We start from the raw sequence: 70712 nt of genomic DNA, 5'->3' as shown, positions 1-70712 counted from the left end.
CCACCGACCGTGGTGGGAACAGGTCCGTTTCTTCCATCTAATTACCGTTTCTGCTCCAGTTCCCAGGACGGAGATGACAGCGGAACCTCTCCGCGCCCGCGGGCGGGGAGACCCGGGGCTCGCCCGGCTTTGAAGGGCTTGGCTTTTCCCGCAGCGGAACGTCAACTCGGAGAAGCAATTTTGGAGCTCTCGGGGGTTTCACGCCGATGGCTGTCCCGGCCGTCCAACGGGATCGCTCCATGTGTCCGGGAGGACGACACGGAATATCGGAGAGGGCGTCGCGGGGATGGAGATTTGCCGAGAAGTGGCCGGCGCCTTAGTGTGTGTGGTGTTTTTGAACGGTACCGGTTCAGGAACGCTAACTGGGACCCGAGCTGGACTGTAAGCTCACTGTGGGCAGGGAATGTGTCTCTTCACTGTGTTGTCCTCTCCCAAACGCTCAGTACAGTGCTCCGCACACAGTAAGCGCCCAATAAATACAGCTGAATGGAGAAAGCGCCCAGTAAATACGATCGAATGAATAAATGACGCATGCCGGGCCGGAGGAAATTCAGGATAATAATAATGGTGGTATCTGTTAAGCGCCGACTTACTCTGTGCCGGGCACTGTACTGAGCGCCGGGGCGGATACAAGCAGGTTGGGTCGGACGCGGTCCCTGTCTCACATGGGGCTCACAGTCTTCGTCCCCATTTTTAGAGAGGAGATAACTGAGGCACACAGAAGGGAAGTGACCCGCCCAGGGCCACGCAGCAGACAAGTGGCCGAGCAGGGATTATTCATTGGTTCAATAGTGTTTATTGAGCGCTTACTATGTGCAGGGCACTGGACTGAGCGCTTGGAACGAACAAGTCGGCAACAGATAGAGACGGTCCCCGCCCTCTGACGGGCTCACGGTCTAATCGGGGGAGACGGACGGACGAGAGCGACGGCGATAAATAGAGTCGAGGGGAAGAACGTCTCGTAAAAACAACGGCGACTAAATAGAATCGAGGCGATGGACATTTCATTAACAAAATAAATAGGGTAATGACAAAATAAATAGGGTAATGGATTAGAACCCAGCTCCTTCTGACCCCCGGGCTCGGGCTCTACCCACGAGGTCAAGCTGCTCCTGGAGCGCAGGGGGAATGGTAGGAGCGATCATATCTATTCGTCATCTGTGTGCGGAGCACTGTGCTGAGCACTGGAGAAAACACACCCCCATCGCTGGAGGGGCACAAACAACAATAATAACTGTGGTATTTTGAAGTGCTTAGTCTGTGCAGAGCACTGTACTAAGCACTGGAGTAGATTCAATGTCACCGGGTCCCACCTCGGGCTCGCGGTCTCAGGAGGAGGGAGGTTAGGTATCGAATCCCCATTCTGCAGATGAAGGAACTGAGGCACAAGCGTGGCTCAGTGGAAAGAGCCCGGGTTTTGGAGTCAGAGGTCATGGGTTCGAATCCCCGATCTGCCGCTTCTCAGCTGTGTGACTGTGGGCAAGTCACTTCACTTCTCTGCGCCTCGGTTACCTCATCTGTAAAATGGGGATGAAGACTGTGAGCCCCACGTGGGACAACCTGATTCCCCTGGGTCTCCCCCAGCGCTTAGAACAGTGGCTCTGCACATAGTAAGCGCTAAACAAATACCAACATTATTATTATTATTACTTATCCAAGGTCACCCAGCGGACAAGTGGCGGAGCTCAGATTAGAACCTGGGTCCTCTGACTCCCAGACCCGGGCTCCTTCCGCTAGGCCACCCCGCTTCAGCAGCGGGGCTCAGTGGAAAGAGCATGAGCTTGGGAGCCGGAGGTCATGGGTTCGAATCCCAGCTCTGCCACTGGTCAGCTGTGTGGCTGTGGGCAAGTCACTTCACTTCTCTGTGCCTCAGTGACCTCATCTGTAAAATGGGGATGAAGATTGTGAGCCTCATGTGGGACAACCTGATTACCTTGTATACCCCAGTGCTTAGAACCGTGCTCCGCACATAGTAAGCGCTTAACAAATACCAACAGTATTATTATCCCCTCTGATTCTCTTTCACCTCCTCCGGCACTTACTTGACGCCCAGCCGGCCCACCGAAATAAGAATCATCATCGCTGTTATTGTGATTGAGGGGGGTCTCGCTGGTCCTCCGAGCCCAGTCAGCTGTCGCTGGGTGAATTGGAAGTTCGGCCGGTGTAGGTTGGAATGGCAGGAAGGCGGCCGTGGGCCGTGCGGTTGGTTGTCCCGATCCGTTTTCCGAAACAGGGCAGCGTTCTCGGTCCTCCCGCTCCCTCTGTCCGTAAATAACGTGAAGCGGGGTGGCCTGGTGGAAGGAACCCGGGTCTGGGAGTCAGAGGACCCGGGTTCTAACCTGAGCTCCGCCACTTGTCTGCTGGGTGACCTTGGATACTTACTACTAAGTGCTTGGGAAAGTGCGATAGAGTTAACAGTCTTCAAGGAGTTTATAATTTAGTGGGTCTTGTGGGATGGGTCTTTGTCCCTGTTTTCCCCTTCTTGTTTCTGCACCCAATCAGTCAGTCAGTGGGATTTATTGAACGCCTCACTGTGTACGGAGCACAGTACTAGGTGTTTGGCAGAGTACAGCACAACTGAGTCGGTAGACACATTCCCCTGCCCGCGACCCAGGGGATCTTAGGAAAAGAGCAGGGTTTGAAGCATCCAGGGTCTCTCCATTCTCATCCCCCCAATTCCACCGATCGGCGGTGTTTCTTGAGCGGTCCCTGAGTGCCGAGGAATCCCGCCGGGCAAACGCGGGCAAGTCGCTTCACCTCTCTTGGCCTCGGTTCCCTCGTTCGCGAACTAGGGACAATCTACCCCACCTTTCCCTCCCTCTCCCGGATGTCGTGAGGACGAGATACGAAGAGCGACGCAAAACACGTCGAGGTAATTCAGGGCGGTGCTATTCTCGTCCCTCTCTCTCGTCCGTCTTGGTTTTCCGTCGTCTCAGGGGCCCAACCCCGGGTGGTGACGCGAGCGACCCTGGGCCCCGCAGGCTTCCAGCTTTGGGGCCGAGGCGTCCCAGATTTTCCCGCGGCTGGCAGCGCGAATATCTCGACAGGAAGGACGGAGAGTCCGAGGCAGGCACGGGACGAGTCGGGCCCTGTGCGCGGCCGTTTCACGGAGCTTCACCTCGCGGGAAGACTCTGCTTGGCGTTGCCGCCCAAGCCATATTTCCTGATTAGAGACTTTGCCCGGTCCTGAACGCCCGCTCCGGAACTTCTCCGTCCACCCTTTTGGGGACAGAACCGAGGCCCCCCCCCCCCCCCCGCTAGCCAGAGACATCCCTCGATGGTATTTACTGAGCGCATGCTACGTGCAGAGCACCGTACTAAGCGCTTGGGAGAATTTGACAGAGTTGGCAGGCACATTCCCTGTCCACAGCGAGCTTACAGTCCAGAGGGGAAGACGGGCACTAATGCAAATAAGTAATTTAATCTATCTTTAATCTAGAATTTAAAGACATGCGTATAAATGCTGTGGGGTTCAGGGTGGGGCAAATATCAAATGCCCAGAGGGCAGAGATCCAAGTCCTTAGGTGACGCAGAAGGGAAAAGGAACGGAGGAAAAGAGGGTTTAATCGGGGAAGGCGTCTTGGAGGAGATGTGACTTTAATAATGTTTTGGAGGTGGGGAGCGTGAGATGAGGGTATTGACAGATACCATAATTATTATTAATTACTGTTACGAGGGGCTTTTCTTCACACCCGGCCCCCGGCGTTCCCAGCCATTCTCGCCTAATAGTACTAGTGATCGTAAGCCTGGGCTTGGGAGTCAGAGGTCATGGGTTCGACTCCCGGCTCTGCCATTGGTCAGCTGTGTGACTGTGGGCGAGTCACTTCACTTCTCTGTGCCTCAGTTCCCTCATCTGTAAAATGGGGATTAACCGTGAGCCCCACGTGGGACGACCCGATGACCCCGGATCTCCCCCAGCGCTTAGAACGGGGCTCTGCACATAGTAAGCGCTTAACAAATACCAACATTATCATTATTATTACCTCATCTGTAGAATGGGGATTAAGACCGTGAGTCCTTCGCGTGCTTTTGACCTCCAGGCCCGTGCTCTGCTGCCTGTGTGACCTTGGGCAAGTCATTTCACCTCTCCGGGCCAAGCCTCACCCATCCAATTCCCCTTGCTATTACTCGGACATCGGGATAAAGATGGTTGTTTAAACTGGGGTAAGAGGGGCCCTCTTTTCTCCGCTGCAGTTCTCTTTCTCATCCACCCCTATTTACACCTAAAGGTTACTTGAAGCGGCGTGGCTCAGTGGAAAGAGCCCGGCCTTGGGAGTCAGAGGTCACTGGTTCGAATCCCGGCTCTGCCACTCGTCAGCTGTGTGTGACTGTGGGTAAGTCACCTCTCTGTGCCTCAGTCACCTCATCCGGAAAAGGGGGATGAAGACCGGGAGCCTCACGTGGGACAAGCGGATGACCCCGTATCTACCCCGGCGCTTAGAACGGTGTTCGGCGCATAGTAAGCGCTCGACCAGTACCAACATTATTATTATTATTGAGGAGCGATTCTGTCTTCGCCGGGCACCGGGGCCGAGGCAGGGGGATTGCCTTCATGCCACTCCTCCGGCCCAGAGCCCCCATGGACGCCGGCTCCCGGAACCACGCCAACCGGGAGAGTCTCGGGGCTCCCTGGAAAGTCGGGGAGGACCCTTCTGTCTGGGCAAGAACTCTGAGGTGATGGTAGCCGGCAGCTTGGAACGGAGAGTTCAGGACGGGAGGCCTCTTTCATCACCACTAAAAGCTCCAGAGACACATCTGTCTGGGCCGCCGAGGGCTTGGCATCCCGCTCTTGGCTGAGGGAAGCCCGGATCCGTGCCAACCTCCGGGGGAGGCGGTGGGGCTAACTGACAGTTACCTTTCTCGAAACCAGAGCGTGACTTCAAGGACGGCGTTCGCTTCTTCTTATTAGTATTCGTGAAAATGAACGACGATAAGGAGGACAAGTGCTGGTCTGGAATTGAAAAAAAAAAAAAAAAGGATTCAAACGCCGCCGCCTCACACTTGCCTTAACCGCTCGGGTTTCCCCAGGCGGTCATCTCATATTATCCTCACGATATCCGGGTGGAGGAGGAAATCGTCGTCCTCGTTTCACGGTTCTGAGGCCGAGAGAGGGTAAGTGGCTTGCCCAAGATGGCACAGCGGGGTCTCAGACCCTGGGCTCTCATGGGCTCTGATTGCCGGATCCACGGCTGTTCCGCTAGGCCACGTTCCCTTAAGAGCACAGGCTTTGGAGTCAGAGGTCATGGGTTCGAATCCCGGCTCTGCCACTTGTCAGCTGTGTGACTGTGGGCGAGTCACGTCACTTCTCTGGGCCTCAGTTACCTCATCTGTAAAACGGGGATGAAGACGGCGAGCCTCACGTGGGACAACCTGATGACCAGCGCTCTGCACATAGTAAGCGCTTAACAAATACCGACGTTATCGTTATCATTATTCCCAAAAGAAAAGGAAGAGCAAGAAACACCCCCCCCCCCACAAACCCCTGAGGCCCAACGGGGTGAGTCCAGCTCCCCCAAAACGGTGTTCTCACGTCCCCAAAATAACTCTCTTTTTTAAAAAAGAGATATTTAATAAGCACTTCGATGTACCAGGCTCGACGTGCCGGGGTAGCTACTTGGCGATCAGGTTAGACAGAGTCCCTGTCCACATGGGGCTCACAGTCTTCATCCCCACTGTACAGATGAGGCGACTGAGGCCCCGTTAGAAGTGAAGAGACTTGCCCAAAGGTCACACGGCGGACAGGTGGCAGAGCTGGGACCCGAATCCAGGACCCTCCGGCTCCCAGGCCTGGGCTCTAGCCACCGGGCCACGCTGCCTCTCCTCGACCCCTCTTTTTGGTCTGCCCCAGGTCGACAAGCTGCCTCCCCTCGCCCGTGACTCCGCAGCCCCGCGTCTCCTTCGGTGACGAGGACGGCTGTTATGCGCTTACTACGTGTCAAGCACTGTTCTAAACAGCGGGGTAGATACAAGCTGATCGGATCGACCGAGTCCTTACATCAGGGATCTAAATAAACAGATGAAGGCCGAAAAGTCTCACCGTCCAAAAATCCTGACCATCCCAACCTTCCATCAACAGCAGAGAAGCAGCGCGGCTCATTGTGGAAAGAGCCCGGGCTTGGGAGCCGGAGGTCATGGGTTCGAATCCCGCTTCCGCCGCTTGTCAGCTGTGTGACTTTGGACAAGTCACTTCGCTTGCCTGTGCCTCAGTGACCTCATCTGGAAAATGGGGATGAAGCCTGCGAGCCCCATGTGGGACAACCTGATCACCTTGCATCCTCCCCAGCGCTTTAGAACGGTGCCTTGCACATAGTAAGCGCTTAACAAATACCGTCATCATCATTATTATTATCAACATTCCTTGGGATTTTTTCACTCGTTTAATTGCTCCTGAATCCCTCGTTCTATTTTAAATTGACGTGATCTAATTGTTATTGTGATTTTAATCAAATGCCTAGAAGGCCATTTTTTCATGAAGATAAATCATTACCCTTCTTTCTTTATTCAGGCACCTAAGAAGTTGTGGTCTCACAACCACCTACAACGTTTCCTTCCCACCTCAAAATGGCACTAAAATTCCGCCTCGTTCATACTTTCCCACCCATTTTTTCTTTAAATGGCATTTGTTAACCACTTATAAAATTTAAAACAAAATGGTAGTATTCGTTAAGCGCTTACTACGTGCAAAGCACCGCTCTAAGCGCTGGGGGATACAAGGTTATCACGTTGCCCCACGTGGGCTCGCAGTCTTAATCCCCATTTTACAGATGAGGGAACCGAGGCACAGAGAAGTGAAGTGATTTGCCCAAAGTCACACAGCTGGCAAGCGGCAGAGCGGGGATTAGAACCCACGACCTGTGACTCCCAAGCCCGGGCTCTTTCTACTGAGCCACACGCTGCTTCTCTGATTAAGTGCCAGGCACCGACTGAATACCTAAGTTACTCAGGCGGGACCCAGTCCACGTCCCACGTGGGGCTCACGGTCTTCATCCCCATTTTACAGATGAAGGACCCGAGGGCCAGAGAAGCGAAGTGAATCGCCCAAGGTCACAAAGCAGGCAAGTGGTGGAGCCGGGATTAGAACCCAGGTCCTGACTTCCAGGTCCATGCTCCATCCGCTCGGCAACACCGCTTCACCCGCGAATTCCCCCCGAAGCCCCTTTTTACAGTATTTGTTGAGCGCTTACTAGACGAGAAGCAGCGTGGCTCAGTGGAAAGAGCCCGGGCTTGGGAGTCAGGGGTCGTGGGTTCGAATCCCGGCTCCGCCACTTGTCAGCTGCGTGACTGTGGGCGAGTCACTCAGTTTCTCTGTGCCTCAGTTCCCTCATCTGTAAAACGGGGATGAAGACTGTGAGCCTCACGTGGGACAGCCTGATGACCCTGTATCTACCCCAGTGCTTAGAACGGTGCTCTGCACGTAGTAAGTGCTTACCAAATACCACCATTATTATTATTACATTATTACTAATTAGCCCGTACCTGTCCTAGGGCTTAGCACATATTGAAAGCTCAACAAATACCATAAAAAAGTCACCCCCGATGGGAAGTTCACCTAAGAAGGCACATTTTGCTGAAAAAAAATATACATAAGGTCCACAATCCTGGCCGTATCGGGCACACAAAGAGGTTGTCCCTTGGTGTGTTGAAAGTTTACCATGCCTGGTGCTGTCTTCACTTTCATCTCCTTTGAGGAACAAATCCCTTCTGACCGATCGGTAGTATTTACTGAGCGCCTACCGTGCGCAGGGTAGCAGTCGTAGGATTTATTCATTCACTTGTATTTATTGAGCGCTTCCTGAGCGCAGAGCACTGTGCTAAGCACTTTCAGCGCTTACTCTGTGCAGAGCACTGTACTGAGCGCTGGGAAAGAATACACAGGTGGGGATTAGATGCAATCCCGGTCCTTTGGGGGAGGGAGGCTCACGGTCAAAAGCTAAAAAGGGGAAGAGGGGTCAGAAATGCACTAAGCTTTCGAGAGAGTACACTGCTTCAGTAGTTAATGATAATCATTATTATCATTATAGTACTTAAGTGCTTACTATGGGCCGAGCGCTGTTCGAAGCGCTGGGGTAGATCCAAGTTAATCAGGTTGGACACGGTCCCTGGCCCGCATGAGGCGCACCCTCTTATCCCCATTTTACGGACGAGGGAACCAAGGCACAGAGAAGTGAAGTGACTTGCCCGAGGTCGCCCAGCAGACATGGGGCAGAGCTGGGATTGGGAGCCCGGTGCCTCTGATTTCCAGGCCCGTGCTCTCTCCTTTAAGCCACGCTGCTTCTCTAAAGCCACGCTGCTTCTCTCGAGGGTTTCCATAGAGATTTTGTTTGCCCGAGATGATATGGAAGGCTCACGGCGAGATTCCCGGCCCCTTTCTTTTGGACCGAATTCCCGCGATCGCCTGGCGAATCCAAAGGATTCGGGCCTCCCGTCCCGGACACCCCTTCCACCCTCTTCTATTCTAGCCCCGGTGCTTGGGCTGCGGCTGGGGGAAGATGCAGGGGCCGGGACGGGGAAGATCTTGAGATCAGAACGTGACTCTTCCCCGATTAAGTCCTTTTTTCTCCTCATTCCCTTTCCCTTCTGCGTAATAAAAATAATAATGTTGGTACTTGTTAAGCGCCTACTATGCGCCAGGCACCCTACTAAGCGCCGGGGTGGACACAAGCAAATCGGGTTGGACGCAATCCCTGTCCCATGGGGGGGCCCACAGTCTCGATCCCCATTTTTCAGATGAGGTAACTGAGGCCCAGAAAAGTCGAGCGACTTGCCCAAGGTCACAGAGCAGACAAGTGGAGGAGCCGGGATTAGAACCCAGGACCCTCCGACTCTTCGCCCGTCTGGAATTCGCCACCCCCTCGGCCCCACGGCGTTATTCATAACGGTACTTGTTAAGCGCTTACTATGTGCCAGACACCGTTTCAAGCACCGAGGCGGATACTCATTCATTCATTCAATAGTGTTTATTGAGCGCTTACTATGTGCAGAGCACTGGACTAAGCGCTTGGAACGAACAAGTCGGCGACGGACAGAGACGGTCCCCGCCGTCCGACGGGCTCACGGTCCGATCGGGGGAGACGGACGGACGAGAGCGAGGGCGATAAATAGAGTCGAGGGGAAGAACGTCTCGTAAAAACGATGGCGACCAAATAGAATCAAGACTACGAGATAACCAGGTCGGACAGAGTCTCCGCGGCACATCTCTGGGGGAAACAGCACGGCGTAGTGAACAGAGCACAGGCCTGGGAGTCAGAAGGTCACGGGTTCTAATCCCAGCTCCGCCACCGGTCTGCCGTCTCACCTTGGGCAAGTCAGTCCACTTTACCTCAGTTACCGTATCTGTCAAATAGGGATTGCGACCGGAAAGCCCCACGAGGGACCGGGACTGTGTCCAACCCAGTTTGCTCGTAATGATGATAGTAATAATAATGTTAAGCGCTTACTACGTGCAGAGCACTGTTCTAAGTGCTGGGGGAGACACAGGGTCATCAGGTTGGCCCACGTGGGGCTCCCAGTCTTCATCCCCATTTTCCAGATGAGGGAACCGAGGCCCAGAGAAGTGAAGTGACTCGCCCGCAGTCACACAGCTGACAAGTGGCAGAGTCGGAGTTTGAACCCACGACCTCTGACTCCCCAGCCCGGGCTCTTTCCACTGAGCCGCGCTGCTTCTCTAACCGCCCCGGCACTTAGTACAGTGCCTGGCACGTAGTAAGTGCTTCACAAATACCATCATTATAATTATATCTGTAAATTATTTACTTGTACTAAAATGACTGTCTAGACTGTAAGCTCGTTGTGTCTACCAACCCAAATCGTACATTCCAAGCGCTTAGTTCAGTGCTGTGCCCATAGTAAGCGCTCAATAAATACTACTGAATGAATGAATGAACTCTACCGTATTGTACTCTCCCAAGAACTCAGCGAAGTGTTCCGCACACAGTAAAGCGCTCGATGCATACCACCGATTGAATGCCAGAGGCAGTTAAATAGCCTACGGCTTGTTGAGTAGGAATTATCCACCATCTCGGGAAAATCGTCATGGCGAATTCACCCGTCGGCATGGCCGTAGAGCTAATTTTTGACGAAAATTCCGTCCCGGGTTCGTGTCTCGTGACTGGAGACCGGAGTTGGACTGTGTTTTAGGACACCAACTTTTAAAATGATTTTCCTTCATAATAATGGCGAGGAGACTAATAATAATAATAAAACAAGCTGTCTGAAGTCTAAGAACAAACAGGAATAAACGAGCTCAGTTTTTCAACTCCTTTCAACAGTGCGATTCAGTGTATGTGGAAAGCAGGGGGGAACCTGTGGAAAGCGTGTGGATCTGGGAGGCGGGAGACCCGGGTTCAAGTCCCTGCTCCGCCCCCGGCCGGGTGACCTTGCACGAGTCATCTAACCTCTCCGAGCCTCAGTTGACCCATCTGTAAAATGCCTCATCTCTAACCCGAGCCCTTGGCACAGGGCATTGGCCCAAGACCGGCGTGGGAGATGCCGCAAATAATGATAAATCCCGTATCACGAATAACCGCCGTAATTACGATCCGATGGCTCCGCGGAGATAAACCGCGCGCCCGCGACTGGAGCTGGAGGAGATGACCTCGGTCCCAGAGATCGCCCCTCAAGGCTTTCTGCTTTCAGTTGGACCCAAAGTGAGAGAGCGGCTGTTATTTTAATCACGGCCGAATACAAAGGGCTGATGTCGTATGACGATACTGAAAGGGGGACCACTCTAATCTTATATCCCGTTTCCTTTGACGGTAAATTTAATTATGTCAAAGTCATCCCCGACTCGTACTCTCACCCAGCGAGGCACATTTTAATTGTAAATTCGCCTTTTGGAGTATTTAAATTTCAAAAAGACGACAGCTTCGATGGATACTGTGTACTCGCTAATCTGTAAATAGACCACCAGCCCGGAAATCATCTCCGAAACGTGGCGTCAATTGCACCGGCTCCCACTCCGTTTTAGCGGAATAAAAGCTACACCAGATACGCAAATAACATCAAACTTGATGGATTAAAAAGGGGGCACCGCGGACTCTAAATCATCATTGTCAATCATCGCCCGGGATTAGGGAGGGAGTCTAGAAACCTAAAAGCAAGTACTTCCTTTTAACTTGGGCCTACTGTGCGTTTTGGATGGCGGCCCAGAAAGTGTATTATTTGAAACAAGACTGCCTCCCTCCTTCCATCTCGGAGTAGTACATTGTGACCATCTGCTGCCCTCTCTTTGGAATAAAAGTCAGCAAGACAGACAATTTCATTTTAAGCTCCTTCAGTGGCCGGGCTTATTTTTAGAACGCGAATAAATGGGGCTCGCTTCTTAAGAAACCCTTTCCAACCCGACGGTCCTTCCCATCCGAAGAGGGAAATCAGTTCAAAAGTCCGAGCAACTTCCGGACAGAAGCGGGAAACCTTTGGCTTTGACTTGTCCCCGGGAAGCCAGGCGTGGATTTACAGGGGCGCGGGATTTGGAATCTAAGCTCGGGTCCAACTTGCCAGAATGCTAAGCGGAATCGGACCTAAAAGGTCTCAACAAGGAACCAAAAATAGCAGCTTTCCTCGCCGTCTTCCTTTCGGGAAACCCTCCCGGTTTTGTCCCCGAATACGGGTGCTGTCGGTCGCTTATGAGTAGAACTCTTTTATCCCCGCCCCCCCCCCCCCAGTGTTTGCCTTACGTCTCAATCGATTGTGCGCACAGCCCTGTACGAAGCCCTCCGGAGAGCACAGGAGAGTAAGAGGACGTGATCCCTGCCTCCTGGATCTTCTAATCTAGCGGGAAAGAGGGATACAAAATAGACAGAAAGACGGGGAAGGAGAAATGGCTACGGATGCAGTGCTTACCTGGTTGGGCATACGTTGCAAAGTGGATATCGCTGTTCCAAGACCGATTCAGCACAAGGCTGAGAATTGAAATCCACATCCTCCGAGTGGCCTGACTAACCGAGAGCCATAGTTTTATTTTTTGTTGGAAAAATGATCTCCTAAGGGTTGATGATAATCGCCGAGACAATTCAATCCTGTCGATTTTCAATCAAATATGGACGGGTCCTTTAAGAACCCTCCCCCAAACATTCCAAGGCTGATATTACGGGCATATAACCTCATAATAAGATTATTGAAACGACGTCTTCATTTGTGAAAAGTTCAGCGTTCTATTAAATCGCCAACAAAACACTGCATTACAACCCAACGGGTTCCTTCATTGAATTCATTCAACCACTCCTGGCAAAAACATTCCAAATTTGAACTTAATTAATATTCCTCCTTCGGGTTTCCATAGTTTCTTTTTAAATACGAGTACCGGCAGAAACTGGCAAGACCTTTATCCATATTCTCAATAATAACCCCCCTCTGGCCGTCGATACGTATGAAAAGGAAAATTTTTTGCATACCCGGAACAGCCTGTCATTTTCATGTCTTTTTTGGCAATAAAATCTGCTAACATTTTTCTTCCTGTTTTCTTGCTTACGCAGCTTAAAATGCTTAACCATTCCCTGTTGGTATTACAGGAGAGTATCAAGCACCAAACCACTGGATACAAGAACATTCACTCGATACTATTTATTGAGCGCTTACTATGTGCAGAACACTGTACTAAGCGCCTGGAATGGACAATTCGGCAACAGATAGAGACGATCGCTGCCCGTTGACGGGCTCACAGTCTAATGGATATCAACGGGTTGCCATTCCCAAATATTGAGTTTTATTCTACTCTCTTAACAATTCACCAGGGCACCGTAGTGAGCACTCACTGTTTGCGGAGCGCCGTTCTCGGGAGAGCAACATCGAGTTACGAGATATGATTTCCGTTCATTCATTCGTCCTTCCGTACTTATCGAGCGCTTACTGTGTGCCGAGCGCGGTACTGAGCGCTTGGGAGAGGACGATATAAGGGGCGCAGAGTCTAACGGAGGGGATGAGCAGGCCCGGAACTATTTAGGGTTAGACGAGAAGGGAAGCAACTGGATGGAACGAGAGAATGGGAAGACGGATAAATGAGCGATGGAACGGTAGACCACGGTTGAGTCTCTCAGAACACGTGTTTTCACTGCACGCCACGGATGCGGCATAATAATAGAAATAGGGACCGGCCTTCCACAGCGTCCACCTCTCTAGGTGGAACGTGACGCGGGGCTGGAAGAAACGGTCGTATACGCACAGCGATGAGCCCGGTGTGAGATGTCCCGGGCCCGGGATCTGGCAGGAATGCAATCCTCACATTCCAGGGCAACAATCCCTTCGTACAGCGGTGTCACGGGTGGAGGCGACCAACCAAAGTCACGTCAGACTTTCAGCTCCGTCCGTAAGACAGTCTTGGCCTATTTTCCCGAGTGTCCTGGATTACCACGAGGGTTAAGGCTTCACCCACGGAATGGATCTTAGCTGGAACAAAAATTTTTATTAGGGACGTTGCCAAAATTCAGTAGCGCTCAGCATCGTTGCGGGTCAGAGCTGTCGGGTTCAAATTTACCCTTTCAGAACGAATTCCTGTCCCCCGAAGTCGTTCGCTATCGAGTCAGGGTACGAAGAAGAGCTGAATTCGCAAAGTTATGAGCAGAATGAAAGTTATTTGTTGTTAGGCGTAGCCAGAGCCAGGGTGGGAGCAGGGGACTGTAAGCCCATCAAAGGGCAGGGACTGTATCTGTTACCGATTTGTCCATTCATTCCAAGCGCTTAGTACAGTGCTCTGCACATAGTAAGCCCTCAATAGATAGTATTGAATGACTGAACGAATGACTAGAGCGGCCTTTGGTCCAGTACGACGTCAAACGATGGCACATGCAGGGTCATCATGTTGTCCCGCGTGAGGCTCGCGGTTAATCCCCATTTTCCAGATGAGGTGACTGAGGCCCAGAGAAGTGAAGGGACTCGCCCACCGTCACCCAGCTGACAAGTGGCGGGGCCGGGATTCGAGGCCATGACCTCCGACTCCCAAGCCCGGGCTCTTTCCACTGAGCCACGCTGCTTCTCAGAGGTCATGCTGCTTCTTATTCGGGTAAAAAGGATACACACACACACGCGCACACATATATGAGAAAGACAAAGAGAGGGATGGAGGGATGGAGGGAGAAAACTCCATTACAGCATAAGCTCCCTGTGGGCAGGGACTTTATCTTGTGCTTTTGTTCAGTAAGAGCTATGGAAACTAACTGCACATCTTAATTAATTACGGTGCTTAAGTGCTCAACTACGTGCCGAGCACTGTTTTAAGCCCTGGGGTGGATGCAAGTTAATCGAGTCAGATCCAGCCCCTTGTAATAATGTTGGTATTTGTTGAGCGCTTACTATGTGCAGAGCACTGTTCTAAGCGCTGGGGTAGATACAGGGGCATCAGATTGTCCCACGTGAGGCTCACCGTCTTATTCCCCACTTGACAGATGAGGTCACTGAGGCCCAGAGAAGTGAAGTGACTTGCCCAAAGTCACCCAGCTGACAAGCGGCAGAGCCGGGATTCGAACCCATGGCCTCTGACGCCCAAGCCCGGCCTCTTTCCACCGAGCCACGCTGCTTCTCGGTCCAAATGGGAGGATATATACATCCATCATACACGCGTTCGCTTACATGGTATTTACTCACCAAATTACTTCCATCGTGTAACTGCCTCATCTCAGTTTGTGAGAGGAAATAAGATTACTTTTTGATACCACGTAATTGACTGGATTTATACCTTTATTAATGTAATAAAACGATAATAGCAGTATTTGTTCAACACTTCTATATAGCTGGGGGAGATACAGGGTGAACACACCGGACGCAGTCCCTGTCGGGGCTCACGGCCCGGGGGGAAGGAGAGAGAAGCAGCGTGGCTCAGTGGAAAGAGCCCGGGCTTGGGAGTCAGAGGTCATGGATTCGAATCCTACTCCGCCACTTGTCAGCTTTGTGACCGTGGGCAGGTCGCTTCACTTCTCTGTGCCTCAGTTCCCTCATCTGTAAAAAGGGGATTGACTGTGAGCCTCACGTGGGACGCCCCGACGACCCCGTATCTCCCCCAGCGCTTAGAACGGTGCTCTGCACAGAGTAAGCGCTTAACGGATACCGACGTTATGAACAGGTATCTCATGCCCATTTTACAGATGAAGAAATCGAGGCACAGAGATGGGCGGTGACTCGCCCCCAGATCATCCAGCTGGCCAGTGGCGGAGCCGGGATGAGAACCCAGGTCAAGAGCACAGGACTAACCTCCTGCCCCGGTGGAATCAAACTCTCCGCTCTACCCCCGGCTAGTGACGCCGGGATCATTTACTCTGCATTTTAATGACCCGCCGCACCTCGTTAGAAGGAAATAAATTCCGATCCCTAACTTTTAAAATTAAAACCCGGCTCAATCGGATAGTCTCTAAAGCACAGAAAGGTAAATACTACTATCTGTTATAATGAATTATTGACAATTTTACCACATCGCCTAGTACATATTAATATAGAAGAATACACATTATCGGCAGGGCGGTGTTGACTGTGTACTAATCCATTCCACCTGCTCAAATATTAGTGCAAATAATTATATATTTGTAAGGCATCATTGCTGTCAGTGCTGTCTGGTTCAAATTCAACGCTTTCAGAATAAATGCCTCTCCCCTGAAGTTGTTTGCTGTCGGGGACATGATACAGAGTAGAACTCAAATTGATTTCGGAAGGAGAGGTAAACTGTGTACCTTCAGAGACTCACTTGACAAAGACTCAACTTTATTTTAATAATTTACTCGGCGAGGAAAAAAAAAAAGACCGAACGACGAATAACGGAGAGGGAGGCGGCGCGGGAATGGAAGTCGGGAGATCTGGGTCCCGAGCCCACCTCCGCCAGAGAAGCAGCGCGGCTCAGTGGAAAGAGCCCGGGCTTGGGAGTCAGAGGTCATGGGTTCAAATCCCCGTTCAGCCGCTCGTTCGTTCCTTCGGTCGTAGTTACTGCTCTGGATAATAATCGCGTCTGGTAATAGTATAATTATTCTCCAGATGCGGCTACTGAGGCACAGAGAAGTGAAGTGACCTGTCCAAGGTCACGCAGCAGACACGCGGAGGAGCCGGGATTGGAACCCACGGCCTCCCGACCCCCAGGCCCGGGCCCCAGCCACCTCGCCACGCTGCTCCTCCAACAGGCCGGTGCCGCGGGAAAACCCCGACACCGTGCCCCGTCCGCAAGGCGTACCGGGGGAGAGAGAGACGTCTGTCATCGGCAGGGAGGGGGGGTCCCCGGCTGGGAGAAAAGTGGAAAGAGCGGGGATAGAGATGGGAAAGGAGCGAGTGGGGACCGTCAGGTGAGCTCAGAAGGAACGGAGAAAGAGAACTGAGCAATAACAGCCAAAGGGAGCAGATAAGTAAGATGGGGCAGGTTCAGGGACCGCTTTGAATCCACTAAATGATGCTTTGAACCGGGGTCCTGCGGAGATGAGGGGAAAACCTTAAAAGAGACGCATTGACTTTACTTCCAGCCACCCAATTATTTTACATTCCGAGTTCAAGGGGGAGGGGGTGAGTATAATTGGACACGGGGGAAGGAAAGTACAGTCAAAGAGGCAGGGAAAACTCACTACCTGGTAACGGCTTGCCGTCTCTCCTCAAGCCGTCACTTGAAACTCCTTTTGATGGTTTCTTCCTCCGTTTCTCAAGGTCAAACATCCAGTGGGAGAGCAGACCTACCCCTCGACTACGAACTGCTTCTTCCCCACTCGCGATCAAGACGTATTCAAGTTCCATCTTGAACATACGGAGTTCAGGACTAGAAAGGACCCGATTTATAAACCGCGTCTCCATTTTAAGTATATTAAAAAAAACAAAAGGACGAAGGAAACACTGGCTTCATTCAGAGCCACTTGAAATGATCCAGTTTTCCTGTCCGAATCTGTATTTCCTTCAAGTGTCTTCTTGGGCTCGGCTGGCAGAAGGCCAACTGCGTCATCTACCAGCTCACCCGAATGTTCATTTCTCACACTACCCAAGTGCCGCTTTTCAGGAGGAAGAAAACACGCAACCTTTCAGCACATCGTGAAAAATCCCGTTGCCATCCGATACTACAGAATTTTTGTCCCTTAAAGACCGCGAGCCAATTAAATGCCCAAATCCAATCAGTCACTGATATTTATCAAGAGCTTCCTGTGTGCGGAGCATCGTACTAAGCGCTCGGTAGAGTACGAGGGAGTCGGTGGACACAATCCCTGCCCAAAACAAGCTTGCAGTCTAGTGAGGGGCTTCTGTCATACGATACCTCGGCGGCGTGGCTCAGGGGAAAGAGCACGGGCTTTGGAGTCAGAGATCATGGGTTCGAATCCCGGCTCTGCCACTCGTCAACTGGGTGACTGTGGGCGAGCCACTTCACTTCTCTGCGCCTCAGTGACCTCATCTGGAAAATGGGGGTTAAGTCTGTGAGCCCCACGTGGGACAACCTGATTCCCTTGTGTCTCCCCCAGCGCTTAGAACAGTGCTCTGCACATAGTAAGCGCTTAACAGAGACCAACATTATTATTATTATTACCCTATTTATTTTGTTAATGAAATGTACATCGCCTTGATTCTATTTATTTGCTATTGTTTTAATATGTTCATCCCCTCGATTCTATTTACTGCTATAGTTCTCGTCCGTCCGTCTCCCCCGATTAGACCGTGAGCCCGTCAAAGGGCGGGGACCGTCTCCGTCTGTTACCCATTTGTCCATTCCAAGCGCTTAGTACGGTGCTCTGCACAGAGTAAGCGCTCAATAAATACTATTGAATGAATGAATGAATGAATGATTCAGACCAGAGACAGATTTTATAACTTAAACTGTTCGAAAGGAGGTGGGAATTCACAGGTGTAATTAAAGTACGAGCACCGCGCGTTTCTCGCTAGGCTTTTTCTTGACAATTTGCATCTGGCAATCACTCTCCCCACCTTCGAAGCCTCACGGAAGGCTCCAAGAGGCCTTCCCTGACTAGGGACCTCATTTCCGCCTCTCCCATTCCCTTCCGCTACTCTTCTGCACATGGATTTCCCCCCATTCACCCCGGTCGCCCCCGGAGAGTTTCCAGTCTCCCGCCAGCCTCGACCACCGGGAGAGCCGAGCGGGGCCCCGTCCATCCCATTCGTAGCCTGGCCGGTGGCCAGCGAGCGGAAGGCCATCGTCTTTCATCGGCACGGGAGAGAGCGGAGGGCGGAGACTCGCGTTTACCGCGCGGGGGGACTTAAACCACTCCGGCATTTTTACCGAGAAAACTCTACGGATCCACTACCAGAACGACCGCAGATGGCGGTGGGGCACACTGGGAGACGCGTCCGGGGTGTTGCCGCGGGTCGGAGGCGACCCGACGGCGTAAGGCGAGACCTCAGCCCCACGGCACTTGTGCACGAACCCGTGGTTTACTCGTATTAATGTCCGTCACCACTTCTAGGCCGCGAGCCCGCCGTGGACGGGGAACGCGTCTACCAACTCGGTTACATCGTACTCTCCCAAGTCTCAACACAGTGCCCCGCACCCAGTAAGCGCTCGGCGCGATCGAAAACCCCCCCCGTTTGAAAACCCGATGGCTGCAGTCGAGTCTCCCCCTCTGTTCCGCGTGCTTTTCTGCCAGAGGCCCCTCCGCCCCACCAGATGCCCTCCGTGAGCCGACTACGGTGTAAGGACTGGACGAACAGCTTCAGCCCTCTTTCCTAATTTGACCGCAGCGGGTTACCACCGTCCTCCGCCCCGGCCCTACCGCTTCCCACGTGCCGACTCGCTGCCTTTCTGCCCGAAGCCCCCGGGGTTGAGGTCGGAGATCGATCGGGAAAGCGGGGGGCAACGGGGTGTGGTTTGGAAGGGGATAACTGCCCCTTTGATTCAGTCCTGGCACACCCCGGTCTCTGTCGCCATGGCTTTGGCTGGCGTTAGGAGTCAGGGCTGTGGGGGGACGATGGCTATTACGGACAATAATAACGATCATAATAACAGTTAAGAGCTATGTGCCAGGCCCAGTACGAAGGAAATTAGGTTGGACAGAATCCCTGTCCCCCGTGGAGCTCAGTCTTGATCCCCATTTTACATATGAGGCAACTGAGGCACGGAGAAGTGACTTGCCCAGGGCGACACAGCAGACAAGTGGCGGACCCGGATTAGAACCCAGGTCTTTCCGACTCTCAGGACCGTGCTCTTATCCGCTAGACCACACTGCTACTTGGGGGGGGGGGGGGGCGGTGAAGGGGGGGGAAGAGGGAAGAACAGCAAGAACTGCTTCTAGAGAAGCAGCGCGGCTCAGTGGAAAGAGCTTTGGAGTCAGAGATCATGGGTTCGAATGTCAGCTCTGTCACTGGTCAGCTGTGCGACTGCGGGCAGGCCATTCAACTTCTCTATGCCTCAGTTCCCTCATCTGTAAAATGGGGATTAAGACTGTGAGCCCCACGTGGGACCGCCTGATTCCCCCGTGTCTACCCAAGTGCTCTGCACATGGTAAGCGCTTAACAAATACCAACATCATCATTATTATTATTATTATTATTAAGAACTGCCATGGTGGCTGCTGGGTTTGGAGTTGAAGGTGAAAGAGAGGAGAGGGGTTCTGCGCTAGCGAGAGGAGGATTGGGTGCGAGAGGCAGGTACTGGGTGCGAGAGGCAGGTGGTGGTAGGACTCAATCTACACGCCGGAAACTGCTTCCGCTCAGCATCAGCTGGTCCGTGGCGGCTCCTTCTGGGTGAAGGGGCCGAGGAGGTGAAGGTGGGAGACGGGGGGCCGCGGCCGGAACCAGAATCCGGGAATCCTGACGCCCAGGCTTGGGCGAGTTAACCTGTAAGGCTCTGGGAGGCGGGCTTTGTAAAGAGCATGGTGTAGTGAAGCGGCGTGGCTCAGTGGAAAGAGCGCGGGCTTTGGAGTCAGAGGTCATGGTTTCGCATCCCGGCTCGGCCACTTGTCGGCTGTGTGACTCTGGGCGAGTCCCTTCACTTCTCGGTGCCTCAGTGACCTCATCTGTAAAATGGGGCTGAAGACTGTGAGCCCCACGTGGGACGACCTGATTCCCTTGCGTCTACCCCAGCGCCTTAGAACGGTGCTCGGCACGTAGGAAGCGCTTAACAGATACCGACATTATTAACGTTATTTTAGCGGATACAGCACGGGTCCGGGAGTCAGAAGGACCTGGGTTCAAAGTCCAGCTCCTCCGCTTCTTTGCTTTATGACCTACACTCAGTTCATTCAGATGTATTTAGTAAGCACTTACGGCGTGCAGAGCACTGTACTGAGTACTTGGAAAAGAACAAAATAATAAACAGTGACAATCCCCGCCCACAACCGGCTCATAGTCTGGGGGGCGGGGGGGACGGGGACAGGACACAAGCATCAGTACAGATAAATAAAATTACAGATAGACACAAGTGCTGTGGGGCTGGGAGCAAGAGCAAAGGGAGCAAGTCGGCAAGTCACTTCTCTGTGCCTCAGTTAGCTCATCTGTAAAATGGGGGTTAAGACCGGGAGCCCCACGTGGGACACGGACTCTGCCCAACCCGGTTATCTGGCACCTACCCCGGGTGCTTACTACAGTACCTGGCTCATAGTAGGTGCTTAACAAATACCATTGAAAAGAGTTCAGAGTCGCAGAGGTGTTCATTAGGGATCAGCCTACTTGGAGGTCTTTAACGAAGACAAGAAAATTGGTTTACACCCTCAGTGGGACATGTGCTTCACTAACGACGAGAAGCCACCGTCGCCAGCGCAGGCTTCCACTACACAGCCTCGTCGTCGTGTTGCGACCCTTCACCGTGTTGCGACGTCACGCTCTGAATGACTAACAAAAATTAAACCACAGTTTAGCGGTATCTATTATTACCACAGCCAGCCCGTGACACAATTTTCTTTTACGCAGAGGTCCGGGGCAGATCTGAATTTATAACGTGAGCCTGGGGGAGAACAAACTCCACGATCCAGCCGTTCTGGAGACGGTCACATTTTCAAAGACTCTAATAATAATAATGTTGGTATCTGTTAAGCGCTTCCTACGTGCAGAGCGCCGTTCTAAGCGCTGGGGTAGACACAGGGGAATCAGGTCGTCCCACGAGGGGCTCACGGTCTTAATCCCCATTTTCCAGATGAGGGAACCGAGGCCCAGAGAAGTGAAGTGACTCGCCCACAGTCACACAGCTGACGAGTGGCAGAGCTGGGATTTGAACTCATGACCCCTGACTCCGAAGTCCACGCTCTTTCCACTGAGCCAAGCTGCTTCTCTATAATCTCCCTGCATTGTGGGGTAACACCTATAAGGCGAAAAAGGAAGAAGTAACCCACCCCGCCCACCCTCCACGATAATATCTTCTGAATTGAAGTTATGTTTAAAATGAAGCGTGATAGGTGGAAAACGTAAAAATGAAATGCCAGAAACACCTCGAGTCAATTTGTTTATTGAGCCGAAATGTTTACAGGTCAACATTTGTAAGCATTCACCTTGTGTCTTCTGTCACCAACCAACCTCTTTTGGGCCCGGTGGCAGGGTATCGCACGGGACTCAAGCATAGAAAAAAACCAACTACCAAAGGATTTAAGAAACAACGAAAATATATTCTACACCTTTGCCGATGAATTCAAAATCCCCACCGAAGACTTTCGAACCGCACCTGGGTGGGAAGTCTTAAAACGTTTATTGAATAATGTGCCAAGCGTCTACAGATTGGTGCCCTGTCCAAGGATCTTTAAATGGCCAGCAAAACCTCCGCCTTAAAACTGTTGGCTTTTAAGCGACGGAGGTGTCCTCTGAATGCACATCAGAGCTTTTTGAAATGGCAACTGTACACGCCTCTGCCTTTCTCCGGAGTCCAAAGCTTGCTATGGCTCCATCCTGGCCAACCAACAGAAGAACTCTGCAGCTCTCTGAAGCTGCCCCAATCTCCCGCAACGCTTTGACAGGGCCTGGCATAACGCACTTCCCGCGCTCACCTCGATAATACCGTGCTAAGACAGTGAAGGAGAACCAGGCAGGAGTGGCTGGCGCCGGTAACCGGTGTCTGGATCTGGAAGTTTTAGGAATTTGGATAGGGATAACTGAACACCGGAGAACAGATTTTTCAGAAGAAAACCCGCTTGCCAAAACTGGGGGGGGTGGGGGAGGAATCCTGTAAGAAGAGATAGAGAGCAGGACAAGACCGTGGGAGATAACGTGTCTGTGGGAAATTGGGAGAGGGAATACCCACTGAAAGAACACATTCGGAAGCAGGTTAGTTATCTTTCAGATCTCCTTTCGTCGGGAGAGTTACCAAGATATTTCACTATCGCCACGCTACACCGGCTAGATCCGTGTCGCTGGCGCCGATCACGCGTTTATGTGCCCGGAGGCCGGAGGAAGGCAGAGATTGGAAGGGAGGAGGAGAGACTCGGGCTAATCTGATTTGTTTCCAAGATTCGAGCGATTTCGCTTGTGTTTCCACTCCCCAATCCATTAACTGGAAGAGAAGACGTCTCGGTGCGATCGTCCGTCTCTCGCTACTTAGCCGGCGGGCTCTGCTGCCAGAGAGAAAGCTTTAAAAGCTTGCGGTGGTGTTAAATATGGGTAAGTGCACGTTTTCCTTGGGTGCAGATTCGAGCCGTGCTCATCCAGGTCTTTCCTTTGTGATCTTGAAAGAGAACAAACAAAAGTGGGCCTTCAAGAGAGGTTCGCTCCCCTGCGGAGGGGCTGAATTCGTTTATTAGAAAAAGGTCAACGTTAGTGTACTATGTAAACCGGAGTACCGGAGGTAAAACTAGAAATCCAAACTGTTCTGGGTGCCCTCCTGCCTGAAGCCTGCATCCAACTTTTCACCCACCTAGTGAGGTCATTTATTGGTGCACGGAAGAAAGCGCATCTTTGTCGGGCTGAAGCTACCTTTGCATTTTGGAAAAATTCCACCCAGCGAATGAAAAGCCCTCGGAAAGATGACAAAACGATCCAGACGCGCCTCAACTCATCTGACCGATCATTAGCTGGGCTGAAGTTGCAAGGCATTAAACCGGCGAGGAAGGCTTCGGCTCAGTTCTTTATCAGAGGGGGAAGCCGGAGCCCATCGAGAGCGGTGAAAGAAACCCCGTCGGAGCCTCCCCGCCAGAAAACGTCGTCCAGAACCAAGCCGGTGACCAACTCTCGCTCCAGAATTGACTTCTACAGCAGCAAGAGTGGAACGGAACTACCCGGGGACAGAAGTGTCAAGAAGGAAGGACTGAGCTCCTTTCATTCACTTAAGCAAAAATCAGGTGGAAACTTGGCTGCTACTCTGTCATCCAACTCCCCCCCCCCCCGCCCCCGCAAAACAAACCCCAAACCGAACAACCGAGATTTCCGGGGCCGAACCCGCTGTGCTTTTCAAAGTTCGGGGCTGGGCTCGGTACACCGCTTCGCTCTTGCCGGCTGGGCTTCAGCTGAAGTGGCGAGCCAGGCGGGCGGATCGGTAGTCGGCGCGGAGCTGCACGAAGGAGTGGAGTATGTTCTTGTCCAGATTGGCAAGCTGTTCTCCCGAGCAGACCTGCTTCAAGTTATCTGGGGCCACGACCAGGAGGTTGCAGAGGGCGTGCAGCGTGTCAAAAAGCTGCAATACTAGCGGAATCTGCGGCGAGAGGAGAGGGAGGGAACCACACACAAAAAACCAGACCATCAGCCACAAGTTCAAAGAGAAGCACGCCTAATCGCTTCCGCCCGTTTTCTACCGAAACCAATTTGTCCTTCGCTTCTGCGGTCGCCCGATCACCTTTAAAAGGCCACACGGCGGTGATCGGAAACAAAGGTCGCTGAATGCGAACGAAAACGGATTCTTCTGAAAGACTACAGCAACGGAAACAATTGCAGAACCTCAGAGCGGGATAAGTTCGGATTAAGGGTGACTCTTTGCAGGCAACAAAGAAACGAACCTTCGGGAACGCAACTGGAATCTGTGGGACAATGGGGAACATTTCTAGTCACTAACACAAACTCTAAAGCCGCTTCTCCCAGCCCGGGCTTTTCAAGGTGCAACTTTCACAACGACCTCCCTTTCAGACACCGCAGATTCGCAAAATCCTCCAATGGCAGTCGAGGCGGGAGCTTTTAACTCGAAAAGGCCGGTTTTAAGTTTCCTGGCTCGGAGCCTTTACTGAAACACTAGACGTGGAAACAGGTGTTAGCGGCAGACCGGAGGACACGGGTTAGTTAAGAATTCCTCACCGGCGAGATCTGGGAGACAGCGGGACAGGTTAAGAGGCTGGGGATCCCGACTCCGGAGCTTTTCCCCCAAGAGGCGGGATTCAGCCGTGGGAGATGGTTTTTGGGAGGTGGTGTCTGAATGCCGCACTGGGAGGGTTCCCGCCGGGCACAGGATTTTAGATTTTATCCTGCTACTCAAGTCTAGGTGCTGAGCAGCAACTCTGTCCACTCGAACACCAGAGCGAGCACTCATAGCTAACCTGGGGCTTGCGTCCTCCCAACGGACCCACAAACGACGATTTCAAGGCCCATGCCGATCTCTTTTTAAAGGGCGGAATTTTCAAAAGAGAGTTTTGTGTAGTTCCGAGCTACACAAGCTAGAAAGAGTTAGCAACGCCGCATTAACGTGACCCCGCCGGCCTGCCGCGAGTACTCGTTCTTCTCGGGCCGCATCGCTCGAGCCCGCCAGACGCAGCCGGATCCGAAGCGGTCCCCGCCCCACACGGGCCTCACGGTCTAAGAAGTAGGGAGGGCAGGGATGCTATCCTCAGTCTGCAAATGAGGAAACCGCCGACCGGAGAGGGTAGGTGATTTGCCCCAGGGCCCGCGGCAGGCTAAAAGCTGACCTGACTCCCAGCCCCATCCTCTTTCCACCAGGCCACGCCGCCTTCCCGGCGAATGCCGAACGGGATGCCGGAAACGAGTGGGCTGGTGGTCGTTTAGACAAAAAAAAAATCCACTCACCTTGAAGTCTTTGGCACACTTTCGGTATTCGGCCACATCACAGATCGCTAACATGCCACCCATGCAACTGTAAGAATATTGCTGTAGGTGCTCGTAAATAAGCCGGTGAAAACGCACTCCCAGCTCCATCAGGACGGTGTCCACGTTCTTCCCATCCATGGAATTTTTAATCTTTTCCACCTGCTTCCTGACATAGCCGCACACTTTGACACAGGCCTGCAGAACAATTGGGAAACTTCCCTCAAACCAACTCACATCCCTTAGTAATAATACTAATGACGACAATGACGGTCTTCGTTAAGCGCTTACTACGTGCCGAGCACCGTTCTAAGCGCTGGGTTAGATACAAGGGGATCGGATTGTCCCACGAGGGGCTCACAAGTCGTAACCCCCATTTTGCAGGCGAGGGAACCGAGGCCCAGAGAAGTGAAGTGACTTGCCCGAAGTCACACAGCCAACAAGTGGCGAAGCCGAGATTAGAACCCACGACCTCTGACTCCCAAGCCCGGCCTCCTGCCACGGAGCCACGCTGCTTCTCCAGCACTTTTCTCCAGTATCCTTTGTACAAGCAACACCACAGAAGAAAATCAACAGCTACGAGGAAAATCCGAAGCAGTACTCAGGATATCCATTTCCTCTTCAAAATACATGAAACCTTCATGATTTACGGACAAAACCAGACGAAGTCGTACTCACATTAGTGTACTGGATCAAGACGTTGTTTTCATCTTCTGGTTTGAAATCAGTTTTCTTCTGTTCACCAGCCAAGATGTGTTTCATCTGCCCCATCATGCAATTCAGTGTCCTTTCGGAGGGAAAAAAAAAATGGCATATAGGCTTGACTAAACGATTTATTACGACTTGGCTTTACTTTCTGAACCAAATAGTCAAAAGAACCCACGTTCCGGCTAATGGGAAAAAATCCAGAAAAGGGAACCCCCACTGATTTAATTCATCTGAATTAATGAAAGAGGTTTGAATTCTGGGAAGAGATGGATTGCCCCCTCTTAGAGACGGTGGTTCAAGCCTCCCCTCCCGGATAACTGGGGGGAGAAACGTCACGGTCCCCCATCTAGCTCCGAGCCGGAAGGCTGGGGTGACCACTCTGCACCCCAAAAATCCTCAGGGGTGGCCACACTGGGAGTGGAGAGAGGAGACCGAGGTTCGACCGCTGTTTTCCACGAGAGGCTTCGTGCTCACCACAGGAAGCCTGAATGCTGCACTGCCCGCTTATGAAGGGAAGCCATCGTTAATTATAATCACAATAATAACTGGGGTGTTGTTTAAGCGCTTCCCATGTGCCGAGCGCTGTACTAAGTACTGGGGGGAGAGACAAGATAATCAGGTCAGCCACGATTTCTATCCTACATGGGGACAACGGTCTATAAGATAGGGAGAACAGGCATTTTATCCCCATTTTACACATGAGGAAAACGGGAGCCAGAGAAGTTTAGCGACTTGCCCAAGGTCGCACAGCAGGCAAGCGGCTGAACTGGGATTAGAACCCGGGTCCTCCGACTCCCAGGCCCAAGCTCCTTCCACTCGAACGTGCTACTTCTCACACTAAGACCCAGAGTGTGGTTAAAATAACTGTGGTACTTGTTAAGCGCCAGGCAGCACCGAACTAAGTGTCGGGGTAGATACATGATAATCGCGTCTCACACGGAGTTTACAGTCTGAGTCGGAGGGAGAACGGACATTAAGTCCCCACCTTGCAGATGAGGGACCCACGACCCAGAGAAGCGAAGTGACCTGTCCAAGATCTCACAGCGCGGACGGGGCGGAATCAGAACCCAGGTCGTCTGACTCCTAGGCCTGCGCTCTTTCCACTAGGCCACGCTGCTTCTCTTGCAGTGAGGCCCACGAGAAAAATCGAAAAGGACAGAGATGATTTCCCCTAGAGAAGATCAGGTTACGTGGTGATTTATCCCTCGGAAGGCTGTAGGCCACGCCATGCTTGGGTCGGACCAGTACTCCGTCTGGCTCGGGTTCCGATTCCAACAGGGACAACGGAAGCGCTCAGTAAATACGACGGAATGGATGACAGAACTGTGCAGTTGACGCCCTCCGTGACATCCACCCCAGTGATTAACATCGTATCACTGACTACCCGCAACTTTCCCTCCCGCAACCCCTCCTGGACCTTTCACCCACTGATTTGCCCAATGCACCCTGTGCTAAGTGCCCACACCCCACGGGGCGAAGAGGTGGAGGTGGCTATCTAAGAGAAGGAGAGTGGTTTCAAAGTATGCAGCTGCACCCGGGTTTAAAACCACACCAAACACAAAACTACTTCACAGATCGATTTAAAAAAAAAAAAAAAAAAAGATTCAGGGGATCCACGCGGTAAAATTTCCACCCCGACTTACCGATCGATGCCGGTGTCCAGTTTCATCTCCATTTGTTCGATTATATCTTTTTTCTTCTGGAGGCATTCCGACAGTTTTGGAGACGAGCTGGGAGAATTTGCAAGGAAGAAAACCCGTGCAGTCGTTAAACGATCCCTATGCCAAAAGGTTCACGCCCGCCCTCATTTCTATTCCCGCCGTACAGGTACACGTAGTGAAACGAAGCTGGCGGTCTTTACTCGTTGCCCAACGTAGTTAAGGTGTTCTTTTGGGGGAACAGGAGGGAGAAGAAAAGTTCTCGGGGAGAGTTCCCATCCATTTCCTCCCACCTACCCCCGTCAAAGTTATTCTGCCGTCGTCTAGGAAGTCACTGCATGCGTTGCATTGCCAATACATTTTTTTTTTTTAATGGGATTTTTTAAGTGGTTACTACGTGCCAGGCACTGCATTACGCGCCGGGCCAGATACAGGATAATCGGGTCGGACACAGTGCGTACGGCAGGGAATGGCACAGCCGGGATTTGAACCTGGGCCTCCTGTCTGCCAGCCCCATGCTCTGCCTAGAAGTAAGAGCCCCCCCGCGTGCTTCTCCGGTTGCCCCGGCGTCCCTGAAGTCCCCGACTTCACATCCCACAGTCCGTGAGCTCGCTTGGCCCTCACACAAGTGAACTCTCTACATATTTGGAGTCGAGCGAGAGACCAGTGCAAATCGCAACATCTGCCTGACCTAATCAAAGGCATGAGGTGGTCATTAAACTGCTTGTCAAAGAGATGAAAAATAGTATTGGCCTGCTGCACGACATCCAAAAAGTACAGGTTTGCGGTTCTGGAATCAGAAGAAGGAATTCCTATGAAAAGAGAGAGGAGAAAAAGAACAGATTAGAGTTCACGAAGAAATATCCGTCTTGCCCTACGTTAACGCTAGTCGACGGTTACGTGATACGAAGAAAGGCGGAAAAAATACATTTCCCCAATGTTCCCGGTGAGTGTCTTTAGTTGTACTATTTGAATCGTCAAATAACAGCTGGGAATAACTGCGTATCTGAAACAACACTGAATACGTTTCCTGTGAATCGGACTTTTAAGTCCGATCCATAAACAGTATACTTCACCAAAGGGCTACAAATTTATCTTGAGATTAGGAAGGTGATTCATAGTTTAAAAACCATTTCCAGCATGCTCCAGGACATATACTTCAGAAAGCAAGCACAGTACTTACCAGCGAGTCCTGTTTCCAAGGCATAATCAATGTGCTCGATACACAAAAACTCCACAAGAATAGTAAAAATTCGAAACGCATTCCTTGGCAAATCAGATGGGTCGGAGAGCTTTAAAAACAAAAATGTAATCCTTCACATGGGTCTGAAAGAACATCGAAATTATTTTGCACACTGCACACGGACAACCGAAGAATAACTGTGGGATTTGTTAAGCGCTCACTATGTGCCAGACACTGTGCTACGCTCTGGGGTAGACAGGAGATAACAGGGTCGGACAGAGTCCATGTCCCACGTAGGGCTCATAGTCTTAATCCCCATTTTAGCTGGATGAGGGAACTGAAGAAGCTGCGTGGCTTAGCGGAAAGAGCCCGGGCTTGGGAGTCAGAGGACATGGGTTCTAATCCCGGCTCCGTCAGCTGTGTGACTTTGGTCAAGCCACTCGACTTCTCTGTGCCTCGGTGACCCCATCTGTCAAATGGGGATTAAGACTGCGAGCCCCTCACGCGACAACCTGATTACCTTGTATCTACCTCAGCGCTCAGAACAGACTAGGCTGTAAGCCCGTCAAAGGGCAGGGACTGTCTCTATCGGTTGCCCATTTGTACATTCCAAGAGCTTAGTACAGTGCTCTGCACGTAGTAAGCGCTCAATAAATATCACTGAATGAACAGTGCTTGGCACACAGTAAGCGCTTAACAAGTATCATAATTCTTATTATGTTCCCCACCCATGATGAGCTTACAGCCTAGAGGGGGAGAGGGACATTAATATGAACAAATAAACTTTGGGTATGTGTATAATAATGTTGGTATTTGTTAAGCTCTTACTATGTGCAGAGCACTGTTCTAAATGCCGGGGTAGATACAGAATAATCAGGTTGTCGCACGTGGGGCTCAAGCTAATCCTCATTTTACAGATGAGGTAACTGAGGCACACAGAAGTCAAGTGACTTGCCTACAGTCATACAGCTGACAAGTGGCAGAGCGGGGATTCGAACCCACGACCATTGACTCCCAAGCCTGGGCTCTTTCCATTGAGCCACGCTGCTTGAATGAGAGAGAGGAGTCACCGATTGACTCACTGGCCTCTTCCCTCCTAAATTCACACAACCCTTACTCCATATGGCTGCGGAGAAGAGCAATCCCATTACTATCACCTGCAGGAAGAGGGAAATCACTCAGTGGACTGCCTGGAGTCCTTTCCACTTTTCTTATTTGAAAAATTGGGGGGTTTCCACAAAATGAGAAAACCAAGACATTAGAGTTCATCGATTCTATCGTAAAACGTGGTCTGGCTTTTAAACGTTCACACTGGAACAGACAACAACTCGACGGCATCTTGACGACTCAGGCTGGTCGTATATTTGAAAAGTTAAAGGCTTTCTGAATGATTGAACTGCACAATTCAGCTTAAAGATTTAGGTAAAATTTCCAAAATCTTGGCCCAAGAAATGAACATCAAAATCTAAAAATTTTAAGACTACTAATGACATTTGAGTCTACGTTATTTACGCGTATTTATAAAAGCAGACAAAGTTAAAGATCATTAACAATACACATCTAGGATGATTTCTTCTTCTGCCCACTGGCTTGCTTTCAAATGTAAAAGACAATAATTGAAAAACTGCCAAAAAGTTATTTTATTATTTTAAAAGTGGCGGGGGGTGGGGGTGTGGAGAAAAAAGGATATAAACAGCAAGTAAAACGGAACATTTTATATCACGTTTTCAAAACTTGTTTTAAGGACTCCCGTGCCTTAAATAATAAGAAAATGTTAAAAAGGCTGTTTTAGACTGCTAGAAGCTCACACTCTTTGTCAAGGTCGGCAGCCACTCCTCAACCCCTACAGAAACCTGAAGGGCTGATTCACCATAATCAGGAAAGTTTCAGCCTCGACTAGTCATCTGTGAAGAGTCAGTTACAAAAAAAACCTAACAAAAAAACCCCAAAAGAAAAAAAAAACCCAAAAAACACTTGTTCTCAAAAAGGAGGAAGGTATTCACTTGAATTTCACCTGGGGAAACAAACCACTTAACCACACAGACAGAATTAATGCATGATTCTTCTTACCCTGTGACATCTTTCAAAGGCTTGCTTCGTTTCTTGTAAGAGATTAACCACCACTTCTTGGGACAAAAAGGTTTCACCGTGGGTGTCGATGCTTGGTCCCAGGGGTAAATTGGTACGCTGCCTAATTCTCTCCTTCAGATCCTGAATACTAGAACATCACAAATATAGGCCGTTTTTACCGGGTCCGGGGGGATAAATGCAAAATTGCATTAGCCGAATTCTAGAAGATCTCAAAAACTGGCATTTAGCGGATACGTTTACGCATTTGGGGATCCACTAGAGGATATCAGAGAAGCCCGAACTGACCCAAACTGTCAGGGAATGAATATCGCCAAACACAAGCTGCTGCTATTTTTTCTGGGTCTGCAACAGGGCGGGCGCTATTGGAAACAGCAAGCTGTGAAGCCAGACCTTCCCTTGTCATTCTCTCTCTCCCCTAAAGTCTATATTTTACTCTCATCTGGGAAGAGAGGTGCAGTTTGCAGGTTGGTAAACATGACTGCGCGTTCTCCTTGGCTCGTAAACATTAGAATTAGCTTTCCAACATATCATTTCCAAGTTTCCAATATAGTTTTCTCTCTTTTCTCTTTCTGCCTCTCTACACACACACACACGCCCGCCCGGACTTTCGAAATGCCCGCAGCTCGATATTCAATGCAGAGACTCACCCGCCTGTGCCAATAGATCTCTTCTGATGGTTTTTGGAATCATAATAGCGCTGCAGGATCATAGCACTTCGGCTTTTCAAGTAACCCGTTTCCACCTCGATATAATTATCCAGGTAGGAAAGGAAAATGGATTTGATAAGCTTTGATAAGAAAGTCTGCTTATCCGTTCCCAAATTAAACTCCATCAGCTTGCTGGAAAGGTTGGTCGTTCTTTCGGGGGGGAGAGAGAGAGAGAGGGGGGGGTAAAGATGCATTTGTTTATACTCTGTTGCGGAATTAAAGTGCCTTTTCCGATAGGATTTCTCCGCCTCGGTCCCCTCTAGCTGCCCCAACTATCTACCCAGCAAGTGACCCGGCTTTTCTCTTTCCCTTCTCGCCTCAGCACTGCGTTCTCTTTTGCGCTGACTGTTTCTCCCATTAGACTGCGGCCTCCCTGAGGGAAGAGGCCTTGTCGTCTTCAGCTAAATTCACCACACTAGCAGACGCTCCGGGCAAGCGACGACAGGTTGTCCCGCCAAAACCTGGTACGGGTCAGGATGCTCAACTCCCCTATCTACGGATGAGAACTGGAAGCTGCTGAATAAGTGGCCCCGGAGTGGCTTACGGCGGGAGAAACTTAGAATCAGTCTCAAATGCACGGAAAAATAATCGTGGTACTCATTAAGCACTAACTCTGTGACAAGCACCGGGGCAGGCACAGGGTAATCGGGTCAGACACAGGCTGATCGTTGGGACTAGACACGTGCTCGGGAGTCCGGGCGGAACCAGCACCTCCAGAGAAAGATCCTACGGGACCCCGTCAGGGTTTAGGGAGCTTTGGCTCATCTGTGGATTCAGCGGGACACACACCGAGCCCCGGCAGCTGCAGAAGGAATCTGTGCCTGCACGTCGCGAGCGATGCCTTAGTCTATTTAGAAATACGCAATCGCTTTTATAAGAGCTGAGTCACACGACCTCCCCAACGTAAACCTGAACAGTTGCTACAATTTCAGGACAAAATGTTAAAGGTTGAAAAACCGATCTACCTCGTGTATAGATCGTAGAGATTTTTAAGGTACTGCTCTGCATCAGACTTCCTACAGCCTTCCAACTGGTCCTTCACAAAAGTCTAAAACGAGGAAACAGATTTTAGTTGAAAAAATACCACCTATACCTTGCCAAAAAAGCCCCTTTTTAAATAATCTATACAGCACAATGGTTTTTCATCTATTTTTATAAGACATCACTCTTTCAAAGTGAATCAGAGACACCCAGGTGGGAAGTGGAAAAAGAACAAACTTCTAATCACAAGCGAGCATTTCCCATATTCCCCGTCCTGTCCATCTTCCACATCTCGTAGGAAGCAGAGTCGCCTAGTGGATAGAGCCCGGACCTGGGAGTCCCGAGGGGCTGGGTTCTAATCCTGGCTCTGCCATACGCCCGCTGTGTGACCTTGGGCAAGTCGCTTCACTTCTCTGGGCCTCAGTTTCCTCAGCCGTAAGATGGGGATTCAACTCCTGCTCCCCCTCCTACTCAGAGTGGGAAATCCCCCCGTATAGGACGGGGACCGTGTCCGACCTGATTAACCCGTATCTACCCCAGAACGGTATAATGAGCGCTTAATACCTTAATAACAATAATTAGAAAAATAATGATAATAATGTCATCTTTAAGAGACGTGGCACAGTTTTGCCATCTGTACAGATGACAAAGTTTCCAATAACATGCTGCAATAATAATAATAATAATGCTGGTATTTGTTAAGCGTTTACTATGTGCAGAGCACTGTTCTAAGCGCTGGGGTAGACACAGGGGAATCAGGTTGTCCCACGTGGGGCTCACGGTCTTAATCCCCATTTGACAGATGAGGTATCTGAGGCACAGAGGAGTTAAGTGACTTGCCCACAGTCACACAGCTGACAAGTGGCAGAGCTGGGATTTGAACTCATGACCTCTGACTCCACAGCCCGTGCTCTTTCCACTGACCCACGCTGCTTCTCCAACACCACTCCACCTTCACCCTGAGACTCACCAACAGAACAAGAACTAAGACGGCTATTCTGTTCCCCTCACCCACCAGTCAACAATTATTGGCCCACAGATAAGCCAAGAGGTCACTTCCAAGCCTGACCAGGCCACAGAAATAAGCCTCGCCTCCCCCTGCCTTGAATCGTTTTTCAAAAACTGACAAAAAGTACCACTTTCATAACTGCTGAATAACACTTGAATCAGTTAAAGGGAGAAGTGGAGCCAATGAAACCCCACGGTCCGTTAGGGTCGTTACTGAAGGAAAAACAAGTAAAAGAAGTCAAGCCCACAGGGGAGAGGGAGCTGTTGGGGAAAATGACAGGGCTGAGGGTAACTAAGGAAAAGACAGTAAGATGTGGTCTTAAAACAGAGTGGGGAGAGGGGAAAACAGGTGGATATATAAAAAAGGAAAAAAAACACCCTCTGAGTTAAAAAAAAAAAAAAATATGGAACGGGCTGAAAAGAACGAGGAGGATAAGGAGGATTCTGATGGCAGGAATTCTGAGAAAACGGATCGAGAATAAAGAGTTTAGAAATACCTGAAGTTTGATTTCAAACACATTTTGTATAAGTTTGGCCAGTACGGTTTCTGGACTACTAAAGATATCGCCAACTTGCTTGTTCACCCGCTGACAAAGTACTGCTGCATCTTCAAATATATCGCTTCTCAGGTAGGCACCCTAGAGTGTGAAACCGTGACCCAGGGTGTTATTTATAAACGGTTAAAAGGAAAGCACATTAATATACCAATCAACCATTGCAAAATTCCAAGAGTAAAGTGTATTTTACCTCCTGACACTGCTTTATATAAACATCAACACAGTGGGAATAACCCTGTTGGGGAGAAGGGAAGACAGTCAAATAATTAAGCGCAATTTTTCTTTCATTTTTCTAGTAGTTTTACTACATATTAGCACATCAAGGGTTCAGGTTAACACAGTCCAACATGGAATGGGCCCTTTCCCAATCCACTTTGTCCCCGGATTGTTAGTACTTGGTACGAGGATTAACTGATCTGGAGTACTTATGATAATAATAGTAATAATGATGATTATCACTGCGGTATTTAAGCCCTAACTACGTGCCAAGCACTGTACTAAGCACTGGGGTAGATACAGGCAGCACAGCGTAGTGGACAGACCAGGGACCTGGGAATCAGAAGGTCATAGATTCTAATCCTGGCTCTGCCACTTGTCTGCTGTGTGACCTTGGGCAAGTCATTTCGCTTCTCTGGGACTGTTACCTCATCTGCAAAATGGGGATTGAGACTCAGTCCTACATGGGACAGATACTGTGTCCAACTCAATTTGCTTGTATCCACCCCGGCGCTTAGTACAGTACCTACGTGCTTCACAAATACCATTATAATTATTATTACAGACAGTCCCACGTGGTTCTCCCAGGAGGAGAGCAGGTATTCCGGCGCCATTTTAACATATGAGGAAACTGAGGCACCGCAAAGTCGAGTCACTTGGCCAAGGTCAGTGGGAGAGTCGGGACTGGAATCCCCGTCCTGTGACTACCAGCTCCAGGCTCTTTCTACGAGGCCACGCTGCTTCACAAAATGTCAATGTTCTGTGGTTGCTCTCCTCAAGCAAACTGCGTAGACGGGTGAGAGGGGGACGGGGGGCTCTTATCAGTTAAGGGGAGCCCCCCACGCCCAGCCTAATTATCTGCTATCTACCCTTGTGCTTAGTACTGAAATGGCCCCCAGTAAGCACTTAACAGATACCACCATCATTATGAGAATGACGAAGGCACCGAATTCGGGAGACCGCACCGCGTGTGGCCCTCTGAATCCTCCCGCTTGTAGCATTTAAGGCGTCTTACCTTGAAGTGAAGCAAGACGGCCGCCACTTCTCTCATCCGGGAGATTTCGGACCTCCTCTGAGCGTTGGTGAACTCTTGAATCAGCTGGCATTCTAAATCGTGGTATTTACCTGCAAAAACGCCACACCAGGATTGAGCCGGGCAAGGAGAACCTGCCCTTGGAAGGTCAGGACTCAATACCGAGTGTCGACTGCGGGCAGCGGAACGACCGGGAGGTCTCTACGAATTGGGGGTGGGCGAGGAAGGTAAGAAGCAGCGTAGCGAGGATAGAGCATGGGCCCGGGAGTCAGAAAGTCATGGGCTCTAATCCGTCTGCTGGGTGACCTCGGGCAAGTCACTTAACTTCCCTGGGCCTCAGTTACCTCATCCTTAAAATGCGACTGGGAGACTGGGAGCCCCACGTGGGACAGGGACCGGGTCCAACCCCTTTGGCTTGTATCCACCCCAGCGGTCACTGAAGTGCCCGGCACATAGTAAGCACTTATTGCCATTATTATTAGAAAAAGACCCACTTACTTGCTATTTTGGATTTCACATCTGAAAATCTGAAAAGCAAAAAGACTTTGGTCAAAGCAAAAAAAGGGTACAAATTTGGGCATCACTAAATGACTACCTCTTGGGAGTGAAATGCTTGGAAATTTTAAGAATTGGGAAGAGACAATTACGAGATGTTTTTTCCTACTTGAACAATGAAAAACTCATTCACAAATCATTTTTCAGCCCTGGATAACTAAAATACACACACAGGAAAAAGACCCCAGCCTGGGCAATCCTTTCGAATCTCCTCCCCAGCAAACATTTTCCCGGAGCAGCGAACGCACAGAAACAATGACTCCTCTGACTTTCAGTCGATTTGATTTACCCTGAATCCTTGCTGGGGAAGATGCTAAATGAGGCAAAAATCAGAAAGAGGAGCTGGATAATTCACAACTACTGATCCAGTCCACCCAAATCCTTTGAATGTATTATCTGAGGATTTTTTTTTTTAAAAAAAAAGCAAACTTTTAATGGTCACAGATCACAAAAAGATTCAAGTCTTTCGATCAACTAAGCAACTATTTTGAATGTTTATCTTACATGAGAAGCAGCATGGCTTAGAGGAAAGAGCCCGGGCTTGGGAGTCAGAGGAGGTGGGTTCTAATCCCGGCTCCGCCATTTGCCTGCCGTGTGACCCTGGGCAAGTCACTTAACTGCTCTGTGCCTCAGTTCCCTCATCTGTAAAATGGGGATTAAGGACTGTGAGCCCCACGTGGGACAACCTGATTACCATGTATCTACCCCAGCTCTCAGAACAGTGCTCGGCACATAGTTAGTGCTTAAAAACCATCGTTATTATCATTAACAATGAAACTTACCTGTCGAAAGGTAACTCCTGTGCAATTAGGTGCAACTTTTGAATAATGTCAGCGGCTTCCTTTATCTATCGAGAGAACAAAAGCAGAGTCTTACCCTTCACAAAAGAATCGTCCATATAAATTCCTAGTCCTCACCCTACTTTCGGTACTTTTCAAAGCCCTAATCAAAAGAGCGACTGCTTCGCGACTCCAGACACGTTGAGCAAAAATACAAATCAAATCGATTTTCATCACTAGAGCTATGTCTTCCCCAAAGTCCAAGTCCCTCAAGTGGAAGACAAGGCATTCTGAACGGGAGGAACACACTTTTCACTGGGCTCACGCTTAGAGTGGAGGGGTCAGAAGTATCTAAACATGTGCCGTGCTTCACCTGAAGCTCTGACCACGATTATGAGTAGGGTGAAATTTAAGTTGGTTTCCAAAGGGTTAGCTGCCATGATTGAGGCCTGCCAAAAGCTTAAAAAGTGGCCTAGAGGCAGCTTTCCTTTGTCACATCAATCAGTGGTGTGTACTGAGCACATATTGTTCTAAGCGCTTGGGCGAATACAAGCAACAGCAAAGCCTAGTGGACGGACCATGGGCCTGGGAGTCAGAGAACCCGTATTCTAATCCCAGCTCCGCTACCTGTCTGCCGTGTGACTGTGGGCAAGTCACTTCACTTCTCTGGGCCTCAGCTCCCTCATCTGTAAAATGGGGATTGAGACTGTGAGCCCCACGTGGGCCGGACACTGTGTCCAACCGGATTTGCCTGTGTCCGTCCCAACGCTTAACAGAGTGCCTGGCATGCAGTAAGCGCTTTAACCCCACAATTATCATTAATATAACACTCATTCATCCATTCAATAGTATTCATTGAGCGCTTACTATGTGCAGAGCACCGTACTAAGCGCTTGGAATGGACAAATCGGTAACAGATAGACAGTCCCTGTCCTTTGACGGGCTTACGGTCTAATCGGGGGAGACGGACAGACAAAAGCAATAGCAATAAATAGAATCAAGATAAATAGAATCAAGATAACCGAGTTGGTAGACACATTTCCGGCCCTCAGTGAGCTTATAGGACAGGGGACGAATTTCCAGTCTAGAGGAAGAAGACGGTAAAGACACGACAGTCCTGAATTTGGCCTCTGACCGGCAAAGAACTGGATCATACTGCAGGGACCCGGCGGGATACCTCAGTGAACCCAGATGCAAACAAATCACCAGGAACGGAAGGCACAATTTGGAAGGAACTCTTGAAATAATGATAATAGTAATGGCATTTGTGAAGCGCTTACTGTGTGCCAGCCCCGGTACTAAGCGCTGGGGTGGGGACAAGCAAATCGAGTCGGACACGTGTGCGAGCTCACAGTCTTTATCCCCATTTTACAGATGAGGGAAGCTCAGCTCAGGGAAGTGAAGTGACTTGCTCAAGGCCGCGCAGCAGAGAGGTGGCGGGACCGGGATTAGAACCCATGACCTTCTGACACCCAGGCCCGTCCTTTATCCATTTCGCCACGTAGGGTATCTTACCTATCTTCTACCAGAGGACGCTACTTGAAGACAGAGAGACTGCTGGTATATGACTCTTCTACAAGAGGCAATCCTGGGAATCATAGGCTCCGGAGTCTCTTGTCTGTCCCCGGCAAACTGACCGATCTTACAATTAGGTATATGATCGGGTGGTACTTGATCCGTTGAGGGAGAAGGCGAGGTTTCTGTAAGGATATCTCAGACCCCGCTGACCTGCTGCAGTTTATTAGGAGGGAGGTCAAGTAGCTTGTGAGTAGAGGGGAACTGGAAGTCACACTATATATATATGTTTTCAAAAGGTTTTTTTTTTTGACAGGGTTCCAAAACAAACCCTTTTTTTAAAAAAAAAAAAAAAACTCTATCCTGGGATTGGAGAAAATAACTTTTTATGGATAAAAATACTTGCTAAAAGGTAAGAGAAGGGATTTTTTAAAAAAGCCAGTTTTAGGAATGGAGAAGTGTATACAGGAAGGTTCTCCAGGGAACGGGGCTAGGATCAGTTTTAACCTTTATATAAACGAAGACGGTAGAAACTGCCAGTTATGAATTGACCTTTTCAGCCCCACATCACCATCAAAGCACCCTGACGGTCAACCCACCCGAACCCCACCACACTTACGTACACATCTTTTGTTGAATTTCCGCCTCCCTGCTAAACGGTAAACTCGAGGGCACGAATCCCCTTTACCAGCTCTGTTTTATTATACTTTCCCACAGTAAGCGCTCAATACCACTCATTGCTTGCTACCTACCTAAACTCACCCACCTACACCTATTTATATTTCCAATCACCCCACAATGTGGAAAGGATGGAAAGGAAGCACACAAGCGGAGAGGAACCGCGTGCAATGCTCGGGTTTTGAAGTTCTCTGCCCAATGTTGCGCAGATAAAGCTCTCGGGAAAAGGTACAGCCGAGAAGTAAATCCACGCCGAGCATCGGCTGCTAGTTTTTCGAGCTGAGGATCTGTTTCCCCGTTCTCTGTCGTCACGGTTACGACGCTGCTCCCAGGAAGCTGAGAACCCTGAGGCACCACTTTCGACCCCCAACGTGGGTGCTATCCCGTAAGCGACCCTGACGGCTGCTTAAGGCAGCCGTTACTATTTTTAGCTTGGGCTCAGAGGCAGCACGACACTTGTGGTGCTCGTCACCACACCTCACACGGTCACAAGCCGGTCCCGCTTCCTTACCGCTGATGCTATTTCAAGGGCTGCTCTAAGAGGGTCTCTGGGAAGAATGTTCCGTGCGACACACCGGACCGCCGTTCTGGCTCACTGAAGGGCAGTCGGTTTGCTCTCTCGGGGGCGTCTACCTCCTTCTCATAATAATAACAATAATTGTGGTATTTATGTGCTTACCATGTGCCGAGCTCCGGGGAAGGGGGGATACAAGCAAATCGGGTTGGACACAGTCCCTGTCCCGCATGGGGCTCAAAGTCCTCACTCCCATTTTACAGATGAGGTAACTGAGGCACAGAAATGAGGAGACACACACAGCAGACAAGCGGCAGAGCTGGGATTAGAACCCATGACCTTCTCTGACGCGCAAGATCTATCCGCTAGGCCGTGATGGACAATGAACGGAGTCACTGTAACGGACCGGCTAGCCCCCACGACCTCAAGACTGGTGACGTCCCCCTGCCAGGCTCGGTGGAAAGAGTCCGGGCTTGGAAGGCAGAGGTCAGGGGTTCGAATCCCGGCTCCGCCACTTGTCAGCTGTGTGACTGTGGGCAAGTCACTTAACTTCTCTGAGCCTCCGTTCCCTCATCTGTAAAATGGGGATTAAAACTGTGAGCCCCACGTGGGACAATCATCACCCTGTATCTATCCCAGCGCTTAGAACAGTGCTCTGCACATAGTAAGCGCTTAACAAATACCAACATTATTATTATTATTATGTTCTGCGCACCACCCAAGAACCCGATCTGGAAGGGAACAAGTTATTCTAGAGGACGTGGAGAGAATCGTTCCCCCTGCAGATTTTTTCAAGTAATATATTCTTCCCCTTGGGCAGTTCTGATTTCATAGCTTAACTTTTACCACCCCAAAAGCACGAGGGACGCATTAATGCCCACGCAGAAACACATCTCTCCGGCCAGATGCTAGAGGAGACCGAACGTTTCTACATCCCTTCAATCTCAGATGCGATCAGAGAAAAGGGGGATGAACTTACCAAGTTTTTCCAAGGTAATTAATAAGATGCATTCCACCACTTGAAAAGGTTTAGGTCTGACTGGGGAATGGATACCGTAACCAGCTCCGACAGAATAAATGGACAGTATCATATCTACCGACTCTGTCGTGCTGTACTCTGCCAAGTGTCTAGTACAGCGCAATGCACACAGTAAGCACTCAATAAATACAACCGATTAGATTGAACTACTCTACCATAGGTCTTTAGGCTTCATACATCTTGGATTTCCTTTGAAAGAAAGTCAATATACCTTCTTTTCAAGACTATAAAACAGTGCGTGCCATATACTCAATAAAATAAGATTAAGTAACAAGCCATAAAAAGGGCTGCTAAAAGTTCCGATATTTTGTTTCTTTCTAATCTCAAGGTGGGCTCTGATTTTTCAGAACTTGAGTGAGAGACAGAGAGAGAGAGATACATACACATACTCTCGGCGTGTCTCTTTGGTCTGAACTACGCGTCCTTCAATTTCATTGGAAAAATACTTCCACTTTTCAATTACATACCTCGTAATCCAAAGACAAACCCACCCAGCCACCCCTCTTAATAATAATAATAATAATGTTGGTATTTGTTAAGCGCTTACTATGTGCAGAGCACTGTTCTAAGCGCTGGGGTAGATACAGGGTAATCAGGTCGTCCCACGTGAGGCTCACAGTTAATCTCCATTTTCCAGATGAGGGAACTGAGCCACAGAGAAGTGAAGTGACTCGCCCACAGTCACACAGCTGACAAGTGGCAGAGCCGGCATTCGAACCCATGACCTCTGACTCCGAAGCCCAAGCTCTTCCCACTGAGCCACTCTTCAGAAACCAGCCGACAAAAGATAAAAACAACATACCAAATTTCCATCAAAAACAAATCCTTTGGTATGAAACGGCACTCTACCCTTCCCTTTTTTGGCTCACTAGAAAGAAGTGGTTTTATGGGGAGAAAACGTATGGGCCTCTAAAAACGACTCTCAGCATTTCAAAACAGCCCATGTACTTTCCCAAATGAAAAACGTCGGGGTCGCCGCAAGAGGAACCGCTGAATTCCGATGCCTTATCAGCAATCGACGGGCCAGCGTGGTTCATTTACATTTCAGAACAAGGCAACTTTCACCCGGTCGGTCAGTCAGTCACTAGCTGGCACAAAGTTTGAGCACGGAGAGGCACGGCAGCAGCTTGTAATTAGGGCGGCGCTTTGAACTGCCTTCATCGGGCTGACGGCTCTTTACCTTTTCAGAGTTTGTAAAAACATCAGACTTCAACTCTCCATCCAGAAATTCATTAAAGTATTTCATCAGCTTCTGAGCTTCCACAGCCCGTTGGCGGGGCGTGTTGACCCCCTCCAGCTGGTCACCAAGGTGACAGACCTTAGTTGCCACGTAGCTGATATGCTCATCTAGTTCTTGGAAGTGCTGGAAGGCGACCTGCGAAGACAAAAGGCATCGGCGTAACACGGACGACGGGCCTGCGCTGTCAAACCAATGCCAGGCTTAGCTCCCTGACCCCCGCTTGCCATTTTTGATAACCGAAGCGAATGTGGCGAGCCCCGTCTAGAACGCGGAGATTAATCCGGGCGTTGCTTGGACGGGGCTTCCAAACCACCTGAGTTTGGGGGGAATCAGAATCGTCTCCTGGCTACTGAGCGGGTCCCCGTACGGCTCCGATTCGCGGGTTCCCCTTAAAGCATCAGCAGAGCTCCTGTTCTATGTCTGGGGAATCTTTCTCTAAAAAACAAAAAGCACGCCGACAACAGGTCGGATCAATGGTCCACCCAGGCCCCTGTCCTGTCCCCATCAGTGGCAGCAAAAAGATCGCTCGGATGAACGGGCACAATGGTGATTTCCAGTCATCCAGCCTAATGGCTACGGGCGCACCATCTAATAGTCCTAACATTTCCCCCCAAAGATCCAGTGGTTCATCTTGGATCTTTCTTCTCTGTAGCTTTCGAATTCTTCGGGGGCTTTCTAACTTCCCTAATTTTTCCTTCAACATTCCTGATTTTTCCCCGCTACTTCTATCCTGAGCCCCCGTCAATACCGTTATCCACTGCTTTCTTGAAACTATCGACGTTTTTGGCATTGAAAGGCCTGGGGCGGGAACAGTGTATGCTTCCCCCGCTAGGTGAAAGAGGGTGGTCAATTAAGCAATCAATGGAATCTACTGAGCACTTACTATTCTCAGAGCACTATGCTAAGCGCTTCATCTTGTTTTGAACCCACTTAATGGAGGCCCTGGCCGCTGTTGTGAGAACTTGAGGAGTAACAATTCTGTGTTGGTCCTGACCACGCCTTAAGGATTTTCTCCTCTCAGCCTTCCGAAGAGGTTACTCTTCTCGATCCTTCCTTATATAAAAGCTGTTCTTGCCCCCTTAACATTTTTGCGGTTTCTTGCTATACCTTCCCCAGTTGCCAATATGTATCCTCCCAATGAATATGAGCCCCTGAATCCCCCGGGATCTGGACCGCAGTGAACGGGCAGGTGAGAGCTTCTAAAAAGATGCCAACGGTGAGGGGAAAGAGTGAGGAGAAACTACGGGGTGGCTGGGCAAAGGTTGAAATCAAGGAGCGGGAGGGTATTAGAAGTGGAGGGGGCGAGAGGAAAAAGGAGAGAGGGCTGGCAGAGTTTGTGAGCTGGTCCCCCCGAATCGAGGCTTAAAGAAGCCTGACTATTGGTGTGCACATAACAGCGACATCAACGACTAAGGAGGCCTACGCCCTGGCCTTGCTTCCGCTATTTGAAACGGCTCATTCATTCAGTGGTATTTACTGAGGGCTTACCGTGTGCGGAGCACTGTACTAAGCGCTCAGGAGACACAGGCACATTGCTGGCCCACAACAAGTTTACAGTCTAAAGGAGGGGACCCCGTTGACCCCAGACACTCCCTGTCCCAGTCCCATCCCTGAATCCCTTCCATCTCCTTCGGTTTCCACGAGACCCTCCATCTCCACCCAAGCTTCCCTGTGTGTAAGAGGACTGGAAATACGCTAATCGAAACAGGTCAGAAACCGGTGAGCCACCGAGTCTTGAAAAAGGAGTCTCGGCTTTTTCTTTACTCTGCATCTCAAACCGACTCCGGTTCACTTAACGTCAACTCACTTGAAACATTACGGCGGTCTACCTGAAAATAAACAAGCCTGACGCAAATCAACGCGTCCAAGTAGCCAGATCAATAATCCCCATCCATTAAAAGCACAAAATTCAAACAGGTGGAATTATAATCTCTTCGGGATGGCCGTCTCTGTGCACGGGCGACTGGCTGCGATAAGGGGCCCAGGCGGTGGGACTGGTTGACCGGGCAGGGGCTGACCATTTTCCACCCGCTGAAGGCGAGAAGGAACCTGCGCGTTGCTGGGGAAAGAAGAGACTCCAGGGAGAGGAGCGGCTGAGAAGGGGAGCTCTCTGATACAACAGAGAAGAAAGGAGAATGTTGACAGACTGTGGGGAAGGGGACAAGGAGGTGAGAGAGAAAAGGAGACAAGAGTGGTCGAACTCAAAGAATACCAAGGACAAACAGGGAGGGAACAAAACTTCACCACTGTCAACTTAGAGGGCTGAAAGGGGAGTCGGGAGATCACAGAGGGAAAAGCAGACCGGGCTTGAGGGGGTGGGAGGGAAGAGTACACAAACTCCCAGTGGACAAATAAATAAAAGCAAAATAACGTGGGTACAAAGGGCCTAATCTTAGTGCCACCATTCTGAGGTCCCTTAAAAGTCCGTGCCGTCTTGGTGATGGGGAGGGAGGATGAGACGGGGAGTGGGGAGAAAAGCAAGACTACTGACGAGCGAGAGAGCAAGGCCCAAGTCAAATGCTGCCAACAATTAATCAACCTGAAGAATACTAGCCAAGGAACAAAAACCAATCAGCACAGAAATGACAACAAGCCGTGCACGAAAAGAAAACGGGAAAGTGACAGAGGAACCAGAAGGGAACTAAAGTTTGGATCGCCTGTGGGGGAATAAAGAGATTTCGGCTAGCTTGCGATAACGGTGGGATCTGTTCAATGATCACTCTGTCCCTCTGGTCTGTGAGGTCGTTGTGGGCAGGGAACATTTCTTAGTTATACCGGACATTCCCAAGCACTTAGTACAGTGCTCTGAACGCCGTAAGCACTCAATAAGAACGCCTGAATGATCGTCAAACACCGGGGTCGACACAGGATAACAACATCAGACGTATCCCCCGTCTCACACGGGGCTCACGGTCTAAGGGGAACGGGCATTTAATTCCCTTTTTCCAGAGGAGGAAAGTGAGGCCCAGAGAAATTAAGTGACTTGCCCAAGGTCACAGAGCTGGCAAGGGGCAAAACCGGGATTAGAAACCAGGGCTCCTGATCACAGTTCTGTGCTCTGTCGCAAAGAAACGTGCCGCGCCAGTGATTGCCGATGCCAACGGAAGGAAAGGAGGAGTGGCACGGAGAAGAGGCCAAATCGAAACAACAAATCAGAGAAGGCAGCAGAAGCACCAGCTAGCCACCCTCACCAAGCAGGGCTATTTAATGGCTTTGGGGATAGCCCCCTTTGGCTTTGACAGTGAGTCCACTGGATCGGCGTGGAGGAATAATGGAGACATGCAGTTTATGAGTTTTAAAACAGGCTCAGCAGTCCCTTTGGGAAGAACCACGATAATGCTGGCGTATTATCAGAATGATCCTTCCCTTTCGGCCGCCACGTAAAACCAAACATTTTCCACAGATTTTTACCCCTTGGACTACTGCTCTCTGTTCTTACCTGATTGCTTTTCTGCAACTCCTGCACTTTCTTGGCAAATTCCTTGGCTTCTTTTTGACACTGCTGCTCTAGTTTCTCAACCCTTCTTTGAATCCTTTCGTCCATAATCTGGAGTTCTTGGATATGATTTATAAACTCTTCCAGTAGTCTGATGAAAGAACAGAGTTAGTGTATGATCTCGGCTCTGCCATTTCTCAACTGTGTGACTGGGGGCACGTCACTTAACTTCTCTGTGCCTCAGTGACCTCATCTGTAAAATGGGGATGAAGACTGTGAGCCTCACGTGAGACAACCTGATGACCCTGTATCTACCCCAGCGCTTAGAACAGTGCTCTGCACATAGTAAGCGCTTAACAAATACTTATTATCTTGGGACTGCCTAAACACTCCGAACCTACTCCCAAGCTCCCATCTATGAATTCCAGGAGCCAGAAATAAGCTTTAGCCCTTACCATCCCCAACATAAACTTCTCTTGGGGAATTATTTTCCCAAGCGTTCAAATATTCCAACCACCCCAAGTCTTCATTTTGGCCTTTTCCAGACCAGGAGGTTTTGAACAAAATTGGGCAACTCTTGGAAATACTGAAAGCAGATTTTCCAACGTGCTGCCATTTTGGAGGAGAGGCATAACTGGATCCCAGCTCTGCCACTTGTGAGCTGTGTGACTGTGGGCAAGTCACTTCACTTCTCTGGGCCTCGGTTCCCTCCTCTGTAAAATGGGGATGAAGACTGGGAGTCTCACGTGGGACAACCTGATGACCCTGTATCTCCCCCAGCGCTTAGAACAGTGCTCTGCCCCTAGTCAGCGCTTAACAAATACCAACATTATTATTATTATTATTATCCCAGGAGCACATATCCCCGGATCATAGGGACGATGCCTCCCGGAGGGATGAGTTAGATTCTCAGCCTCACTCATCTCGACTGCCAGTGACAAGATCTGAGAGTTTCCGGTAAGGGCCGAAAAGACTCGAAATGTGGCTTGTCGGCCTCGGAGCTCTTGGAGGCCTATCTCTGGCCTAGTAGCTTCCCTCGCTAAAATCCCCACCCCTTTCCGCCCCTGTACTCCCCGTGAAAAACTGCCTCCTTTGCTTAGAGTGGCCATCTGATGAAATCCTCCCCTGAAGGCCTCGCTTTGCTAAGGGTCACCACCACCGGCTATTTTCAAGGGAAATTTAAACTTCCGAAATCTCGGAACGGCAGATTTCCGAGAGCCACTTCTGACTTCCTCCAAGCTTCTGGGGACGAGTTCTGAAACTCCCTTTCGGCGGGGAGCCGAAGGCCGCGAATTTTCATTTCACCTTTTAGGATCAAAAGCTTCGGCTCCTCCTCTGGAGCCTCCTCCGGGGGTTCTCCATACCAGGCGCTCGATGTACTCATCTGCCACGAACGGCTCCTAATTCACAAAATAAATATGCTTTTACACCAGTCCACAGGAGATTATTTAATGTTACCGCTTACACGCGTTGCAGAGTTCCGTGGAGGGAAAGGTCAGATCCGATGTGGACGTTTACCAGACAGTGACAAGTGTGCTTTAGGATTAAATTGTTTTAATATATAGTTTAGGAGAGCCGGGGCATTCACTCCGCTTAAAAGTGGAGTCCCTCGTAGTATTCCTGCCTTCTTGACGAGGGGAAGGGAATCCCCCAAGAAACAGAGGCCGTTGAAAGAAAACCCTTACTGTGACATCCAGGATTGAACTATGTCTTTTCACAGTTGTCAACGGTTTGGAAAAAACGGTTTACTGTGCTCCCTCGCTACCGATCCTGACTAGCAGTTCAAGTGGCGCCTGCCTACTCCTGATGCTTAATTTCAGCATTATATTAAAATTACGACGACTGAAGCTCAGTTTACTCGCGGTGAGTTAACACGGACGTCTGAATTTCACAGTTTCGTCTAAATAAAGATTCGGCGGAGCGTATTCCGAAGAAAAACGAGAGAGTCGGTGGGTGAAAAGACGCGGTCCTTCAGGATCAGAAATAGACTGTGTGAACGCAAAGTGCTACGCAGGCTGGGTTAGCAAGCTTCCCTCACTGCATCACGATCCTCCTCTTTGCAGCTCTAACCGCCACTTTAGGCGCTCTCCGGCCACGAGAAGCAGTGTGGCCTCATGGAAAGAGCACGGGCCTGGGAGTAGGAAGCACCTGGGTTCTAATCCTGGCTCCGCCACTTGTCTGCTGTGTGACCTTGGGCACGTCTTTTAGCTCCTTGGGCCTCCGTTACCTCATCTGTCAAATGGGGATGAAGACTGCGAGACCCACGTGGGACCTGTGTCCTGATTGGTTTGTATCCATCCCGGTGCTTAGTACAGTGTCTGGCACGCAGTAAGTGCTTAACAAATACCATGAAAAATTTAAATCGATGAGTGGTATTTACTGAGCGCTTAGAGCACTGTATTGAGTGCTTGGGAAAGTTCACTAAAATAGAGTTGGTAGGCACGCTCCCTGCCCACCAAAAAGCTAGCATCTATAGGGGACGACAGGCGCTAAAACATATTACAGAGAGGGGAAAGAGTCACCCATTACACCGCCTCACTTCAGATCAGACCTTAGAGAAGCAGCACGGCCTAGTGGATACAGCACAAGCTTGGGAGTCAGACGGTCATGGGTTCTAATCCTGGCTCCGCCACTTATCTGCTGTGTGACCTCGGGCAAGTCACTTCACTTCTCTGGGCCTCGGCTACCTCGTCTGGAAAATGGGGAGTGAGGCTGTGAGCCCCACGTGGGACAGGGACCGTTTTCTACCCGATTTGCTTTTATCCGCCCCAGTGCTTAGTACCAGCACGTAGTAAGCACTTGACATATACCATAATTGTTGTTATTATCAAGCCAAGCTCCTCTCTCCATTATTTGGTCCCTGGAGTCTCTCCTCCAAATTCAGGACTCGGGAGAGGATACGAAGAGGAGGATCCCATTTCTGGACCCTCTGAGTGCTTCTCTAGCATGAGAAGCAGAGTGGCTCGGTGGAAAGAGCCCAGGCTTGGGAGCCAGAGGTCAGGGGTTCTAATCCCAGCTCCGCCACTTGTCAGCTGGGTGTCCCTGGGCGAGTCACTTCACTTCTCTAGGCCTCAGTGACCTCATCTGGAAAATGGGGATGAAGACTGTGAGCCCCACGTGGGACAACCTGATCACCTTGTATCCTCCCCACTGCTTAGAACAGTGCTTTGCACATAGTAAGGACTTAACAAATGCCGTCATTATTATTATTATTTTCTTTGCCTTCTCCAGCTCAGGCTTCAGAGGCAGGCTCGCCCGGCAGAAGCAACAGCAAGATCGGGCTAGATGGCATTCATTCATTCATTCATTCAATCGCACTTATTGAGTGCTTACTGTGTGCAGAGCACTGTACTAAGCGCTTGGAAAGTACAATTAGGCAATGGCATCATGCAGAGAGAGGTGGAAACCACTAGAATGCAGCTCCTTGAAGGCAGGGACTATACAGAAGCAGCATGGCCTAGTGGATAGAGCACGGGTCTGGGACTCAGAAGGACCAGGATTCTAATCCCGGCTCTGCCCCTTGTCCCTTGGGCAGGTCCCTTCGCTTCTCTGTGCCTCAGTTCCCTCATCTGTAAAACGGGGACTGAGACTTTGAGCTCCACGTGGGCCAGGGACTGTGCTTGTATCCACCCCAGTGTTAGTACAATGCCTGGCACAATAAGGGCTTCACGAATACCTCGATTTTTTTATTATTTTAGGTTCTGTACTGGTACTGTGCTCCCCCAGCACAATGTTTTGCACATAATAGGCGCTGAGATAAGGCTAGATGTCTGAGAGAAGTTAAGTCCCCTGAGGTAAGTCTCAGGATTCATTCATTCAATAGTATTTACTGAGCGCTTACTATGTGCAGAGCACTGTACTAAGCGCTTGGAATGTGCAATTCGGCAACAGATAGAGACCATCCCTGCCCACTGACAGGCTTACGGTCTAATCAGGGGAGACTGACAAAAACAATAGCAATAAATAGAAAAACAATAGCGATAAATCCCCATTCTTGAGTAGGAAAAGAGCATAAGAGTTGACGCCAAGTGACTTTCACTCCTCCAAAATGGTGCCCGGGCTGAAGAGTTAGAGTCTCTGCCCTTGGTTACCAACCAGGACCAAGGAATCTCCAACCCTGTCCAAAAAATCTGGAGCCATATGTACATGTCTGTAGTGTATTTATATTAAGGTTCCTCTCCCCCTCTAGACTGTGAACTCGTTTTGGGGCAGGGAACGTGTCTACCCACTCTGCAAGATTATACTCTCCCAAGTGCTCAGTACAGTGCTCTGCACACGGTAACCGCTCGACAAATACCACTGACTGACTGAGCCTCTGCTGGGTCGTAGGTTAGAGACGTTCAGCTCCCAGTAAAACGAGGGAGTCCGGTCTTTCGAAAAGCAGAGCCTTCCTGAGTCTAAAAAGGGAAGTATGAATCAGACTTTCAAAATGTCTCCAGAGGCCTGCAAAAAAGAGTTCGGCAGGCTCTATTTTAGACTGTGTAGAGAAACGCGTGGTGTACCTGGATAAACAGAGAAAATAAATCTATTCCAGAGGACTCTCAGACAGTTTAAGAGGTCACTTCAGGTGAAAATGACCCTGAAGTTGAAGTTTCAGAGTGCTGCCCCGCTTTTTAACCGGGTGTAAAACTTGGTTAACGCTACATGACCCTGACGCTAATCCAGTTAAGGGTACCCACGGTTCTCCGAGCGTGCGGGGGATTCATCCCTGGCAAACCCATGGTAGGGAAAACTCACGCTACGGCAACACGCCTTGATTAACGCGATGGGCGCGTGCCAGACTTTCTTTTAATACCCCTGCACATTCAACCCAGGCAGGAAAGTGCTATCAACTGCCCAACGTTTAGAGAAAATGAACATTATGGAAGGAAAATAAAATTATGGTATGTGTTAAGCGCTTACTATGTGCCAAGCACTGTTCTAAGCGCTGAGGGAGATACAAGGTCATCAGGTTGGGGCTCAAAGTCTTAATCCCCATTTTACAGATGAGGTAGCTGAGGCCCAAAGAAGTTAATTGGCTTGTCCAAGGTCACAGAGCAGACAAGTGGCGGAGTCGGGATCAGAACTCACGTCCTCTGACCCCCAAGCCCGGGCTCTTTCCAAGAACTGAATGTACTTCAGCAGTGATCACTCTATACATTTCCTTCCAACATTTTAGGTCTTTACTATTAAAATTTAGTACGGCATATAGCGGTATGGCGGAACGGATAGAGCACGGGGCTAGGAGTCAGAAGGTTAAGGGTTCTAATCCCGGCTCCGCCACTTGTCTGCTGTGTGACCCTGGGCAAGTCACTTCACTTCTCTGCGGCTCAGTTACCTCGTCTGTAAAATGGGGATTGAGACCGCGAGCCCCACGCGGGGCAAGTGACTGTGTCCAACCCAATTTGCTAGTAACCCACCCCAGGGCTTAGTACAGTACCTGGCACAGAGTAAGCGCTTAACAAATACCATAAAAAAGGAAATAAACATTACAGCCCCCATCCTGGCTCTGGTTCACAAGCTCGGGGGCTACAAAAGCACCGAAGGAGTCCAAGAAACTGAACAGCGGAACTGACGGAAAGTGTCGGGCTTGACAAAAGTAACACACCGCACCTCTGGGTCTTGTTTCCATAGGAATCTATTTTTGTGGGGTAACTCAAGCTAACAAGGACAGCCACCTGCTAGTTTACTGCTACGGGTTGGTGCTTGTGTTCACTCAGTCTCCCGAGATGTGGAGGACCAGGAGAAAAATTAGCTAGAATTAATTAGCCTGGAAGGATTAAGTGGAAGAGCAAGAAGCACTGATAAATGCGGGGCGGAGGTGGGGGTGGGGAAATCAATGCAAATTGTAGGCCATGGTTTTTGAAAATGATGTGCAAAGATGCTGTTGACTATTAAGTTTTATTTTTTAATGAAAGGTTATCGTTCATTTTTGTCTTGTGTGGCGAGGGACTCTTTTTAGTCACATAAAAAGGCTTTGAACTCCAAGCGAAACCTAAAAAAGCATACTTCAAGGGGAGGATGCGACTTTATGCATCTTCCGGGAGGACACTGGGGTCCAAAATTTCGATGATTAAACTGAGAAACTGGATAGTAACGGTTTTGAAAAATTAGTCGAAATAAAACGTTAAATGTTTGGAGTTGTTTTAATCAAAAATTTCCCCTGAAGGGCTCGAAATACAAAAGCCTGCCCTTCCGTGAAAATGGAGATACTAGTGAAACTAAAACACTCACGATAACACCTTAACCTCATTTCCTCTGGGATGTACTTCCCCAGGTCGGAGCAGGAAGCTGTCGCAAGAGCAGGAGGAAATTCCCTAAACCTGGAGCCTCCCGGCAGTGACAGAAAAAGAGAGCAACTGACGGAGACGTTTTTAAGTCCCTGCTCTGATTACAAACCGAAGCCAAAGCCAGTTAAACCAATATTCCTTCGGCCCCAGCTCGGTCTTTGACTCGGGCACTCGTTGGAGCTGTGAGATCGATTCAAGTGCTTAGTACAGTGCTCTGCACACAGTGAGCACTCAATAAATACATCTGATTGAGGGAGTTATATTCATCTGAGGGTGACCACGAGTAGAGAGAGAACAATCCCTACAAGTCTTTCGCTTGGGAGGATTAAGACATATTACATCCCGCTAGAGGTTATGAAGTTCTCCCTCAACCATGAAATTCAATCTGAAAAGTAATTCCCCCTCTAGACTCTAAATTCCTTGTGGGCAGGCAACATGTCTACAACTCTGCTATATTGTGCTCTCCCAAGCGCTACGTAGTGTTTTGCACAGAGTAAGCACGCAATACCACTGGTTGATGATAACCAGATATTAACACTGAATTTTTTAAATGCTATAAGTTTTGATCATGGACTCTGTTTAACTGAGGAAAGGTCCAGAACTCAGAAGACATGGGGCAATATCTACACCATACAGCCTCAACACCCCTCAAAACGGCCTTAAATTCTCCTACCGGAGACTAATGGTCCATTATTCAATCGGAGATCGCTGTTGTTTGTCCTTGTGACCTCCGTATGAAACTATGGTGATGTGGCCTAATCACAACTGACTGAGCTCACCTAATCACTCTCCCAGTTAAAGACAGCTTTGGACCCTCTGCCCCCTAATTCCTTGACAATCGTTATTTTCCCTCCACTTTTTAACCTATTCCCCTCATGTTGTACTTTCCTGTCTTTACCCACCGTTCTTCCTTCCCCACCACCCCCAGCCTCCCCCAACCCTCCACCAGACCAGGATAATCTGAGTATCTGCTTAAATATCAGCATGAAATGTCCCTGATGTAAGCTTTTCTTTAACTCTGAGGACAAGCTTGTTACTTTGTTATGCCTGGGACACTGTTTTCAATTAGAGTTTACTGACCTACCTTGCGGAAAGCACGATATTAGGTGCTTAGGGAACATCCGCGGGCATTGATAATAATAATAATGTTGGTATTTGTTAAGCGCTTACTATGTGCAGAGCACTGTTCTAAGCGCTGGGATAGACACAGGGGAATCAGGTCGTCCCACGTGGGGCTCACGGTCAATCCCCATTTTACAGATGCGGGAACCGAGGCCCAGAGAAGTTAAGTGACTTGCCCACAGTCACACAGCTGACAAGGGGCAGAGCTGGGATATCCGCATTATATAATACGGTTCCTGTTCTGGAGGAGCAGAGAAGGGCGAAGCAACAATTGCTAATCCTTTCAAGAAGTTTACACAAACTGAGCAATAATAATAGCAGAGTACATCAGAATATAAGTTCCCTACACCTTCCTACTCTCTCCGCTTTATATTCCCCCGTCTCTCACATCTGTGCATTAAACCTTACCTAAACAGTTATTTCCAATTCCCTCCTAACCCTCGGAGCACATCATACTTTTACACCCTATTACTTCCTCCTCCATGTGATTTATTTTGACCGTAAACTCTCTGAGGGCAAGGAGCACACCTACCGATCCTATTCTACTTGCCAAACGTTTAGGACGGGGCACCGCAGTGGGTGCTCAATAAATGCCATTGATTTATGTCATTACAGAACCAGCTCTTCAAACGTGGCTTTCACAGCCGGATGGCCTATCTGGGAGTCTTCCACTTTCCCGCTCCTCAATTTCGGGCACTGAGATTCGTTTAAATTATTAATAGGTGATATTAAATGGATTAAACCCTAATCGGAAACGGAAGCTTCTAGGTGAGGGAAGAGCTACGATTGTAAGGTTAATAAGAGAGGTGTGGAGGAGCTGCTATTTTATGGAGGAATTAGAGGTCTTTTAAGTAACACGGGCATCCCTGAGTTTCCGGTTTTGCTCCCTTCACTGTAAAGAGCTACAGGAGCCACCCTCCTTCACACGTGGCGAACGTGCCATGGCGTGTTCATTTCCATGAAGTCTAAACCCTCCCAAATAGGGCGAGCAGAGATCCAACAATGAGAAAATGCAGTTTGGCCTAGTCAAAAAAAGCCCGGCTCTGGCAGAGGACCTCGGTTCCGATCCCGGCTCAGCGCTCGTCTGCTGTGCGGCCTTGGGCTAGCCACTTAACTTCTCTGTGCCTTAATTAATCGATCAGTGGTACCTATTAGGCGCTTCCTGGGTGCAGAGCACTGTACTAAGCGCTTGGGAGAGTTCAACACAATATAACACATTGTCTGCCCACAACAAGTTTACAATCTAGAGGTACAAACACCACAAGAAAAAATAAAATGGCAACTACGCAGGTATTCAACCTTCCTTTTTCCACCTCAGTGCCAACCTCCTGTCCTGCCCCGGGAAGCCAGATGACACCTACCTCCCCTCCCACCCCAACCCCAAAAGACAGATCCCTCAGCACACCTCTTGCCCATCAATAGCAATTAGAAATAATAATAATTGCGGTATTTGTTAAGCGTTTACTATGTGCCAGGCACTGTGTACTGAGTGCTGGGGGGGTGGATACAAGCAAATCGGGGTTAGACACAGTCCCTGTCCCAAGTGGGGCTCACGGTCTCAATCCCCATTTTACAGATGATGTAACTGAGGCCCAGAGAGGTCAAGTGGCTTGTTCAAGGCCACAGAGCGGACAGGTGGTAGAGACAGGATTAGAACCCCGACCTTCTGACTCCTAGATTTGGGCTTCATCCACTACTGAGGGCCAGTCACTTCTCTGTGCCTCATTTCCCTCATCTGTAAAATGGGGGTGAAGACTGTGAGCCTCACGTGGGACCACCTGATGCCCCTGGATCTCCCCCAGCGCTTAGAACAGTGCTCTGCACCTAGTAAGCGCTTAACAAATACCAACATTATTACGCCACGCTGCGTCCCCTACTGAGCGCCTAAACGGTTCGCACGTTGCCCCTTTTATTCTCCCCTCCCTCAGCCTCACAGCACTTACGTCCGTCTCCGTCATGGATTTATAAAGATTAACGTCGGTCTCCCCCTCTAGACTGCCAGCGCGTTGGAGGCAGGAAAAGGCAGTCGGTCAATCGCACCGGGCGCTTACTATGTGCAGAGCACTGTATTAAGCGCTTGGGAGAGTACAATATGACACATTCCCTGCCCACAACGAGCTTCCAGTTTAGAGGATACGCGTCTCTGATATACGCTACTCTCCCAAGCACTTAGGAGAGTGTTCCGCACACTGTAAGCGCTCAGTAAATACCATCGATTGATGGATTAATTGCTCAGTACAGTGTTCTGCACAGAGTAAGCGCTTAATCAAGACGACTGAATAACAGGGAGGGTTAAGAGTTGGACCCGCTCCGGCCCTCGGAGGACCCAGGCCCCAACTCCCCTCACTTTCATTCATTTAATTGCATTTATTGAGTGCTTACTGTGTGCAGAGCACTGCACTACGCACTTGGCAAAGTACAATACAGCAGCACGGAGTAGTCGATAGAGTCCGGGCCCAGGAGTCAGGAGGTCATGGGTTCTAATCCCGGACTCCGCCCCTTGTCTGCTGTGGGACCGTGGGCAAGTCATGTCACTTCTCTGGGCCTCAGTTCCCTCCATCTGGAAAATGGGGATGGAGAGCGTGAGTCTCACTCGGGATAGCAACGTGGCTCGGTGGAAAGAGGCCGGGCTTGGGAGTCAGGGGTCATGGGTTCGAATCCCGACTCTGCCACTTGTCAGCTGTGTGACTTTGGGCGAGTCACTTCACTTCTCTGCGCCTCATTTACCTCATCTGTAAAATGGGGATTAAGACTGTGAGCCTCACGTGGGACAATCTGATGACCTTGCATCTAAGTGCTCTGCACATAGTAAGCGTTTAACAAATACCAACACTATTATTACTAATCTGGGCTCCACGTTTTGTCAACTGTGTGACTGCAGACAAATCACCTCACTTCCCTGTGCTTCAGGGACCTCATCTGTAAAATGGGGATGAAAACTGGGAGCCCCACGTGGGACAACCTGATCACCTTGTATCCTCTCCAGTGCTTAGAGCAATGCTTTGCACATAGTAAGCGCTGAACAAATGCCATTATTATGAATGAGTGGATGGATAAATGAAATGAATGGATGGATGAATGGATGGATGAATAAATGGATGGGTGAATAGATGGATAAATGGATGGATGCACGAATGAGTAGATGGATGAATAAATAAATGGATGGATGTGTGAATGAATTGATGAATGAATAAATGGATGGATGTGTGAATGAATGGATGGATGAATAAATGGATGGATGTGTGAATGAATGGATGGATGAATAAATGGACGGATGCATGAATAAATGGATGGATGGATGCATGAATGAATACATGGATGAAAGGATGAATAAACGGATGGATGGGTGAATGGGTGAATGGATGGATGGATGGATGGATGGATGAATGGATGGATGAATGAATGGATGGATGCGTTAATGAATGTGTGGATGAATGAATGTGTGGATGAATGAATGGAGGGATGGATGAATGGCTGGATGGATAGATGAATGAATGAAGGACCCACCTCGAAGAGCTCGGCCGTGGCGGCCATTCCCCAGGGCGGCGGGAGGGCGAGGCCGGCCCTCCGTCTTCAGCGCGGCCGCCCGGCCCCCTCCGCCCCGCGTCCCTGCCGCCGCCGCCGCCGCCCTCCTCCTCCTCCTCCTCCTCCTGCTGTCGGGGCGGCCATGAAGCGGAGGGCCCCGACGGGCGGGCGGACGGGCGGCCGCTCCTCACACGGGCCCGGGGGCCCCCAACGCCGCGCCCATCGTCGTCGCCTCACACACCGGAAGTGGGGCGACGTCGGGACGGGGGGGGCGACGTAGGGAGGGGGCGACGTACGGGGGAGGGGGACGGCGCTCCGTGGGCACGGCGCATGCGCGTAGATCTCTGGCGGGGGGGGAGCGCCTCGTGACCGCGCGGCGAAGTTTGGACGCCCCCGGCCGCCGTCGGGCCCCGTCTAGACGCTCGGGTTGGGACTCTGAGCTGAACGCTGGGACCTGCCATGGCCCAGCGGGGACTGTGGCTCCTCAGCCACGACCCGGCCACCTCGCGGGGCGGCTCCGTGAGGTTCTCCAGGTAACGGGGCGCGGGGAAGCCCTGCCGGGGGCTGGGCGGCCCCGCGGTTAGAGCCGCGGGACTCACCGGGAGCCGGGTTCGAATCCCGCCGCCCCTCCCGAACAATACCGTGGGGGGGGGGGGGGGGTTTCTTCCGCGCCGACGGCGTCCCGAGCCCTCGGGCCCCCGTCCCGTCACTGCTCTGCCACCTTGGGCCGGGCCCCTTGACCTCTCTGGGCCTCGGTTTCCTCATCTGTAAAAGGGGGGAAAATCGATGATAATAGCGGCATTTGTTAAAATAGCCATCATGAGGGTATTTGTTAAAATAATAATAATGACATTTGTTAAAATAATAATAATGACATTTGTTGAAATAATGATGACATTTGTTAAAATAATAATGATATTTGTTAATAATAATAATAATGATGACATCTGTTAAAATAATAACAATAATGACATTTGTTAAAATAACAATAATTACACTTGTTAAAATAATTATAATAATGGCATTTGTTAAAATCATAGTAATGGCATTTGTTAAAATAATAATGGCAAGTGTTAAAATAGTAATAATGATATTTGCTAAAATAATAATAATGGAATTTCTTAAGTGCTTACTAGGTGCGAAGCACTGTTCTAAGCGCTGGGGGGATGGAGGGGATCAGGTTGTCCCACGTGGGGCTCACAGTCTTCATCCCCATTTCACCGATAATCATAATAATGTTGGTATTTGTGAAGCGCTTACTAAGTGCCAAGCACTGTTTTAAGCGCTGGGGGAGATACAAGGTAATAGGTTGTCCCGCGTGGGGCTCCCAGTCTTCATTATGAGGGAACTGAGGCACAGAGAAGTGAAGTGACTTGCCCAAAGTCACACAGCTGCCAGGTGGCGGAGCCGGCATTCGAACCCACGACCTCTGACTCCCAAGCCCGGGCTCCTTCCACTGAGCCACGCTGCTTCTCTTACAACCCCAGCTCTTAGCCCAATTACCTCTTTTTACCTCTTCTTCCAAAGGCCCTGTAGCTCCAAAAGCCCTCTTTCCTGCTGCCCTTAGGACCTTTAAGAGTAATTTAATTAATTATATCTGAGTAAAACTTTTTTTCTCCCCAAAACTACACATCCTGCAAGAATTTGGTTAGTGAACTTGAAGGTCATGTGCCATCTCTATAGGACTAGCACCTTTGTAGCTCTTATAGATCTCTGCTTTTTGCTTTTAAATAAAAAGTTGGCTTTTCAATAAAAGCAAATCTTTTATTTGCTTTTAAATAAAAAGTTTGACCCCACAGAGGTCATCTCTTGTGTATTTATATATTATCTATTACTCTGTTTTATTAATGATGTGTATATACCTATGATTCCATTTATTTATTCTGATGGTATTGATGCCTGATGACTTGTTTTTGTGTTGTCGTCTGTCTCCCCCTTTCTAGACTGTGAGCCCGTCGTTGGGCAGGGATGGTCTCTATCTGTTGCCCAGCTGTACGTTCCAAGCGCTTAGGCCAGTGCTCCGCACCCAGTAAGCGCTCAATAAATACGATTGAATGAGTCTCTTGGCAAGCAGCGTGGCCTCGTGGAGAGAGCCCGGGCCTAGGAGTGAGAAGGACCTGGGTTCGAATCGCGGCTCTGCCACTCGTCCGCTGTGTGACCTTGGGCAAGTCGCTTCTCTGGGCCCCCACCAGCAGCGTGGCTCAGTGGAAAGAGCCCGGGCTTGGGAGTCAGGGGGTCACGGGTGCGAATCCCGGCTCTGCCACCTGTCAGCTGCGTGACCGTGGACAAGTCGCTTCTCGTTGCCTCAGTTCCCTCATCTGTCAAATGGGGATGAAGACTGTGAGCCTCACGTGGGACCACCTGATGATCCTGTATCTCCCCCAGCCCTCAGAACAGTGCCCTGCACCTGGTAAGCGCTTAACGAATACCGTAATTATTAGTTTGAAAATCGGGATCAAGATGGTGGGCCCCACGTGGGACTGCGTCTAACCCGATTAGCTTGTAGCTACCCCAGTGCCTAGAACAGTGCTTTACACCTAGTAAGTGCTTAACCGATATTATCATCTCCCGGGGGGAGAATCCAGAGAACGGCTAGGGTTCGGTCGTCGTCCAGCGCTCCCTCGTCCGAAGCGTTTTGGTTTCTACGCGAGCGGCAGCGATCCTCGTAACCCACTCTGGTTTCGCAACCGCAGAAGGTACCCGACTGTCGAAAAGCGAGCCCGAGGCTTCAACGGAGCGGGCTACCTGCCCTTACCCGACGACGGCCCCTTCCTCCAAGCCCTGCTTTTGGAGCTCCGCCTGACGGGCGACGAGGAGGACTACGTGGAGCGGCGAGACGGCTGCTCCCGAATCAACAAGACCTCGGTTTACGGGCTTCCCGTCGGAGAAGGGGAACTCTGGCCCGTTGTGGCTTTTCAGAAGAACGGTCTGATCTACGCTTCCGTGCCGCTGGTCGAGGGACCCCTGACCCCACGGCCCCCTCTCATCGGCGTCAGCGGCGTCTCCCAAGCCTTCGCTCTCCTCTTCGGGATGCTGGATTTCCTGAATTCCAGCCCGAGGAACGAAGCCGAGCTGACTGCGAAAGTGGGGCAGTTGCCCTCTTTACTCATGCAGGCTTGTCCCTTTGGCGTTTTGCTAGACGACAACCTGGCGGGTCTGCTCGAGGGCCCCGGCGTGGTTCCGGTCAATCCCCCCCAAAGGCAGCCGGCGTGGAAAGCCAGCTTATACAGAGGAAAAGCCCAGGTTACGATCGGCATTACCGAAAAAGTCAAATCCATGCAGTATGACAAGCGAGATGTAGCCGACATCTGGCAGGTCTACGGAACCGTGACTTGTAAGGTGAGGTGGCTGCTCCCTTTCCGACGCGGGTATCGGCGGGAGAGACGGAGTCGCAGAATTTCAGCTTTACGAGATGACCGGAATTTCTGTGGCCGCCTCCCTCTCGAGAGTCTCAGCCCTTGGCGGGCCGGGAACCCGTCTTGGGTTTTGTTTTAGGCTATTTGGTAAGCGCTTAATACTAATAATATAATAATGTTGGTATTTGTTAAGCGCCCACTAGGTGCCGAGCACTGTTCTAAGCGCTGGGGGAGATACAGGGTCATCGGGTCGTCCCACGTGAGGCTCGCGGTTAATCCCCATTTGACAGGTGACAAAGAAGCGGCGTGGCTCAGTGGAAAGAGCGCGGGCTTTGGAGTCAGAGGTCAGGGGTTCGAATCCCGGCTCGGCCGCTTGTCGGCTGTGTGACTTTGGGCAAGTCACTTCACTTCTCGGGGCCTCAGTGACCTCATCTGTAAAATGGGGATGAAGACCGGGAGCCCCACGTGGGACAACCTGATTCCCCTGTGTCTACCCCAGCGCTTAGACCAGTGCTCGGCACGTAGTAAGCGCTTAACAGATACCCACGTTATTAGATGAGGGAACTGAGGCACAGAGAAGTGAAGTGACTTGCCCACAGTCACACCGCTGACAAATGGCAGAGCGGGGATTCGAACCCATGACCTCTGACTCCCATGCCCGGGCTCTTTCCACTGGGCCACGCTGCTTACTGAGGGCCAGGCGCTGAACTAAACCCAGGGGTAGATACAAGGTAATTCATTCGATCGTATTTACTGAGCACTTACTGCGTGCAGAGCACTGTACTTAAAGTGCGGGGAAAGTACAATGCAGCAACCAATAATTGGGTTGGATGCAGTCCCTGTCCAACACCGTCTTGATGGCCATTTTCCAGACGAGTGTAGTGTGCCCTCGGCAAGCCACTTAACTTCCCCGTGCCTCGGTTACTCCATCTGGAAAATGGGGATAAAGAGTGTGAGCCCCACGCGGGACAACCTGATCACCTTGTATGTACCCCAGCGTTTAAAACAGTGCTTGGCACATGGTAAGCGCTCAACAGATGCTATCATTATTATCGTGAATGAGGTAGCTGAGGTTCAGAGAAGTGAAGTGACTTGCTCAAGGACACACAGCAGGCAAGTGGGGTAGCCGGTAGAGGAACCCAGGCCCTTCTGACTCCCAGGCCCACGCTCTCCCCATTGGGCCGCGGTGCTTTCTCTTGTACTTTCCCAATCTCTTAGCGCAGGGCATCGCACAATAAACAGAGAAGCTGCGTGGCTTAGTGGAAAGTGCAGGCTTGGGAGTCAGAGGTCATGGGTTCGAATCGCGGATCTGCCACTTCTCAGCTGTGTGACTTTGGGTAAGTCACTTACGTACACCACCCTGATTCTATTTAGTTGCCACTGTTTTTACGAGACGTTCTTCCCCTCGACTCTATTTATCGCCGTCGTTCTCGTCCGTCCGTCTCCCCCGATTAGACCGTGAGCCCGTCACAGGGCGGGGACCGTCTCTATCTGTTGCCGACTTGTACATTCCAAGCGCTTAGTACAGTGCTCTGCACATAGTAAGCGCTCAATAAATACTATTGAATGAATGAATGAACTTCTCCGTGCCTCAGTTCCCTCATCTGTAAAATGGGGGTCAAGACTGTGAGCCTCATGTGGGACAACCTGATTACCCTGTATCTCCCCAGCGCTTAGAACAGTGCTCTGCACATAGTAAGCGTTCAACAAATACCAACATTATTATTATTAAACAGACACATTGCCCTGGCTGTCACTATTACAGGTGATGCCCTTCAATCCCAGCTTGTTTTGAGCTTCGCCTGTATAGACTGGGTGGATAGAAACTTGTAGGAAGGTTACTTTTCTTGTCCGCCTCTTCAGTCTTCCACTTGGTCTTCTAGGAGGTAAAATTGACTAATCTCTAAATTGATATCTGAAGTCATTCGAAAGGCTTTTTGTTTCAAATGAGCCAATAGAACATATCGCTCCTGCCGGGCACCCTTTTAAGGGTAAGGATTAGGGAGGGCGTAACGGTGATATTAATACATCAGTCAGTGATTAAATGGCACGCTTAATAATGATCAGAAATTAAATCCTTGCGCGTCAACATGCTGCAGATGCAGTTAAGTAACATTTTAAACTTGCTTCGGTTTCTCCAAGCCGACTTTGGTCATTTAGAGTGTTTTACCCTAGATGTCGATACGTAACTGCTATTCCTCCGTATCTACGGGCTAGAGTTCAAAGTAGCAACTAAATCATAAGGCTTAGACGCAAGCGCGTGTCCGCAAACTGACAATTTGTCCTCCTTTGTCGAGGAGAACTTCAAAATCCCGTGTATTCTTAGTGTCTTTTGTAATTTAATCCCCTCTGTGAGCAGTGGCGGTTTGGAGGCTGTTAGAGGGTTAATTTCCTGCTCACAGTAATAAGCCTTTTTTTAAATGATAGCTCAAAAATTCTGGTCTTTGTTTCTAATAAAACTCCAAGAGGTGGACTGCTTCTTTTCACTGACATCAGATCTCGCTGGGGAAGCAGCGTGACGTAGTGGGTAGGGCCTGAGCCTGGGAGTCAGAAGGACCTGGGTTCTAATCCTGGCTCCACCTGTCTGCTGGGTGACCCGGGGCAAGTCACTTCACTCCTTTGTGCCTCAGTTACCTCATCTGTAAACTGGGGATTAAGACAGGGACCGGGACCGATCCGATTAGCTCATATCTACCCCGGCGCTTAGAACAGCGCCTATGTGCTTAACAAATACCGTGATTTTTATTATCTCTAGAATGTGCTGTTTTTGAAAAAGGAGAAAAAAGAAAGTTCTCATAAGGTGGAGCGTGCTCATCCACTTGCTTATCGAAGGCTCTTATTTTCAGCTCAGCGGACGGTGTTTTCCAGTTCAGTGAGCTTGGACTAGTAGAAAGTGCATGGGACCTTGGTTTCTAGTCCTAACTCTGCCTCCGGCAAGTAGTCCCGTAGGCTCTCTGGGCCTCAGTGTTCTCATCCGAAAAAGGGGGGCGGGAGTCTCTGCCTCTCCTTCCTTTCCACCCTCACAGGGGTGTTGAGAGGATCAAATGAGATACAGCATTTGAAAACGCTTTGGGAAAAAATTCTCTGCAAATTCAAGGCATTATCGTCATCGTTATTATCATCAGGTATACCTAAATTCCCTTTATTTGTAATGGTTTTGATTACCGTGGTCTGGGGACTGCTTACCAGAAAGGATTCCCTCCCAAAAGAATTAACGCTAGTCATATTAAAGACTGATGAGCTAGCTCATTAAGCCCTTAAAGACGGCGGATGATAATTCACTGGTGTGGGGGAGGAAATTATCTCTCATAATAATGATACTTTTGGTATTTGTTAAGCGCTTACTATGTGCCAAGCACCGTTCTAAGCCCCTGGGGTAGATACAAGATAATCAGATTGTCCCACGTGGGGCTCCCAGTCTTAATGCCCATTTTACAGATGAGGTAGCTGAGGCACGGAAGTGAAGCGACTTGCCCCAGATCACGCAGCAGACAAGTGGCGGAGCCGGGATTAGAACCCACGACCTCTGGCTCCCAAGCCCGGGCTCTTTGCACTAAGCCATGCTGCCTCTCATCATATCACTGCGGCGGGTTTGAATATTTGAGTAAACGAACTTTATGTGCAAGGCACGAATTCCTCCCCTTGACTCTATTTATCGCCATCGTTCTCGTCTGTCCGTCTCCCCCGATTAGACCGTAAGCCCGTCAAACGGCAGGGACTGGCCCTACCTGTTGCCGACTTGTTCATTCCAAGCGCTTAGTACAGTGCTCTGCACATAGTAAGCGCTCAATAAATACTATTGAATGAATGAAAGTTTATATGAGGCTCCTATCGCAGTTTCGTAAAGTGCCGTAGTTGATGTGGCCACCTCATTTTAAATGACCTGCCTTTGAACAGCTTTTTTTAATTCATTCATTCGCTTGCTGTGCAAAATCACTGTGCTAAGCACTTGGTCGAGTACAATAAACAGATAGGTTCCCTGCCCACAACGAGCTTTTTGGTTTTTTTATGGTATTCGTAGCTTTGAGTTTCCCAAGGATCGTTTATCGATATCGTAGGGGATTTGGAAACGAACGTAAACGGAGAAGGAATAGATGCTAGAAGTCACTGCTGCATATGAGTCTCCGGAACCCGCGGGGGGATAGCGGCACGATTTGTGTCCGTTTTCCCACTGTGGGCAGAATAGTCACTTTCCGTCTGCTTGTGTGTTTGAAAGTGCGACCTGGAAGGCGTCATGCCGGCTGTGACCGTCAGCTTGAATCTGCCCAGCAATGGTTCTCCCCTCCAGGACATCCTGGTCCACCCGTGTGTGACCTCCCTGGACTCGGCCATCCTGACCTCCTGCAGCGTCGACGCGGGGGACGATTCCGCCTTCGGCGGGCCTTACAAATTTCCATTCACTCCTCCTCTCGACCCCTTCCATCTTTGCCACTATACATCTCAGGTAATACTCCCGACGACTGTGGTCGTCTTCAGGTGCTTACTGCGTGCTAAGTGCTGGGGGAGAGAGGGCCCGATCAGGTCAGACACGGTCCCCGTCCCACGCGGGGGAGGTAGAAGAGGTTTTTAATCCCCGTTTTAAACGTGAGGAAACCGAGGCCCAGGGAAGCCAGGTGGTTTGCCCAACGTCCCGCCGCAGGCAAGTGGCGGGGCCAGGATTAGAATCCAGGTCTGCCGACTCCAGGTCCTCGGCTCTTTCCATGTGGCCCTCCTGCTTCTTAAGAGAGGAGCCTTCTCAAAGTGGGTGGTTCAGTCGATCGATGCTATTTACTGAGCGCCTGCTGTGCCCTTGGGAGAGTACAGTACAGTTGGTAAACGTCCCCCCCACCCCAAAGACAAACCCTAAAATTACTTGCAATAGGGGGAAGCTGCAGAGTTAAAGAATATGCCCCAAAATGGTAAGGGATTGGGGAGAGGAAGCCGGGGAGTGAGCACCGGAGCATTCGCTGCGGTTCGTAGCTAACTACGGGAGGGAAAGATGGGTCCTAAAATCAGATCTCCTCGAGGAAGCCGTCTCCGACTCATCCCCCTACCCTAGTCTTCCTTCTGTGTCACTTATGCACTTTAAATCCCTGTTCCTTAACCACTTTGCTAGCCACCCCACCCATACCCCCACGGGCCTGGCGTTCAAAATCGTTTTACTCTGTTGATTCCCCTACGCCTCATTTATTTTAGCATCTGCCTTCTCCACTAGATTGCAGAGTCCTTGAGGGAAGGGTTCATATCTACCAGCTTTAGCGTATTGGACTCTCCCAAGCGTTCAGTGCAGTGCTCTGCCCACAGTAAGCCCTCGGTCGGTTAGCTTTGCCTTATTGGGGGGGGGGGGGGGGGGGAATGATTCCCAAGTGGTTATTAAAACCTGTTTGCTCTTCCAGGTGCCTGTCCCCCCAATTCTGGGATTTTACCAACTGAAGGAGGAAGAAGGGCAGCTAAAACTATCAGTACACTTGAAACTCCACGAGAGTGTAAAAAACGGCTTTGAATACTGCGAAGCTCGCATTCCTTTTTATAACAGGTCAGAGACTTGCAGATCAGAAGTTTCAGGGGCCACTTTAGGTACATTTTCCTTCTCGTGAATCTTCGGAGAGATCTTCGGCTCATCACGAGGGCTAGCAGACTTTGCCAGCCAGGAAGGTAGAAAACGACTCGATTAGTCTGACTAAAGTGTTTCCGTTTTCCAGTCGATCGGCCCGGCTAATCAAGCCGCCCCAAAGCCGGTCTTAGTGTTTATTCATTCAGTCTTATTTATTGAGCGCTTACTCTGTGCAAAGCACCGTACTGAGCGCTTGGGAGAGTACGAGAGAACAGTAAACAGACACATTCCCTGCCCACGACGAGCTTACAGTCTAGGACATGAATAGGAATAAGTAGCTCTCCGGGAAAACCGCAGTATTGGGATTCACTCGTTCATTCATTCATTCATTCAGTCAGTCGTATTTATTGAGTGCTCACTGTGTGCAGAGCACTGTACTAGCACTTGGGAGAGTACAATATAACAACAGACGCATTCCTGCCCACAACAAGCTCGCAGTCTAGGGGGAAGACAGTAATATCAATAGATAAATAAATTACAGATATTCATTCAGTCATATTTATTAAGCACTTCACATGTGCAGAGCACTGTATTAAGCGCTTGGGAAAGAACAATATAGCAATAAACAGTGACAATCCCCTGCCCACAACGAAGGGAATTAAAGATACAATAACTAAACGGCAGATATAATAAATTACAGGTATGAAGGATGGGGGAACCCACACAAGCCCTGCTCTCTCTACCCTGTGGACAAGGATCGTGTCCAGCGTGATCATCTCGTATCAGCGGAAGTGCTCAGCACAGAGCTCGCTACCTTGATGAGACCTTGATCATTACCATCGCTAATCAAATACCGATTCTTGGGCCCCCCCCCCCCAAGCCCTCACGATTCGTGCCCTGCCGGTGTCGGGGACAGCGGGCAAGCGGGCGGCCCATGGGTCCGCTGAAGTGGGTTGGGACCCAGACCTGAGGCTGTAGACTGTAAGCTCGATGTGGGCAGGGAATGTGTCCGTTTATTGTTGTACTGTAGTCCCCCAGGTGCTTAATACAGTGTTGTGCACCCAGTAAGAGCTCAGTAAATACGACTGAATGAATGAATAAGGGAAGGTGGGTGGAGCAGGAAGTTTCTCCCCTGCAGTGTTTCAGGAGGCGCCGGGTCGTGTCCTCTAGGAAAGCTCACTGGGCGCTTTGCTTAATGGGTGGTCTTTACTGAGCGCTTACTGGGTGCAGAGCACTGTACTAAGCGCTTGGGAGAGTCCCCTACTCAGAGGTCGTTGACACGGCCTCTTTCAGCCCCCGGGCCTGCTCGTGTTTCAACGGCGCACCTCTCGTATTCTCTTTCAGGGGACCGATCACACACCTGGAGTACAAGGTTAGCTCCGGCCAGCTAGACCTATCTCGAGAGAAAAGTTCGCTGATCTGGATCCTCGGTGAGCTTTTTTTCCTTCCCTTTTCCTTTCTTTTTTTTCCTCCTCCCGTCCTCTCCGGTCAACTCCTGTAAATTTAAAATGGCCGAACGACGGTACGGTAGAGCGTCGGCCGCTTGTGGGCAGGGAGCCCCCGGCGTCTCCGGGTCGTACTTCCCCAAGCATTCAGCGCAACCCGCTGCACCCAGTGGGTACTCGATAAACACCGTTTCTACCACTTTTCTCCCTTCAGGTCAAAAGTTCCCCAAGTCGTTGGAGGTTTCTCTGACGGGAACTGTGGCTTTTGGTGCCGCAAGCCAACGGCAGCAGCCCATCGACCCCATCTGCATCGGGGAAACCGCACACGTAAAAGTAAGCGGCGGCGTGTTCGTGTTGGAGCGAAGAGGGATGTTGGGTCAAAAATCTTAAATCTGTCACAACCGAAGATGTTCACCGTCGTCTACCCGACGTCCCCTTTGCTGTAGGAGATCGGTGCTTTTTGTCTGCACGTTAGCCCTTCGACTTCTCTGGGGCTCTGTTTAGTGACTTGCCCAAGGTCACCCGGCAGACGGGTGGCGGAGCCGGGATTAGAACCCAGCTCCTTCTGACTCCTAGGCCCGGGTTCTGCCTCCTAGGCCACGCTGCTTCCTTTCTCCCTCCCCTAGAAAATCACGAAGGTTAGGGATCCGGTTTTCTTCGTTTCCTGAATTATCCACAGCGTCCGATCCAGCACTTTGCTCTGGAGCGAACCCACAATCACGCCGGAGTTGAGACTGGACCGTCAGCAGGGTTCATCTCTGCTGTCTCCAGCTTTGGGCACCAGCAGCCGCGTCTGTAAATGCTCTCGCCAGGAGAGAGACGGAGAGAGAGGGCCCGTGCTTCTAATCCTAATAGTGAAGATGAGGGTATTTGTTAAGCCTCTACCATGGGCCAAGCCCTACGCTAAGGGCTGGGGCAGACACGAGATCGTCAGGCCGGACACAATCCCCGTCCCAGTTGAGACTCACCGTCTAAACGGAGGGAGGGCGGGTATTGAATCCTCATCTTACAGGTGAGGAAACTGAGGCCCAGGTTAGTTCTCTGAATTGCCCGATTAGAACTGTGGCCCTCTGAGGTCCAGACCCGTTGCTCTCTCTGTGTTTTCTCGTTTAGAAAATGGGAAAAGCTTCCGTTACACAGCACGTCACCAACCGGAGCTGGCACTTCCAAAGCCCTATTGGTCGGTCAGTCGGTCAGCGGTATTTATTGCATGCAAAGCACCGTACTGAGCGCTTGGGAAAATAGCATACGACAAAATAACAGACTCGTTCCCTGCCCACAACAAGCTTAATAATAATAATAATAATGTTGGTATTTGTTAAGCGCTTACTATGTGCCGAGCACTGTTCTAAGCGCTGGGGTAGACACAGGGGAATCGGGTTGTCCCACGTGGGGCTCTCAGTCTCCATCCCCATTTTACAGATGAGGTACATTGTAGAGGGGGAGACAACTCTACCACTTGTCAGCTGTGTGACTGTGGGCGAGTCACTTCACTTCTCTGTGCCTCAGTTACCTCATCTGTAAAATGGGGATTAACTGTGAGCCTCACGTGGGACAACCTGATGACCCTGTATCTACCCCAGCGCTTAGAGCGGTGCTGTGCACATAGTAAGCGCTTAACAAATACCTACATTATTATTAGATATTACTCTAAATCAATAAATTGCACTAAATTACAGGGTATTATAATAATAATAATAACTGCGGTATTTGTTAAACTCTGGGAATCAGAAGGACCTGGGTTCTAACCAGTGCTCTGCGCGTAGTAAGCGCTTAACGAATACCAACATTTATTTTTTATTTATTTTTTATTTAACCCCGGCTCCACCCCACGTCAGCTGTGTGATCCTGGGGAAGTCACTTCACTTCTCTGGGCCTCAGCTGTGTCATCGGAAAAATGGGGATGAAGACTGCGAGCCCCACGTGGGACGGAGACTTGCGTCCAACCCAGTTTGCTCGTATCCACCCCAGCGCCTAGTGCAGTGCTGGGCACGTAGTAAACGCTTAACGGATACCACAGTTATTATTAGCTGGTGAGCCAAGCAGGTTACAGCCCTCTAAACTGTAAGGTCGTTGCAGGCAAGGAATGTGTCTGTTATGTTGCTATATTGGACTCTCCCAAGTGCTTACTACAGTGCTCTGCACCTAGTAAGCGCTCAGTAAATATGATCGACTGATGTCCAGTTCGTCGACTGGCCAAGGGCAGGATAAAGAGCCTGAAACGACAGGGAAGATGGTAGTTCCCAGTTGTCTGGGGTCTAATAAGAAGCAGCGTGGCCTAGCGGGTAGAGCCCGGGCCTGGGAGTCAGAAGTACACGGGTTCTGATCCCCGCTCTTTCATTCGTCTGTGACCTTGAGCGAGTCACTTCACTTCCTTGTGCCTCAGTTGCTTCATCTGCACAACGGGAATTCAAACCGTGAGCCCCACGTGGGACAGGGACCGGGTCCAACCCGATTCGCTTGTTTCCACCCCAGTTCTGAGTCCAGTGCTTGGCACATAGTAAGCGCTTAAACCACCACCGTCGGTGCTATGACAACTGAACTGTGTAGAAGCTTCACCGAGGAAGCGCCGAGTGAGAATCCGTTGCGTCGTAACCTTTTAGAAGAGTTGTGCCAAAGAGTAGTCTGGTGTGATTGTGCTTTTCTGTTTCCTCCTAGCTCTATTTCCGAATCCCAGACTACACACTCACTGGGTGTTATGCGGACCAGCATTCCGTCCAAGTCTTTTCTCCGGGAAAACCCAAAATCAGTACATGTAAGTTGCCAAGTTGTCGCCCACCCAAGCCCAGTTCTGTCAGGACGCTGGTTTTCACTGGGTATTTTGGCTAGAACGCTACGCTTAGGTAACGTACTTCGAGTCACACGAGCGTGTTTGAATCTGGTGTAGCAGGGTGTTGGAGGAAGAGGTCACTTGCATACATGCAACACTGGAAAAGGCGGGTACCACAGCTTGAATTTTAGTGGGTTCTTTGAGAAGGCAGCCCTCTCTCCTGCCCTAAAACCAACCATTTAGGAGAACTGAGTGTTCTTCTGTACTAAGGGCAGCCTAAATCGGTGATAAATTGGGACAAAATTCATCTCACTAAACATAAATTCATAGTCTCCTTCAGTCAATCATATTTATTGAGCGCTTACTGCGTGCAGAGTACCGTACTAAGCTCTTGGGAAAGTACAATATAATAATAATGTTGGTATTAAGCGCTTGCTATATGTGCAGAGCACTGTTCTAAGCACTGGGGTAGATACAGGGTAAGCACGTGAGACTCACAGTTAATCCCCATTTTACAGATGAGGTCACTGAGGCACAGAGAAGTTAAGTGACTTGCCCACAGTCACACAGCTGACAAGCGGCAGAGCTGGGAGTCGAACCCATGACCTCTGACTCCGAAGCCCAGGCTCTTTCCACTGAGCCACGCTGCTTCCCCAATATAACAGACATATTCCCTGCCCGTGACGAGCTTAGTCTGTGCAGTGTTAACTCCCTGGTTATATTGCGCATCTTTCATTCAAACTTTATCATCGAAACATTGCTAGTTGAAATATGTTTCTCTTCTGGTGTTTGCGGTGTTTGAATCCTGAGTCTCCCCAATTCTGGAGCCAAATCTTCAGCTCTGTAAGCTCGACGTGGGCAGGGAATGCGTCTGCCATCGCTTTTGGATCGCGTTCTCCCAATCAGTCATATTTACTGAACGCTTACTGTGTGCACGGCACTGTTCTAAGCGCTTGGGAGTGTTCAATATAATAAAGTCTTAAAGTCCTCTATTAGAAAAAAGCACTTAATGTTTGTTTTTTCTCTTTTTGACTTTTTAGCCCGGGAACTGATATCCTCTGATTACTACATCTGGAATTCCAAAGCCTCCGCCCCAGTAGTTTACAGATCATTATTTTTGTAATCGTCTCCAGCTGACAGAAATGAGGCATAAACAATGTAGTAAAAATAAAAATCAATCATCTTTTATCGCTGCTTCTAATGTGTATGCGCGTGTCCTATCTGTGACAATCATTAATTGATTAAATTTTTTCAAGATCTTGTTTAGAATTTTTACTCTCGTGTGTTGTGGAAGAAAAGCCTTTTAAACTGATCTGCCAAACCCCTGTTGCCTTGGTGTCAGTTTTAACAAACTTAATGGCAAAATGATTCAAGAAAATTAGCCTCCTTAGTCTTGCTTAGTCAAGGTCACAACACTATAGTGCCATTTAGAGAATAAATGTACCCTAGATTTTAGTTGGTGAGTATAGCGATGGTGGGCGTTTTTGGAAACTCTGCTTTCTTGAGTATTCAGTTTACTGAAAGAAAAGGAGAAAACTGCACACAAATGGTTCACGTTCATGGAAATTGTCCGGTGGACTTGTTGGGTAATCTGGACCAGAGTCTTTATTTTAAGGTGTTCTTACTGAAAATCACTCTTAAATATCAAATCGCTCTGCATTAATGAAGGTTTCTGAGTTGCACTTTTCATAAGGAGGATGTTTTGATTGAGATTGCCTCTGCTGACAGGTGCCTTTTAAAAAGATTTACTTAAATGTTCATTTTGTATTTTACCCCTATCAAGGATTCCATTGTGAGAGAAGTCATCTGGTAGCTCAAAAGTCACCCTAGTTACGGAGAGGGCTATTTAAGTTGATGTCAATCTCAGGTAGTTTATTTTCTTAATATTAATTCGTTCATTTCCATGAAAATACGTCCTTTGTTTCTTCACTGTCCATCTATTTTTGCTGTTCACTCCTCA

General features: G+C 49.9%; 2 protein-coding genes across 3 annotated transcripts; one reads left to right on the top strand and one right to left on the bottom strand.

The window, feature by feature from the left end:
- Positions 1 to 21315: 21315 nt before the first annotated feature.
- On the bottom strand, positions 21316 to 55735 carry EXOC5 (exocyst complex component 5). Of its 2 annotated transcripts, none has more exons than XM_001511902.5 (19): positions 55631 to 55735; positions 46038 to 46132; positions 44736 to 44883; positions 41237 to 41431; positions 36314 to 36378; positions 35475 to 35503; positions 34959 to 35068; positions 33918 to 33962; positions 33668 to 33808; positions 32147 to 32229; positions 31122 to 31331; positions 30454 to 30601; positions 28384 to 28492; positions 27892 to 28012; positions 27186 to 27272; positions 25513 to 25621; positions 24817 to 25032; positions 23228 to 23500; positions 21316 to 22537 (listed from the first exon to the last, which is right to left on the bottom strand). In XM_001511902.5, exons 1-18 carry the CDS (start codon positions 55655 to 55657, stop codon positions 23312 to 23314), a joined length of 2127 nt encoding a protein of 708 aa, XP_001511952.1. In that variant the 5' UTR covers positions 55658 to 55735; the 3' UTR covers positions 21316 to 22537; positions 23228 to 23311. The 2 variants fall into 2 exon arrangements, with proteins under 2 accessions (XP_001511952.1, XP_007657706.1); XM_007659516.3 differs by having other exon boundaries at positions 23248 to 23500.
- A 262-nt stretch (positions 55736 to 55997) lies between these two features.
- On the top strand, positions 55998 to 70021 carry AP5M1 (adaptor related protein complex 5 subunit mu 1). Its single transcript, XM_001516592.5, has 8 exons — positions 55998 to 56181; positions 58342 to 58987; positions 63221 to 63448; positions 64380 to 64519; positions 65882 to 65967; positions 66197 to 66315; positions 68641 to 68737; positions 69793 to 70021. The coding sequence occupies exons 1-8, from the start codon at positions 56108 to 56110 to the stop codon at positions 69873 to 69875; spliced, it is 1473 nt and encodes a 490-aa protein (XP_001516642.2). The 5' UTR covers positions 55998 to 56107; the 3' UTR covers positions 69876 to 70021.
- Positions 70022 to 70712: the final 691 nt, after the last annotated feature.

The sequence above is a fragment of the Ornithorhynchus anatinus genome, chromosome 14 (genome assembly GCF_004115215.2).
Source record: "Ornithorhynchus anatinus isolate Pmale09 chromosome 14, mOrnAna1.pri.v4, whole genome shotgun sequence".
NCBI classification, from domain to species: domain Eukaryota; kingdom Metazoa; phylum Chordata; class Mammalia; order Monotremata; family Ornithorhynchidae; genus Ornithorhynchus; species Ornithorhynchus anatinus.
Note: the sequence above shows the minus strand (reverse complement) of the source record. Positions and strands in the feature narration are given on the sequence as shown.

Bases quoted from the DNA above. Each gene is read 5' to 3' on its own strand.
- EXOC5 (XM_001511902.5), bottom strand. From the start codon at position 55,657: ATGGCCGCCACGGCCGAGCTCTTCGAG. The intron at 36,379-41,236 runs GTAAAGAGCCGT...TTCTCTCGATAG, and splicing joins TTTTTACAAACTCTGAAAAG to ATAAAGGAAGCCGCTGACAT. The intron at 23,501-24,816 runs GTGAGTGGATTT...CTCTCGCCGCAG, and splicing joins AGTGTGCCAAAGACTTCAAG to ATTCCGCTAGTATTGCAGCT.
- AP5M1 (XM_001516592.5), top strand. From the start codon at position 56,108: ATGGCCCAGCGGGGACTGTGGCTCCTCAGCCACGACCCGGCCACCTCG. The intron at 58,988-63,220 runs GTGAGGTGGCTG...TGTGTTTGAAAG, and splicing joins ACGGAACCGTGACTTGTAAG to TGCGACCTGGAAGGCGTCAT. The intron at 66,316-68,640 runs GTAAGCGGCGGC...GTTTCCTCCTAG, and splicing joins GGGAAACCGCACACGTAAAA to CTCTATTTCCGAATCCCAGA.